The following is a 67,259-nucleotide window of genomic DNA, read 5'->3' on the forward strand; positions in this document are numbered from 1 at the left end:
TTCCTTCTGTGAATCTTTATGTGAAACTAACAAAAAAAATTAACTCAGTCATAGATGGCAAGCCACAAAAAGCCAGTTTTCTAACAAATACGAAATCTGCACCCTGCAATATTGGGGAAACCCTACAAATGCAAGGACAGGTTTATGCAAGAAAGTGAGTGACCTGTAGAAGTGAGGAATAATGAGAACTTAAGTTTTAGCTCAATTTTTTCTGTTGTATTTTTAAAAACACACTATAAATGTGATTAAAGCAGGAGATGGTGAATAAATTGAAACATCAGAGTAATTCAGGTTCTAAGATGTTTATTTTTGAAGCACTAACTCTAGCCCCAAGCCTAGATTCAAGTAACTAGAGTAATCTGAAGATGATGGAAGTAATTCAAAGTGGCCTGCACAGGGACAGGCCTGCACCTTCCCTGGAAAGGACATCCAAAATTTCAGTCCCACTCAGGTTCTCCACTAGCTGCTCATCCAACCCTGTGCCCAACCTGCCACCACACGAGCAAAGGAGCACGCTGATGCCAAAAAGTGAAAAATCAACTGAACGCTACTGGATGCAAGTCCTGCAATGGCTCCACAAGGACCTGCAGAAGCTCTCGGTCATTACAACACTGAGATAGGACATCACCCCAACCCTCAGAGGCATTTCTTACAAGCACAGCAACCAACTGGTTCCTGGAGAGAAAAAAATAAAAATTACAGATGTGAACACAAAAATGCCAAACTTCACATGAACCCTCTGGCGACTGAAAAATCAGAAGGTTGTTCAGGACAAAGCACCTATTTATCTTACAGTTTACGTACGCCTAAATAACATGTGGGAAGGGACCCAGCAGCTGAGCAGCTCCACATCCAGCCATGGCAGCCCTCTCCCCTCGGGATATGACCCTCGGGTGTCCCAGGCCCTCCTGAGGCCAAGCCCAGTGTCCGCCAGAGGCAGATGGGGAGAGCAGCCCCCTCGCTCCAGCCTGCAAATGCTGCTCAGCATGCGGGACCTTTGGGGTGAGGTGGGTTTTCCCCTCCCTTTTTTTAATCCCAACACCAGTTTGTCACCTCTTTGTAGTTTCCCAGTCAACTCAGTCTTTTGCGCTTTGCTGTCTTCCCATTTTTACCATTACCCCATCCCACGTTCACATTTCTATAGCACCCCAATGACACCCTGCATTTTAATTGTCATCACTTGATGTCCTCCTCTTTCATTTCCAAAATTGAACCACCTGTCTTTGCACTTCCTTTCTTTATCTGTAGCCAATTTTTCATACACAGAGGCCCTTGCTTTTTCAGATTAAATCTGTTCCAAGCTCCTGACTGCAGCCTTCTGCTGACTTACATTAATATGTACTTTACCTCCCTCTTTGGTTTTGTTTTGTTTTTGTTTTGTTTTTTTTTTTTTTAAAAAACCTCACTGACATGCAGATATACCTCGGGGCGGGGACACACACACGACAAGACACACACACGGGACGGGACATGGGACCAAGACATCGACTCACTTGTATTTATTTACATCTGGACAGTTATTTAACAGCTACAAGCAAGGATATTTTATGGATGTGCGTGTATGTACCCTTATTGTACGGCACAGAATACATGTATCAACTCGCAACCAGAAAGACAGTCCCTTACGATGTGAAGTCAGAGCGTAAATCATTCATTAAAAGAGTGCTTAAATATGTTCCATTTCTGAATGGCTGGAAAAGCTCAAAGTGAAGACTGTAATCAACAACCAAGAAGGAAATGTTTTTGCAATCCCATCTAAGTGAAACACATTACCTTGTGCATCAGCCTTTTAACAGCATTCCAATGTTTATACTTAGGTGGCAGCACACATGAAGTCAGTTTAGTGTCCTCCTCTGCCTGAAACAAACAACTGGACCAAAGGGAACATTGTGGAAATGTGGCTAAATATTTGTCAGCTGCTTTTATAAGAGAATGACAGACAGAAACCCTAGCCCCAGTATCATCACAAGGTGAAGAAAACATCCTTAGACTCCTCTGGGTAAGTACAGCATCAAAAGATACTTTCAGCATGCTTTTGACAGCTCATCTCCTGATGCAGGAGACAAGCAGGTGCCCTGAAATACGCCTAAAGAAAGTCTGGCTCTTGTATTCACAGTTTACGGAGCTGCGAAAGTTTCGCTGCAGCAGAAGGGTAACTGGTATACTACACCAAGAGAGAAATACAGAGGAAAAAATCAAAATAAACCCCAAGCATCAGCTGGTGGAATTAACTAATTCTCTCCTTATTCCAAACCAGAAGCTAACCAAAAGAAGGGAAACAAGGGAAAACCCAACATTTTATACCAATCAAGTTTATTAAACTCTGAGGCAGCATGACACGTAACACGACATTACAGTCACTGGACACCAGGCTGAAGCACACCAGGAGTTAAATCCTCTCCTTCCCCCTCCCCAGCTTTAAAGACGACAGTCAGATTTTTAACTCAGCACGGCAGTAAATGTAGTTCAAGGTTACCCAAGCCCCAGAGCACACAGATGCAAACCTCCCAGCCAAATGTCTACAGTCCCTCCACAGGCACGGCAGGCTGCGAGAGGAGGGCAGGAGGAAGAGTCGTACCATCGCGTGGCTAGTTTAGCAGAGAGCAAAACAAAATCAAAACAGACTTGCTCTAAGGTGAAAGTGACATAGTTCAGCAATCAGAACATCATATCAGATAAAGCTTGGGACAAATAATGAAATAATCTAATCTAACCTCCTATATAATGTGCAGGCCATAAAATTTCACTCAGACCAGAGAACATCACTGTTACGAATTCTGGGCCTCATCATTTGATGGGAATGTAAGCAATCATCCTCAAATTAATCCCATATGAAGAACAGTCGCATCCAACAGATCTAAACATCCTCTGATTTCATTTATACCGTCTTACGTCGACCTAATTTTGAGGAGCACTTCTCATATAAACAACCCCACACATCAGTTATTGGAGAAACCTACCAGCAGCAACCAAACACATTCCCAAGCGTAAACACAATGAGGTCAGCCAAAGTCTGAGGCAGTGTGACATTGGCACAAACACACATGGAGGACTGCCATTGTTATTCTGAGGATATTATGCCAGAAACACATGCAATAACCTCCCAAAGTGGATGGCAGAATCCCTTTTGGAATTTCCTAACCGGCAAAATATATAGGAGTAGGTGTATCAGTGCATGGAGCAGGTTAGCAGTTCAATTTAGAGGCAAAAGAAGTCTCAAAGTGACCTGTGAATACACCACCACCTTCCCTGCTACCTATTCATCTTTTTCCTACCCTATAAACAATGGACACAAACCTCCACTACTGCGTGTCCAGCAACTGCCAGGGTGCTCATCAGGGTACAAGTGCTCCGCTGGAGGCTCCTGCTCCGAATCAGGCAGAACAGAAACTTGGATCTGAATCTTCCTTCTCTAGTAAGATGCCCCAGCTATTATTTACCTATTCCTGGGAGGCACTTTGGGCACATTTTGATGAGAAATTCTGTCCAAGACCCTCAGACACCTTTTTCTAACCAGAAATTGTTTTCTTTTCCAAGCAGTTTTTCCCCAGCGCATCTGTCATTTTGGACATTGTATCTCTGGTAGAGACACACAAACGCCAAACATCATAACAGAATCAAGACAGTAAATGTTCAAGATGATTAGAGGTAGAGAGAAAAGATGAAGCTTTTCAATTTTAACTCCATATAAATTGAAGGGCAAGCAAAGCAGACAACAAAAAAAGTCACCTTAAAACTATGCTGTAAGAGCTGGACTCAGTCCCTGACTCAGGAGAGCGTCCTCCTTCCCTACTAGATTGAAATAAGGAAGCAGAATATACCCATCTAATGCAACTGATTGAAAATATTTACGTTATACAACCCACAGTCCCATGAAATGAAGAAAATTACATGTTCAGGTTGAGAAGGGCACTGTTTTCAAAACAAGGTTCTAATTTATTCTCCTAATGAACCATTTTCATTACCCTCACAAGAAACAGGAGCACTGTCCCAGCAGGGATACCTTCCACCCAATAAATGGAGCATTTCTTCATGGAGATGTAAAAGATAAAGTAATCAACATTTCTCATTTTAAAGAAGAGTATTTTTATTCAACACAGGACGGTAAATGAATAAAATTCACAATAACCAGCATTAAAAAACAACAAACCAACCCTGCAGTCATTTAAATTTGGCTTTACCTATTGGTCACTGACATTTCTACATATAAAATCTTGTCAGTCTTGCTCTTTTCCAGATTAATGGATATTGACCCTCGGCACTAACAAAACACACAGTTTATTCACAACTTGGGGGACCTTTGGGGTTGTTAAGAAAGAAAAGCAAATCTTTTTGTCCACAAATTTGTAACTGGGAGGAACTGAAATGCTGCATATCAGCAAGGAAGGAGACATTGGCCCACTATGAGTCCTAACTCTCTCCTGCGATTGATGGAAGGAAGGACTCAGGCCGGCACCTCCAACGTTGTCGTCATCCCATACCCGAGTCACCACAGTGCAAAAGCTATTCAAATAAATAAATAAATAACAGAAGCAGCCCCAACAAGTAGAACATGTAAAATCCAAAACACAGTTTACAACTTGTAACTGTTAAATACAACTGAAAGCATTTTAACCTCAGATTTCAGCCCATAGGGGACAGCCTCTCAAAATCTGAGTGCAGCAGAGTTTAAGAGTTTAAATTGTTTCCATAAACTAGTATATAGCTCTACATACCTTTTTGTGGGGAAAGGATTGACATCTTCAGCTAAAGAAGCCCTCCATCCTTCCCTCCCCACACGGCCATTGCAGTTGTGCGAGTACAGCTGTTTTGGGGTTGCAATGTTATTTCCCCCCCATCAGAGGCTAGATCAGCCCCCTGGGCTGGCTAGCAGTCCCCCAGAGAGTCAGCCTGGCCGAGCGAGGGGCAGTGTGCCACACCACTGGGATGGGAGTCCTTTCAAGTAACATTGCTGCAGAATTCTGTCGCATTTAACTACAGCCTAAAGTCCAAACACAGCACAGATTTGCAAATGCACATATTGAGTATCCCCACTGGTCTCAGCAGCTTTACTCAAAATGTGTGAAGTTAACCATTCATCTAGGTTAACTGCAGGGTCTGGGCCTATGTAGAGCTTTCACTTGAAAGGACTTTGGTGCCCTCCTTATGTCTTTGTGGGACTCAGGTCTTCCCTGTATCTCTGTTCAGCAAAACAGTTAAAAATGAACACTTACACTGTTCAAGTCAAGCATAAAGCACATGCTGAATCAAACCAGTAAAATAACTGATCAAAGACTGAAGAATTACAAAACAGCCCTGGAAATTAAGTGTTGTGCCAGCACATGGAACAACACCAGCAGCCGATGAGAACATTTCTCCATGTTTTGCAGGGCTATTTTAAAGAGTGCTGTTTTGTTAATCAAGTGTAAAGACTACTGCATTATTTCATAAAACTTAGAGCATAGTTCAGAACAAGACATATGCCTAGAGCTTTAATAAATACAGTTAAGAATAATACAGTTTAAATTATCTAGCCTTCATGATCTAAGTATAAACACCTCATACAAAAAAATTTCCTTTTTACTGTGTACATCTTAAAAAAAAATCACAGAAACATCTGTTCTACAAAGGAGACAGCTATACAAAGAAATGATATGTTTCGAAGACATTAAACCATCTATTTGCTGGGTAACACTAGTTACTGAAATGTTCTCTTACAGCCTACCACCTAGGTAATTTTTCTTTTCTGATATAAACATATTTTGGCTCTCAATCTGAGATTCAGAGCCACTTGAAACTAGCCACTTGAAAGATTTCTGGTTATTAAGGCCCTGATCTGACGATGAAGTCCATGTGCACACACCAGTGCTGTTCCCAACAGAGATCACTGTGGCAGCAGGCACTGAACCAGCTCATCTGTTCAATCCTGTGGTGCTAAAGTATGACAGCTCACAGTTCTCTACCACCTCAAAGGAACAACCTCTCATTTCAACCCAGCCTAGAGGAGCAGCACAACAATTACATGACATTCGCACAACCAGTTTATAATGCCCTGAAAATCATTAGAGCTCCCCACTGGAAATTCTGACTCATAATCTACTTTTTGTTGCTTAGGACTCCTTTTTGCACAATCCTAATTAAGGACTAACATCCATCCAGAGAGTCTGAAAACTGCTAACTGTGATACACCGCAACAGTAAATTCCATTTCATTACCTACCAAAAGGCTGGATGTTGTCCTTGGGATTATAACTAGTGCTGTAGTTAAAAACTAATAATACAGTGAGGTTGTTATTGTCTGAGCAGCTTCAAAATACTAGTAGCAGTGCATCTTAATAACCAGCTGGTATTGTCCTCTATAAAGCGATACTCTCAAAGTGCGCAAGATGACATAAGGGATAGATACTTTGCTCACTGACGTTGCGATGTTTCACTGCTAGACTGTCTTATTATTTCAACTTCCTTCTGCTCTAGTTTTGACTTAGTTTTGGAAAATACACAGTGCAACATTTTAATTAAAAACATCCTATCAAAAGAAATAAAAAGGCACTTGGTATTTCTCTTTGGCTCAGTTGAGGTGCGCTGCTAAAACCTTCCCACAGTTCCTGTCTCTTCATCTGATGAATAGTTGCCATCCTGAGGTACTTATTCATGTGCAAAAATAAGAGCTTCAGGGATTTACCAGTTGCATTTCTCACATTGCTTCCAGTAAACGTGCAAAGTTCTTCACCAAACAGAACCTCTTAAATATAGAATGATGCATTCCATGAAGTTTTTTTCAGGGAAGAGCTCTGATCAGTTACACAGTCCTTATTCCAACTCTGGTCTTAGCTCAGTGTTCTTTAAACCTGGGAAAGAACAGCAATCAAGCAGGAAAAGTTGAGGTGTGAGGCATAACAGCCACTAACTTAAAAACTGCAGGATCCATCCCCTGCTATGCGTTTTTCTATTATTGGTCCATTTTACTTTTCCAGAATTACAGCCGAAGGGCCCAATGTAGATTTTGATTACACAACTGTAACTCCATTGATTCAGTGGATTGTTTTTTCTCAATTCAAAACAATGTAAACTCAGTTTCCCTTTCCTTTAAGGAGACCTTTTGGAAAAAGTTACATTTGAAACTATTAAAAAACACAGCAAGCAATGAAGTAGCTTCTTATCCTCACCTGGATGCTCTGACAAAAACCCAGGAAGATTACATATTTGGGAAAAAAACCAAACAACAACTAAGAGAACATGACAGAGAAACCTGTTTTCAGATGCTTTTCAAAATAAGATGTTCTGAAGAAAAACGTTCATGATTTGAAAACATCAAAATGAGATTACTCTTTTGAAGCAAAATGAAAACAGACAGAAATGGACATACAGAACCTTAACACATGTTCAGTCTACATCAAGGTATTATGGGGAAAAGGCTTAGTAACATGTTTTTAAACTGCTGTTAAAGAACAATAGCTGTGCATAACACTTACAGGGTATGATCTGCGTTACACCGAAGTTCCTTCTGAATAAGACGGAGTAAGAACTGTAAAAACAGTCACAGTATCTGTGTTAATATCTATACAAATACACAAATAAACTAAGTTGCAGGATAAGATGCACACTTATTCAAAGAGTTCCTCATTTGAAACATTACCCTGTAATGTTGAACTCACTTAAAAAAAATAAGTCAAAAGATTTACAGTTGCTCAGTCAATGTTTGGAAGAGGAGTTTTCACAATGAATAGGCAAGAGGAAAATAATTTCCTTTTCGCAACCAAGAGATCAATTTCTTCGTGAAAACCAGAATGGCTTTCCAAAGTTACTTTACTAGCAGATGCGTACAGAAACCAGCAGAGGGAACCCAAGACTTCAAGAAAATATGGCAGATAAAAATTCTCGCGCATAAAAGTATTTTAGCTGCTATTCTGAAAAACAGCTTTAATCGCACAAGTAATCAAGATTAGTGAAGTCAGTCGTGTTTACTTGTGTGTGCAGGATCAGGACTTTCAAGTGAACTTTAAAAGGTGTACTAAGATAGTACCCAAGAAAGTGATTTTACAAATAAAATTTGGCAATTCCCACGTACATTAAAGACAGAATTAGAACTTCCAGGATTCCTCACTGTTACAGGTTTCCCTGTCCTCAGAGTCTCACTGTTATAAATGGAAGTTTCTTCACTATTGTAAGTATCGGTGTTTTTAGAAGTTAAACCTTTCAGGGGTATGTGAGTGGCCAAGCATGACAGAACTGAATACCACTTAAAAGGCTAATGACCCTCCAGATATCTTTGAAGAAATAACGTTGAACACAGGCATCTATATGCTGGACTGCAAACAGGAAAAGCAGAACAAGAGTTACAAAAACCAGGATTTATTACAACAGCACAGAGTCAACCCTCTCAAAAGCAGAGCTTTACAAAGGCATTTTAACTGATGCTGCAAAGAAACGCTGGATTTTTTCATTTGGTTTTAATAAATAACTGTAAAAGAAAAAAAGCAGAGCTTTAAGTCTACTTGGGAAAACTACAACAATCTCCCAAACCTCACTCTGCAGCATGGAATATTTAATAATGAAAACAGCACAAATCAGGATTTATAGAGCTGTTGAATACCAGTGGCAACATACTTCAACTATTAACTTACTTAATTTATTTACTTAATTTCCAGAGCTTTCACATCTTAAATGTGGAAAAATTTACTTTAAAATGTTGGTTTTAACTTGAATTTAGGAAAAAAAGCCTCAATTGTAACTCAAAGCAAGATGTCCTGCTTTCCTTGTGTCAGGAAAGAGTGGTCTGACACACTCAGTATTAGCTCCTCTGCCCGAGCACAGAGTTCAGTGCAATACCATGCATGCACAGGGTTTTGTCTGGGCACAGCCAGTACAGAAGAAGGAGTATTTCTGAAGTGTTTCACAGTCACCCTACCCTTTCATGAGCACTTCTACCCAGGACTTCAAAAGGAGAGGATTAGCAGCTGACACTTCAGGACATCTCTGAGGTAGTCATAGCAGCATTCTGCTCTGCTGGAGAACAAAGCTGGTACAGATGCCTGCCAGGGAAATCCGTGGCAAATGAAAAACGTAACCTACAGGCTAACCTACAGGTGGGTGCAGCAAGACTGACTTAAAAGGTGCAGCAAGACTTGCCTTGCCTCATCACATGTCTTTTTCGGTCTTTAAAAGCAAAGCAGGGCAAGTCAGAAGTGAAAAAAATAAAACCTTCTCACATCTTCCTATCAATCACACAGGACCTCAGACAGGAGAAAAAAGGAAAATGGATGTGCTTTGTACCAAGCCACCACATGTGTGTTGCACTCCTATTCCCTAAACATCTGCTCCTGGTTACTGTCAAAAGTTAGGATGCCAGTTTTTTGTCTAACTTAGTACTGCAGTCTTAGGGCCCATCTGGAGAATGTGATGTATTAACTTTCAACAGCTTCATTACTGCGGTGCTTTTGGTGATACAGCTATGTAGCAAAACATTTGTTACCACTTTGCTAAACCAGCTTTAAAGAAAACAGAAGTAATTCTTCCTTGAGTAGAATCTGAGGCATCTTCTAGGTCTATACATGAAGGTTTACTTACAATTATGCCTGCTGCAGTCTGCACAGCCAGCAATTAACAGATGTGTATTTGCTCAGAAATTGAAGTGCATCAGAACTAATCTGCACTTTTGATTAAAATTAGATGAGAATTTCAAAATGAGCAAATTTGCTCTTTAATTGAAAATTTCCTACACAATTAGAAGTTTCTTATAAGATGGAGTATTGAAATTGCAAAAGGAAAATTTGCATTTTAAGACAGTTTAGTGCAAAGGAAATACAAGGCAACTAAATAGTATTTTTAGACTTACTAGCAAGGCACATGCATCTGCCACCATGAGCATGTAAAACACGTTGTTCCAACCAGATGGGGAAATAAGACCAGCTAAGAGAGGCCCCAAAGCTGCACCTAAAATATGATATTGATATTGTCAAAATGATGCAACGTAAGATTTACTACGCTGAAAGACAGTTATTCTGAGTTAGAATAGCAATTTCTCCACCTAGTTAACTCAGTATTACCTTATGTATTAAAAGGTCCCAGAAAGTGCAAAACATTACTGGTACAGCTGCAAGCCAATGGGAAACCTAACACAGGGGAAACTGGAAGACTAGAAGTTTGAGAAGTGCCTGCCTCTGGCTCAACAAAATGCCCAGCCAGTATTAAGCTGAATCCTACTCAATTTTCCCTTCCACATACCAGTGTGGAGGGCATGAATAAAATATCCCTGATCTCAGAAACAGCCCAATGGCATCTATTTTTGCTGTCTGTGCCCAGTATCAGTCTACCACCCTCTTCCTTCCTCCTTCCCTCAGGTGTGGGACTAAGGCTAAGTTTAAGGCTAAGTGTTTAAGGCTAAGTTTGTTCTACTCGCCATTTCCAAAGCTGTGATGAGTCATGGCAAAATGTGAACTGGAGAGAGCCTAGTTTCTCGAGAGCCTAGTTTCTCAAAGATCTTTTGTTTTAACCTACCACAGCTAAGGCAGGCTACCTTACAGCTCTGGCTTACCTACAGATCCCGTTCCGTCAATGATTGCTGTCACTGTGGACAAGGCTCTTGCATTCCCTTTCAGGCTTTTATGGGTACCCTAAAATGACAAAGACTGCTTAGACCCATCCTGAGCTGAACTTCAAAAACACCCTTACAACATCATCTAGCTCACACCCCTCCACATTAGATGCACATTGTGAAGATGCCTTAAATATCCTAGCTCAGACCCTTTTATCACTACTTAAAGAAGCCTTCTACCCCATCAACCTGTTGCCTACAGCATTTCCCTTTATTAAATCATGTTTCTTAAACCACAGGAGCCAAGAAGCTTTCCCCTTCTGCACATTGTGTATTCAAACAAGTATGGCACTTCAGCTTTGCATTATGCTGCAAGGCTGTTTCCATGGCCCGCTTTTCCCCTGCTAATACAGCAAAGCTGTGTGGAACAAAAAAAATAAAAAATAGTCACTGCTGTGACAGGAATACTAGAGTACCGGAATTATGAATGTATACGGAAATGCTAATTCAGAGAATTCTTGAGCCAAAAGAAGCTGTTCAGTCCCAATTTTAGAAGCCAGGTCTTCAGAACAAAACAACTGATAAAGGGAGTAACTTAGTAGAAAGACAGAAAAACTGAATACTTAGAGAACTGCCAAGACACACAGTCCTTTATCTCCAGTACACTGAGGAAATCCAGTCAGGTAATCAGCAATTTACATTTGCTTGTGTCAGATGTTTGATTGCTGAGAACCTAGGAACTGGTTGGCAGTTTCAAAACTCTTCCCAAGGGCCAGGTAGGTATCTTGCAAAGTCAGGCCCCACTTTCTAGCTAGCAGCCCGTTCAACAAGGCTAAAGATAAAATGGGCAATGCACGGTGGGCTGCTTTGTCTTGCCAAGACCTCCAAGCCAAGGACAGGGCTACAGAAGAAGTTTGGAGATTTCTGTCCTGCTACTTTTCCTGTATTTAGACCATTTGTTGTTAGAGGAGTTTTGCCTCTTGCTTGGAGCCGTAAGGAATGAGGACCTTTGAAAGCAACCTTCCAAAGCCTAGCTAATGAAAGGTACCAGGGTCAATGTTTTCACACAGCATTTATGACTGACTGACCTGATCCAGCTGGAAGTGCCGGCAACCAGAGTAACAGTACAAGAGAGGGCAGAGGGTAGCATGGACAAAAGTAAGGGTACGTGCCATGTATAGCTTTCCGCACTGATAGGAGTAAAGTCTCCAGCTCATCTCTCACACAGACACAGCCTCTCCCCTCATTTAAAGATGCCAAGTATAAAAGGGGAGAAAGCACCTGTACAGAGTTCACCTTGCACTCAACCTTCACATTCGCTTTGGGCTGTCATCCACAAGATTTGGGCTGTCTTGTTAGTAGACAAGAATAATTTAGAAGCCTCTCACAAGCATGACACTCACTCATACTAATAAATGAACTCTAAAACAACCCCAATGGCCCAAGTTCAGCACTGCCTATCCAGCTCCTTATCCCTTTGCTTTGGGACAATGAAGCCCCTTCACTGACGACCCTTCAGAAGTCAAAGGGCTCTCTCTGGAGGCCAAAGCTGCTACATCGGAAGCAGAGGGGAAGCCAAACTCACCAAGTCAGCAGAGACAGCAGTGGTGATCAGTGCATAAGGGCCATTCACCAGGGCACCGCTGATAAGCAGCATCACTGTTGCAAATTGGACAAAAATGGAAAACGTGAGTTGCCCGAAAGACTGTTAACCGTAACAGGAGACATCATAGCCTATGGTTCTCAGATGGTTTAATCCTTCCTTGGCTCCCCTGACCCCATTACAGAATTGGGAAAGGAGGAAAAGCAACATCCATTCCTATCTCCCTTCAATGCTTACTCCATGATGTGAATTTGCAAATGTAACAGGAGATGGGGCTGAGTCAAAAGGCACTTCCCAGGGCTCTTATTGATCCTGGTAGGCCAGAGAAAGGGGAAAATCTGACCAAACTGAGCCTAAGAGCAGGGGATGCTCACAGGATGCACCCATAAGCCCCTTCTCTGCTTGTACAGCACCAAGCACCAGAGGGCCCTAAAACTTAACAAGGCCTTTAGGAAGGTGAGACACTACTGTCAGCACTCTTGTTTCAACTTCTGTTTTGAGGTAACAGACAGAAAGCCGCAAGTGAATTCAGCCTATACAAGTAAAGCTAACGTTGCTGTCAAAAGTACTACAAGTAGTCTTTAAACACCTCTGACATTTGGCATAGGGAATAAAACAAAGCCTGTGCTGACACAACAAGCTCTGGAAAGATGACTAATGATATTAACTAAATCACTGTCCCATGCCACCCTTTACTGATTTCCTAGCCTGCCTCTGCCCCACCCCTTACCCTGTAAAAAGCCTGCAAGACGAAGTCTAGGGAATTTGATTCCATACTTCCTCCTCTCAGGGAAAATATAAAATAAAATTTAAGAAAACAAAATGAAAAAGCATCAAAGGATCATAAATTAAAAGTTCACAGAAAGCCAAGCAGAAAATAATTTTAAAATACTCACCTACAGTAGCCTCAAGGCCCATTTTACTGACTGCAGAGAACATGTACAACTGTGAAGATGAAAAACCAAACATGTTGAATACCAACATATGGACTAATCCTAGGTTCCCCATTTTCCCCATGTTAACTACAAAATATCTTAGTCGGTATTACGTGAAAGCTAGTTCTAGGTTTTACGAAACCCTTTTAGACCACAGCAGAATGCTTGTCTGCTTGGACACAGGAGGGAGATAAGGGGTATGCTCCTATTCCCCAGTATGTCCTTTCAGAAGAAAGGGCTGTGTTATGAGACCACTCAATTTTAAACTCTCAAATTGCCAGCTTCAACACAGCACTGCTCACAAAAGAATCAAAGAAAAATGCATCTCCTATGTCCAACTGCCAGTTTTCCAACAGTTATAGCACAGAAATTTTAGCCTTCAAGCAGCTAAAATTTTGGCTAAGAACTGAACATCAAATTTTACATGAGAGTGATAAACCTTCCATATAATCTTGTAACAAGCAATACGTTAGACTTGTTTGCTTGTTTAGTAAAGGCAGCCCCAATGTCTACACTTGCTCATATGCTCAACTTTTCATGCCAGCTTTTAGGCTGGCCTAAACTATATCCAAGTTAGAAGATGCTGTCTGCAGAACTTCCCAAGGAATGCTGTCAAACTCTCAGCCACAGCTGTAAGAGGTGCAAATTCTTACAGTGGGTGCTGCAAGCAGTAACATCATTCCGCAGGTTGATGCCCTCTTCTCCAGTCTGTCTGAAATCAGGCCTGCCAAAATTCCACCTGAAAGAAGACATAGGTGTGTGAGGAAAACACTCTGTGCATGTTTTACACAAAAGACACGTTATACTTAATGTAACCCAACCCAGATTAAAACAATAGGCTAGGACATTTAATATACAATTATTCACAGCAGCACAGAGCATGAGATTGACAACATAATTCACACTTAGCAATATCCTTATTAACCCAATCAGTTTTGACTTGAAAGATAACAGAAGCAGACAGTTGTTCTTCCTCATTGTTTATTCCAACCAAATATCCAAGATGACAAGGGTGGGGGCAGAATAGAGATGGAAGAATTATTTAGAAATCTTTGTTCTGCTGCTTTTGAATGCAAAAAGCCTTTTCTGCAGGTGCCACATGGCCCCACTGCTGGCATTCTGGAATCCAGCTGTGCCCAGCTACTCACTGGTCTCTTAACTCCTCATATGCAACAGTAAACTTGGCTCTCAAGTTCTCTGTCCATGTCGCACTGCAACCAGGGGAAATGAGTTATTCTAGATCTTGGGGCAAATGAAATACTTGGTACTCCTGGCGGCCACTCCAGGCTCTTTAATTTTCCCTACGTCTTGTGTTTGCCAACAACTGTACACAGAAGTACTAATCAGAGTGTGTGGCAGGAGGGGACTGGAAGGTCTGAGGGAAGGAGCTACCAAAATGATATGAAGGGAACTTGGTACAGGGAGAAGGAAAGGAAGTTCTCTGGATTCTCCAGATTCCTAAATATTGCTGGGCCTGCCTCTCCCTTCCCTGCTGCCCACATCCGAAGTGTTCACATCCCACTTGAATTTAAATGTAAATGCCAAAGGTTCAAGCAGCACTGGCACATTGTAAAGCCTGTATTCACAGTGGAATAAGATGCTGCTGAAAGAAGTCACCCACATCTCTAAGGTACTACTGATTCTGGCTTCTAGCTATCTGGCATGAAATAAGCAGCGAGAAATGGCACAAGTCACATCCAGCACAAGACTAGAACAGTAACTGCAACACACCTTGACACCTGCATCTTGAACTATCGGGGTCTAGATAGCCCTTGATCCAGTGAAACTTCTCCATCATGAGCATAATTTTCCAATAGACTGATACAGGGCTTATTTCCGTAAGGGAACTGGGAGAGGTGGAGAGGGGATGGGTGTGTGGGGGTGTGTGTGTGTGTCAGCCGGGCATCAAGATGATGATGCTTGTTTTATCGTGAGCTACAGTGTCTGCACTGGCATAAAAATGTAATTATTCAGTGGTCACCTCAGAAATTACAAAGGAATAGTCTCATCCTTATTATTACTACAATCTCCCAATTTTATCACATACAGTTATATGAGGCATCAACCAAAACACCTGTGGCCATTCACCTCTGTGCCCACAAAAAATACACAACTGTACAAGCTGGGATAGTTCTGTTACGTTAGAACAACAAAAGGAAGATATTTTGACAGGTGGTGTGACCAAGACTCAGGGGCCAGAGCTGATGGAGCTAAATAGCAGATTCCATAATATTTGGCTCTTACAATCTGTACTGGACAGTATCACTGGCTCTGTGAGTTGTTCAATTTAAAGATATTTTCCTAGGTTTTCAACAACCAAGCCAGCTCTCAACTTAGTACCTTTACTGCCAATCTTCTTCAGTGGACATAAGGCAAAGATTAATAATTTATGTAAGCTGTGTGTACCATTATTATATAATTATTATATATAATATATATTATACAAGGGTGTGTACCATTATATATTAATATTCCACAGGATGAAATATTAATATATAAAACTTACCAAAGATTCCACCCACATCAAACAGTGTAGAAAGGTCCCCAGCTCTTTTGGCATCAAGATGCTCTAGTGACAGAAGAAAAGTATTTGTCTCATTTCCAGACTACAAAACGTAGAAATCTCAACACCGTCTTGTCATGCTAGGATAAAGGCATCTTACGGCATTATTGTTTGTTCACAGGAGTAAGCTACCATAAGCTGTCATTGTATATGACAAATAAGAATGTATCATAACTGGGTATTCAGGGATACAGTCTTTCGAATGCAATTACACTCATGGCAGGACATTTTACCACTTTAACTATAGATACAGTCCAAGCAATAGAGCTGTTGATTGTTAAAGTCTGGACTAACAATACTTCCATTTGTGAATAGCCACAGATTCATAAGCAGTTAACAAATGCTCGTGAGGCTCTTTGCTCTAAAAGCATGATTAGTGTACGTTTGGATCACTTACAGAGCCCCATCCTGGAGGCCTCCATCACATGACCAGTAATATTCATCACTAAATTATGTCTGGCAACCCTGCTTGGCACAACATGCACTGTGCAGTTTATAGGGACTATGAAGAAACAGCGATTTTCTTAACTCCACTGTTCGCACATACTAATATTTAGTCTAATGTAGTTACTGATATGCTATGGGGTCAGGTTTGCAAAAGTACATCAGGAAGTTGGGCAACTCAGTCCTATTGTGTTAAGTGTGAAGTTTCAAAAGGAGATGAATTAAAAAAAATACCAAAAGGGGTTTAGAAAAAGTCTTTGAAATACATTTGAAAGAGCAGTATGTGCTAAACCAGTGGGGTCAGTAGCACTACCATAACCTCACCAACATCTGCCACAGCACAGATGACAGTACTGTGGTAAATATCTTAGGAAGATAGTTCTTCTATTAAAAGCCCACTGCTTTCAAGGTATCCAGTCCTGCAGGAGCACAACAGCCTTTAGCTATAGGATCTGCAGCTCTATGTGTTTTCATAGGGTGTTCAACCTGTCTCTCTCTGCTGGTTGTTACTGCCATACTTGTCCAGCACAGCTTTTTTGATAGCTGGGAGTTTAAAGGTCACATCATGGCTCACAAGAACATGAATTTCTCTGGCTAGGGAGAGCTTCTTTCTCTGCACTCTACAGCACAAAACAAAAAAGCAGTACTGAACAGACAAAGAAGCTCATTTAGATTTTTTGTATATGTTTTAATATGGCACTTCAATCATGTAAAAACATTATTAGAAAGTAAACATTTCTGACTGGTTTGCAAGAGCCAAAGACACAGTATTGTTGCTTGGAATTGCTGAAGATAAGCCAGATTCCTCTTTTGTTTGCTTGATTTGAAAATGCCTTCTCATAATACTGAATTTATAAAATTGAGAAATATGTTAGTTGGTGACTTACAAATCTCCTGCTACTGTAGCAAAGATAGCTTATTTCAGAAGCAGTAATGTTTATTTTTGTATTATCTCAAGTTTTTATTCCTAGACACTTTGTAGTCATAATTCTGTATCCCCTTACTGTGATACTTACCTACATTTGTAATATAGAGGGGAAGCCAGAAGAGGAAAGTATAGCTCACCAGCTTTGCAAACAGAAGACAAAGGGAGAACTCTATGACTCCCTGAGAGAATAAAGAAAATACGAAGTTAGTATCTTGATAGAGGCTGCTATTTACTTTCAAAGACCATTATGAAAATGGTTTCTAAGCAGCATTTAGGCTTTTCTTTTTCTCTCAAGAATTCCCAAGAAGCATTCTTTGCCTGAGAGCACAAAGCTTACAATCAGAGCAGACTATGGTATTTTACTTAGATGTTTTCTCTTCTCCTAATTGTACTGAACTGACTGAAGAGAGAACACCAAAATTAACAGGAAGGATTTGATATTGTTTGGGACACCTGCATCATTTATTTTCCTCATGTAAAGAGTTTTTATACAGCATTATAGCAGATTTGGAGTGTATTCCAGAGAAATTGGCATATTTTTGTGTTCTTTAGATCCATCCTTCAGATGGGTCTAAGATTTCTCCCTTATTGTTTAACTCTTTACAAAAATCCAGTTAACCAGTATGACACAGTTCAAATCAGTATATGTTAAAGGCACACTATAGACAGGGCATACGACTATTTAAAATACTCATTTGTTCCATCCTCTTTCCTGCTGGGTGTATGAAAAGTATACTACTGCAAAGAGTTGCAACCAAACTGCCAAATTAACCTATCTTCATTCCCCTCGCCATCTGATATAGTTTTGTTTGAAACCGGATTTCCTAAGTCCCTGGTATGGAGTACTGCATTTATCAGCATGGACAACACACATACACAGCTCGCTCTGCTCTACATATGGCTGTGACCCTTCCCAACAACAGGCAGGAAAAATACCACAGAGTTACAGAGATTCCAAGTGGCAGCAGCAGCAATTTTTCTACCTGTTACTTCCACTTTGCCACAGGAAAAACAGTTGAGACAGAGGACCAGACTGGACAGGATGAGAAGATGCAGGAATACAGTGGTTTGGTTCTGGAGACTTCTTCCCCTACCTTTACACCTGGTCCAAATCAATTTGCATATAATTCTACTTGTGCAACCTACTGAAGCTGCTAGGCTTTAAAGCTGAGAGGACAATCAAGGATGATAGTCCTTGACCTAAAGGAAACTTCCTTTCCTTTTACCAGCAGTCCGAACATTTGGGCTGTCTGAAACTTCTCAATATAAACCATACAAGAGATTAAAATTAAAGCTTTTAAAAACAATGTTGAGGAGTGTAAAAGGGAAGCCATGGAAGGAGGCTACTTAGAGACTCAGCCTGGTATTCCATCCTTAATACCCATGCGTCATTAACTAAGACCAATAAACTTTCACATTATAGGCTACTCCAGTATTAGTTATAATGAGGTGGGGAAAAAAAAGCAGTTTATATGGGTACTGGCGCCTAGATACTTGTAGTTTCTAAGATGCAACCAATGAGCTTATGCCATCTGCTTACTGGGGAAGAGAGTACTCTTGTATTGATTTTCACTCCTCCTCTGAGAGGGGCCCACCTTGTCTTGTGTACCAGATTCTGCTTTAGCCTATATACACCAGAGTTGTCAATCAAAGCTTGTGATGCAAAGTTAATGTCATCTACCACTCCACCTAGAACTTCATGGAAATACGAATTCTGGAGGCAAAACTTAATTCTTAGAGGAACAGGCAAGAATAGCATGTGTACTCACAGGTATTCGCAAAGCCCCAAGGAAGCTGATAGCTGATGTCCTATGACTACCTTCCCCAGTGACCACAGTGCTGGAGTTCAGTGACACACTGCAGTTTTCACTGTCAATAAGCAAACGCTGCATCTCTGGATCCTGCAATTTTCCCCAGCAACACCATATGAAAAACAAAGGAACAGTTCATTAAAACACATATCAAGGAGTCAATAATCCAAAATATTTAACACCCCCTCCCCCTATTTTATCACAGGAAGTTACAGCTTTTAAAGATCTGTTGATTTGGATATACAGAGTATATATAGAGAGTATAGAGTATATACAGAATATCAGGTGAAACAATCCTGGTTGTTTATGTCTAACTGCATACACGCCATTATGGAATCAAGTTTCTCTTCTACTGTGGCACAATTTCAAGTTGCAAAAAACACAGAGTACAGTTTAATGGAACAAAACAATTTCCAGTCTTTCCTTACCCCACTATGTAAATGTGGTCTAATTAAAACTGACAATCTACTGAGTATTACAACTCATTTCTGTATAAAAGCATGCATTATCTTCCTTCTGTACAAATATTAAGCCCATTTTTCAGACTCTGTAACATCATCTTATTCACCAATTTAAACACAGGCCATCTTTCCAATCGAATTATGGATACTGAGCGCTTTATATTAAGCAATCACTTATTTTTTTCACATCTCTTTCATTTGAGCATTGCAATCCACAAATTATAAAAGCCTGGAGTTTACCAATACTACCTAAGTTGTGAATTCTGAGTTCTTTTCTAGCACTAGGAAGGATTTTATCCTAATACTGGCTGCTAAGAATACTTGTGGACCAAGTTATCACTCAACAAGAACAAGCCATCTAGCCATGAGGATATCTTGTTATTTTTATCCACCCACCACACTGAAGTGAACTCTCAGAATAGAACTGGAAGTTTACATCTTACAGCTGTACATAGAAAAAGAAATTTCAGGTATAAATAGCCCTCAGTACTTCTTTTCCAACTCAGAAAAAAGATGGGATGTAGCTATCCTCACTTTCACCTGCTCTCTGAGAAGCTAACTAGCTTTGTACTTTTACTAGCTATGGATGTATTCTACATACTGTCTTCTTTCTCCTAATTCTTGCGCATTTGAATAAAGCCTTAGTCAACAATTAAGCCTCAAATATATATTTGTCTGTAGATTAGTAAGGATAAAATGGCAGGCCATTCCATTTCCAGTAGCTATTACAAAGATGGAAACTTTTTGATTGTATTCGATAAGCTGATGGAAAAAGAAAGAAAAAAAATAATCAAGTGCTGGACAAATTCAATTCTGCTATTTTACACTCAGTGATTCGAAATAAATTATGTTTTTAAAGAACTTCATTTAGGAGAAGACACTAGGGAACCATTTGGGCACCTGACCCAGACACTTAGCATAATTTTAGAAGCTACCATGCAGTATCCAAACTGTTTGTACAGGATCATTAGATAAGATGCAGGATTTACAGGAGACCCCGCACCCTAATTAAGCATTAACTAGAAGACAGGAAAAACATCTAGGGACCTCTGACATGGCACTGTAAACCTATGTTATGGCAAATGAGTCACTCCATCATCATCATCATCAGTATTTATCTTCTGAATTACTGGAGCAACTTCAAAACTTGAACTATTTTAACAGTAGTAATTCAAACCATCAGCTATTAACACTTTAAAAAAAAAAAGGGGGGGGGGAAAGGGAGGGAGCAAATAGAAAAAAAAAACCAAGAAAAGAAGGGCTTAAGCAGTGAAGCTCCCCACTGGATTCAATAGAAGACACTTGAGAGAGTGTCTTAAGTGAGTATCTCTTGCACAATTTGCACAGCAAGCTTAACCAGGATTGTCTGAGGTAATGCTGCTCATTTCTCAGACAGGTAGCTCTAAGCCTATTTAAGAAGAATGGGTTAAATATTGAAGTGGAACTGACCAAAGTCCAAATAACTTACTTAGCAACTCATGCTGGAAACTTTTATTGACAATATGGGATTTTTCTGCTGCACATAGCTAAATGATAAATAAAACCAGCAGTTTGTGCTTGGCAGAGATAACATTGTTCAGTCTTGCCAGCTTGTCATAGAGTGTGATTAGGCATATGGCGCACACTTGATCTCTGGGGAAGGATTCATTATCCCTCAATTTTGTATAATTTTTAAGAGGCCAACCTGACATAAGCAGTAATGAACACACAGAGGTACTCAGGTCACGCAGCCAAAAGCATTCTGCTTTCAATCACTGCATATCCTGAATATTTGCTTTCTTTTTACAGTAATTGAAGAGGTCAATAAAAAAATCAGTAAAAGCTGCCATTCCATTGTGCTTGGAGGAGACCAGCTCAAAAATGCAAAACATCTGTTATTTGTACAGGCACAAAAGCTGACTGTGATAATCAGCTCAGCGTAACTGTAACACAACCACTGTAAAAAGGAAAGATGTTCAATTCCACTTTGACAGGAAAGACTATCTTCTGTCACTGGCAGAAAATCAGGGGGTCCCAAACAGTGACAAACAAGGATTTTTAATTTTTTATTAATTACTTTTTAAACCTTGTTAGGACTCCATATTATGAACATATATCCCAGCTGGTGGTGTTGGGGCGGGCGGGAAAGAATATTGACAGGATTGCCAGCAAGTTCCCTCATGCTTCGTTGTCCATGTTGTGTCTCTGTCCTGCTCACAAGGGAGCCCCAGTCAGTGTGAGAGGGGGTACATTTTCCTTGCCCACTTGCTTTGCCGACTCTTTGCACAGGCTGACAGTAGAGGTACTAGCCGACAAAGACTTCTCTTCTAACTCTACTATTTGCTGTCTATATTTTAGCTCTGTCTTCATGACTTGCCTAAAGACACCTGCTGATATTCTTACATCTTCTCCCCTTATCTTCCAGCTGGTTTTGAAATAATATTGCCAATTGGTTTCTGGCCTGGAGACTGTTCTTGGGCAGCTTAAAATGAACATGAATAAACTCAGTACAGAGGCGGTTTAAGCTGGACTGATCAAAATTATGAGTAAAGTGTTTCCTTAGTTTTCATCAGCACTTATTAATATACCCTGTGAATGCTGATTATTATTCTATGGGCAAAGGATGAAAACAACAGGAAGTTTGTATTTTCCTGTAAAAGTCTGAAAGAAGTTAAAAAAGTTACTCTCTCAGGATGTGATGTGCCAAGTGTACTGAATACAAATGCAAAATTTCAATGGAAATTTTCAATTAATGTCCATCACAAGATAAAATGCCTTTTTGCTCCTAAATGGGCAAATCCAGAATTCAGTTTGTAGTGAGAATTACCAACGCTCATGGTTACAAGTTTTAAGCAAGATTTCTGTGAATAATTGCTCATATTTAGAACTCCCCATCTCCACGTATAATCTTGTAAGTACATGCATCCATTACATTAAAAACATGATATAAGTAGTTTAAAGATTTCGAATGGGCTATCTTTAAAATATTTTGCAGCGGATTACTTTTGCTGGAATTGTACGAAGATCACAAGATAAGATGAACTGAGTATGCATGCTATCTTATTCAGCTCAGTTTGCAGTATTTATGTTAGATAATTCTTAGTTCCCTCGTCTGAAGTTACATTTGTGTATGAAGATGGAAGTAGATTTCAGCATCATAGAATGAGAGCAATCTTTACCAATAGTAAATCTACTGTAAATATTCCATGTGAGCTTTAAGAAATCTTCTATACTATTTTACAACAATATGTTATGTTTTACCTGAGGTTTGCTGGTTTCCTTAGCATTTAAGGTTGGCAACTGGACTCTGAATCGAGATGCACCATTCAGGAAGGTTTTGGAACTCTAAAGAAACAAAACAGAAAAAAAAGCCATACTTTTGTTGCTTGTTTTTTGAAGGATTACATTAATGTTAATCATTCCTCTGCAACAAAAGTCTTTGTGCGTTGTAACATAAACATAACCCCAAATGGAGCATCTTTAATTTAATGGATGTGTATTGTGGGTTTTTGAAGTTCTTATGCAGACCTATGGCAATGTATATAAAATGCAATCACAAATTTGTTTGAAGGCTAACTTCATACTGTTGTTACACAGAAGCAGCATACTGAATTCAGAGCACAGTCACACTGCTCTTAAGATCTTTAGCTGCTTTTGCCTCTACCGAACTTTCACTGACATTGCAATACAGAAGTTGATTTGTTTCAGGAAAATCTTGATTATTCATTTCTTCATTTCCCTATCCTGTTAAGACAAAAGATTATCCCTTTAGCTTATGCTCACTGTATTCTTCTAACCCAGAAATGGACTGTGCTCTCGTGGGCAGGAGGGTTAATGAAGAGTCTGAGCACCTCCAACACGCTCAGTACAGACATCAAGGCAACAAGCTATATTTTAAGCCCCAGATGGACCTGCTTTCTATAATTATTTATTAACAAGTGCATTGGTGTACCAGTTCATACCAAAATTGCATTAATTGGAAAACATCGTTCCGAGATCCTTGGTCTAAAAAGATTTACCAGGGACATTAAGGTTTGTCCACCGAATTAAATATATAGCTTCAATGTAGGTTTGCAGTCAGGTAGTGACAACCTATTGCTAAGGCCACAAGAGGCACTGTGCATTCCTCAGGGATGAGATGTTTGTTTCAGTGTCTAATCACATTCTGGATGCCACATTAAAAAAACAAAATAAAACAAAAAAACCCAAACCCTGTCCCAAATAAAAGCACCAAACCCCACCACCACAAATAAAAAGAGAATGCCCATCCTCACCGAACATTTTAATTCAAAATGAATCACAGGTAATTCTTCCCCAACAAAAATACAAGGGTATGTATTGCAGTATTCTTTAGACAGACTGCCATTCATCAACCAAATCCTTCTAAGAAAGGCAAAAAACTTTTGAGGATAAACTAAAGTATTTCTGCTGCTTAATGCAGAGCTGAGGCGCAAGCAGTCTTGGGCATGCATTCCCCAAAATAACCAAACAACATTCACACCCCCAGGGTCTGATAAAACAGATTTTTAAATTTTATCTTACAGAAAATTAGGCTTTTGTCAAAAAAGTGATTTACAATAATCTGTGGGGAAGAAACTCCATTATCTAGAGACAAGTCATCTACATGCTTATTCAGCAGCCTAGCAGAGAAAAAATGAAAGACTTTTTCATTTGACTGTCAAAAATAAGATTTAGTGTGGTAAGGAGGAAATGTTTGGGGAAAAGGACTAGACTGAGAGGCTGCACATTTAATACTTAGACTTCTTTCTCCTTTTCAGAAGATAAAAATTGCAGCCTGGCAGCTTTTAAATGCACAAGCACTTTGCCACAGGAGTTTAAGAGAGCTAAGTTTCCTGGAAATGCAAAGTCAGGTTAAACAAAGTTCCTAGAACATAAAGACAGGTCTGTATGAACATGCTGCAACTAACATGTTTACCTAGGAAAAAAGAAGATGCAGGGAGAAAAGATGAGAAGCAATAGAAACAGTTCTAAATCATCACATTTCACAAATGCCATTAAATCTACTCTAACTTTCATTATAAAAGTGCACCAATGCTTAATAAAGCACACTGACTTCTCGCTTGCTTTTGTCATAGGTATAGCCTTGTGGAAAGTCATAGATTAAGCCTCCAATGCTAGCATTTACAAGCACTTTATTGTACTCAAATATTTGTTTTGAAACAAATTTCAGATTCATAAATCAGAGCCAAGGTGCATACAAGCAAATGAAGCACAGACCAAGAAATCAGTGAATAAAGAACAAGAACCACACATTCAAGGTTCTGTGCCTGGCTCTCCGTCTGTGCATCTGACAACTCACTGAGATCAGATTACTCACCACTACAAACTCTGTAGAAATACTGGGCTCACGATCATGCTGCAAATAAACAGTAGATCAAATTCATCCAAGATAGTGACATCACACAGAGATGAATCCAATATAAAAATCTTAATATAAATCTACCCTAAGTCCTTCCCTCATGTTGAGCATTTATTTCAGTTGTGCTTAGATTTAACTGCCCTCATTCTTCCACAATGAGGTTCGGCTTTTGGCACCAGCTGACAGAGCTGCCTGCACCTAACCAAGACATCTGTCTAAAGTGACCTACTACAGCCTTATGAGCAAAGCAAGTGTGTATGTTTCCTTAATGTCTTAGAAAAAACATTTCTAACTATTTGCAAAAGCACATAGGTTGTTCAGATTGTCACTGAAATGACTGAGCAAAAAAAGACAGCTAGTGTTTTATGCCTGCCAGCAAATTCCACGCCTTGTACAACACAGCCGAAATTTTTTGTTCCCAGTAACAACAGTCTATTTTACTACATGAACCTTCCTTCAATTAGCAATCAGTTTTCTTTACAGTCAGACATTGTCATTACCACATCCGCATTTGTAGGAGATCTTCTTGAACTTCTATTCTTCCTGTATTAATTTCCTTAACTTCTAAAACCACCCTCCCCGCAGCGAACAGAAGCTGTGAGCCTTATTCACTACGGATTTAGGATTCATTGTTCTTTGCAGACCACACAGATCTGAAGAGAGGTATTTGAGCAATTCAAATGGCATACAGCTTCCCAAGACAACGGCAAATCTCAATCTGAGAAGGGTCCAAGGCAGGTGGGGAAGCACTTTTATAAGCCTCCTACGAGATTTGCAAATGTGAATATATGGAATAGGGAAGAAAGAAGTGATGCCTTTTGCTCTGGAAAGCAAGGTTTCCAGGGAAACAGAAGGTAAAATGCATCCCTACACAATGAGACTGCGCCTGGACCAGTGATCTTGCTGGTGCCCTAGGGAAGATTAGGTCAAATGCTAGCCCTTTTCTGGAACTGGGGGAAAGGGTGGCGAATGGAAGGCGAAAAAGGCTCCTAAAATACTAAACTTTTGTTAAAATATCACGGCAAGTAGATAACTGAATGTCAATTTTTTCCATACCACCTTCTTAAGACATATGAGCAACATACTGTGCAGAAGTCTTTAGTTATGCTTTCCAGTAAAAGTGTATTTGGAACAAATAACAAACATTTACTTCCATAAAGCTTAACAGCAAATTCTGTAAACATTATGCTCTAGGTATTACAAACAGCAGCTGAAATGTTCATGGGAGCATTTCTGAACTACATAAAAGCTATGGAAAAAAATGCCTCCTATTAGGAGTCTCTAAGAGTCACTTAAAATGTTCTCATACTTGACAGAATTTACCTTTAAAAAATTAAAGAAAATTAAATGAAAAATACAGATCGCATTGTGAGCGCACCTTACCTCACACTAACAAACTAAGAATAGGAGTTCCACAGACCATTAAAAGTATTCAGAAGCTTTATCAGGAGTACTTCATATGAGGAGAAAAAAACCCATTAACTGGTAAAGAAGAGATAACACAGACTAGAAAAGTTCCCTTCAGTTACTATTCAAGAAGAAGAGAGCATTTAGAATGTAAAAAGCCATCTATCTGAAACTATTGGGGAGTGGTAAAAAACCAGCAATCATTCCTGTACAATCTACCTGCGAGACTTGCAACTAAAAGGTATAGTTCACATATACCTACATGTGCAGACAATCTCCATGTATAATCCCCTAGCACTGGAAAACATATGTGGGATTTGCTTGGGACCTTCCCTCTGACACTCTCCCCAACAGCCCTGATTTGCCCTCACACATGGGAAACCTTAAGACCTTCTCTGCCAACCTCCCCCTACTATTCTTCCAAAGAACTAGCTGAAAATGTCGCAGACCTGATTGCCCACAGGTCCCTGGGAGCCAAAGGAGAAAGACCCTGGAGCAACACACTACTCTAGGTTTTGGTTACAGTAGGGACAAACACATACCAGAGTCTTATGGAACATGATACAGAGATGAAACTGCAAACACACTCCTAAACAAAACTGGGCTACAAATGACATTCTGTTACAGGAAGTTATACACAGCTGGTCTTCCTAATGCTCTCTTTCTTGTTCCCTTTCCTTGCTTTTTATTTTTCTCTCCTTCTATTTGGATTGCCTCCCTCCTCTTGGGTCACAGCTATGCGAGGCAAGAAAGGAATTATCTTCTCACATAGTAGCTAAAGCTTTCTAAGGCACATCTTTTCACCACTGACATGGCTTTCTACATGACTTAATTCTGAGTACATACAATGTCTTAGGAACTTCTGTTTCAAAAGCATTGGGCAAACATCTTGGTACCAGAGCTTAACCACTTCCAACCCACTTTTAAAATAGTGTTTGAACAACCTTATGCTAATACTTAAAGAGAAAGCTTTCTTTTTAGAAACAATTTAAAAAGTTTTGAGTTTTGCTGCCACAATGGCACAAGGTCGTATACCCGCAATGTTCAGCAACCCAAAGAAAGCTTAGACATTTGCACACACACACACTTCAATCTTGCTTTAAAATGCCTTAAGTGGCAATCTCTGATGCTGGATTTTCAAACTCTTGGGTCAAGAGAGTCACATTTTCCCTTGTGATCCAGGCAATATGCGTTCCATCGTTTGTGTGTGTGATAGTATGTTTACAGCTTAGTGAAGTTCACTACCTTGCCGAAATTTAAGCCCTTGAAGTATAAGCTGTCATACAATAGCAAGATCCACTGCCTTGATGCCAGTAAAACACGATCAATGCATTCTAAAAACCTCACTGTATATTTTAAAAAAAAAAAATCATCTATGTATAAACAGCATCTCCATCCTTGAGGATTTCAAAATTTGACAGGCAAGCCCTAAGCAATTTGATCCTATGTCAAATGTAGACCTGCTATGAGCAGAGGATAGGACCATACAATGTCCAGAGGTCCTGTTCTTTCCAATCTAAATTATTCTGTGATGCCTCAAAACCTAAAGCATTGATTTGTCATGTGACCCATGCCACTAAGCACAGATTATTTCTCTCTCCTTTTCACAGCTCTTCATTAATGTCAGTTTTGGTTAAATAAAGGCCATATTATATCATGACTAAACTCACTGCCACCGACTCACTCTTTGCTCCAATCTCTTCACCTCAGCTTCATATCCATCCCTTGCTTCCTCTTTTCCCTATCCATGTGCTCCCACTGTCCTTCCTTCTATCCAAAGGAACGTCCCACCTTCCATCCCCAAGCCCATAGATGCATGGTTCATTGATGCTATGTCAGCAAAAGGGCTCTTTGCTCTTTCTGCAATGCCTAATACAGGGTTCTCAAACAGTGAGACCCTTCACAGGATACGGCTGGCAGCTATCTCATTATGCCATACCTAAGCAAGGAAGGCAACAGCAGGAGATAGGTCAAAAAGCTCTGAAGATGCCCAGGAAGACTGGAGGAAAGCAAGAAAACTCAAAAAAAGATCATAGAATCATTTAAGTTGGAAAAGACCTTTCAGGTCATCAAGTCTAACTGCAAACCTAACACTGCTAAGCCTACCACTAGACCACAGAATCATAGAATTATTTAGGTTGGAAAAGACCTTTAAGATCAAGTCCAACTGTAAACCTAACACTACCAAGTCCACCACTAAACCATGTCCCTAAGCACCTCATCCTCAGTCTTTTAAATACCTTCAGGGACAGTGACTCAGCCACCTCCCTGGGCAGCCCATTCCAGTGCCTGACAATCCTTTAAGTGAAGAAGTTTTTCCTAATATCCAATCAAAAACTCCCCTGGCGCAACTTGAGGCCACTTCCTCTTGTCCTATCACTTGTCACTTGGGAAAAGAGACCAACACCCACCTCCCTGCAACCTCCTTTCAGGTAGTTGTAGAGAGCAATAAGGTCTCCCCTCAGCCTCCTCTTCTCTGGGCTAAACAACCCCAGTTCTCTCAGCCACTCCTCATAAGACTCGTGCTCTGATGAACAGTTTTAATTTGGTTTACTGTAGTAAGATCATCTATTCCAAAACTTTAATTAAAACAAACTCATTCACCTCTTCATTCACATTGCTTTGACAGAAAGTAAGCTACCGGTTTACCAGTGAAGCACAGAAAACCAATCATTCCCTCAAATACAGGGTCAGTTATAACAGCCTGGCACAAAAGTACCACACAGATTATCTGATTTACAGAACTATCATAATAAACGTGTATTAGGAGGCAAAAATCAAAATAGAAAAAGCTTCACTTACACTGGATGGTGTGCAGGAGCAACTTACATCTTTAGGATCTGAAATACAATACCATGCCTAGTTAATAGTGAAAACAAGCATAATGAGTATCTCTTAAAACACTTACCAGTAGTGTAATTTAGCAACAATAAACCAACAGTACAGATAACACAGAAGTAGTCCTGGTAGAAATGTGTAACTGTAGCTTTAGATAAAAAGAAAAGAGTGCTGCACGGTACCCTTCCCATCCTATGACCTCATTAAGTGCTATTCTGGCAGTCTAGCTCATTACAGCATTCTAGTTATATCTGCAGAACTTTTTACTTCCTGAGATAGGACAGTTACAGTAAAATAAGCATTCATACTAATATCTCTGAGTCTGCATAGGGACAAAACGGGGCACTCCTTTTAAATTTCTCATTTAAAGTGTCAAAACTTGCTCTATCAGCTGACTTCTGTATTTCATAGCACAGAATATGGATGGCATAGGTTGAATGGTAGCATAGCATATACACTGCAGCCAGGTGGGACGTTCTGCTAAGCTACACTTGAACAATTTATAAAGACAGGGAACTAATGACAGGGCAGCAGACTGAAATCTGAAGTGTTACACTCTGAGGTATGCCAGAGTCTGAGCGTATAAGCTCTTCAGACGTACACAGGTTCTTCTCTATTTAGTGTTCTATGAAGAAGTTCTTTAAGTATTGGCATAGCTTGAGTAATATACTTTGCACTGGGTCATTTAGCTTAAACAGATGGTGTTCTTCACCCATAATGAGCCCTCCATAGTTCTATCCCATTAGAGCACTTACGTTCAATAAGAAACAGGAAACAAACAATCCCCATCACAGCAATGGTAACACCAGGCATCACAAAGGAGAGACCCCAGCACGTAGACACCCAATAAGCTGCAATTAAGGATCCCAAGATATTTCCCACTGAAGTGTGTGAATTCCAGATTCCCATTATCAAACCTCTCCTGCATTTAAAAAAAAAAACCAAAACACACAAACATTTCTTATTATTCCAACAATAAGCATTACTATCCTGAGAAAAGTGTATCAAAAATGACTGTTCATCTGTGGTGTTAGTGAAATATTTGCAATCTTACTGTTCTTTAATTGACCACTTCTTTATGCTACAGTCTTTCACCTGGCAATTTCAAGGCACCTAAATATTAATAGAAGTGTTCTAAATAATTCTCTGTGCACGACAGAACTCATACTACATTTAATGGCATTTAAAGGCACCACTAGGGCTTGCATATTCCTGTATAAGAGTTTCTTTGATAAAAACAAGTATGCAGATGTTGCATAGCACGCACATGCTAAGTCTGACAGTTCTGGGAATGAAAGTCCTCCTGCAAACACACTGCACCAACAATCTGATGCTTTCAGGATATGTTAGACTTACCATGCAGAAGAAAACAATCTGTACAGGACAGGTAGAGCAAATTCAGTATTTTCTGATCACATTCTGGACTTGCTAGGCACTAGTAGAAGATAACACCTGTGCAAGCTTGGCGAACAGACACATCAAACTGCTGTCTGCCTGGAAATTCCAGATTAGAGCTGCTTTAGAACAGCTCCAGCTGAGCTAGTGTAAACCACAAAAATCCTACTGAAGTCATGACAGATAGCAGGGTTTTTCTTCCTTATAAGTTGAGGGAAAACTGCCTTGCGCTCAGCAGGAGTTTACCTGGAGCAACCTAATTTGAACTAAACCAAATCTTTTCCTTTGGCTTAAGACAAGATCTAAGAAGTCTACTCATGTTTCATGGAATTTGTAGCAAAATGAAAACAAGAACCAGATCACTGACATTCCAACTAGTGCCCTATCCACCAGTCCACTATGCAGCCTCCTAAAAGTAAAGGCTGTTGCTTTTCCACAAAGCAAAATCTGAATAAACGTATTTATTTTGCACAGACTCACCAATTTTGTTCAGTGTTGTATGATGGTTATCATTCTCTGCATTTTGTAACATACACCAAAAAGGCTGCAGGGACTATGGAAAACTAGTTTGAGCCTACATCTTCTTAATTATCCCGTGATTTTATATAGAAAGCATATACTTAATTTTCATATACCCTTCTCTTGAACTGATTGACAATAATGTTCATTCAATGGTATGTGTCTACAATGGATGGCACTACAGTACCATTACTATATGACAGGTGCAGCAATCATTATCAGAGCCAATGGATTTAGCATGCAGCTCTTGCAAAATTTATGGAAAATTCCTGTAGGGTATGACAAAATAAACATTATGAGTGATGTCTATGCAGGATTAAGGAAAAAAAAAAAGATGATTTAAAGAAAGTGACAAAAAGAAAGGTTAAATCAGTTGCCATATGCATTTTCTTATTTTAATTAAATTTTCAAGTTTCTGTGTGTTAGAAAAAAAGACATTAGACAAAAAGATACTTTCAGAGTTACACCCTGATAACTGCTTTGAAACACAAATGAAAACATGGGAAATTCCCCATTAAAATAGCGTAACAGCTGCCTTTATTAAAAGTGGTTTTAGATTGTTAATATTGGCAAGAATTATTCTTAATTCAATTCTGAAATATTTCATCTGAAAAATTAAACGTCAGACTAAAGAGCTATCACAGAACTCTGTTTTGACATGAGAGAGAATATTTCAAACTGATGTATAAACTAACCAGTGTAACAAAGAAAACTCCTCTGAAAGATCTACCCAAAAAAACACTGAAGCAAAATAAAGATGTTTAAATTGACTATAATATTACAGCCCCGAACGCGTTGATTTGTACTTCCAAAACTTTGGATTACATATTATTTACCTTCCTTTTCCAAACCAGTTGCCAATACATGTAACAACACTCGGCCAGCCAGTAGTTTGCACCAACCCATTAGCTATCTGAAAGTAGATAAAAATAATAATAAGTAAACATACCCTATAATAAGTCAGGTTCCTACACAATTCCTGCTGAGCGCTGCATTGGGAAAAGGAAGCCTACACAAATGCTTTGAATTTAGAAATTTAGTCGGGGAGCATTGAAAGCATTCTTTTACAAGAATAAACAAGTTACAATGTTTTGCAGAGATTCTTCCTTCTACCTACATCTCTCCAATTATTTTATGATTTTAAACACAAAAAATTGTAATTCAATGACGTTTACCAAAAATCAGATTGCACTGAACTGAACAGAGAAACAAATTCCCCACACTCCAACAGCAACATCATACTTATCTCAATGTGAACATACAGCAAAGCATGTTTGCAATCAAAGCGGAAAAAGAGAAAACTTTAGGGGAGACTGGATAACTTTGAACATTAACTTTAAAATGCTTAACAGACACCTCTAAATAAACTGAGAGAAGAAATTTAACTGACTATATTCAGGCTGAAGTAAGAACTATTTCAGCCTCCATGTTGCACAGATCATAACCTTAACTCACCTCAACTCCTAAAAAGCTCCCTATTTAGAATTACACATTAACACAAAAATCACAATACAATAATTCACATGTACAATGAGCATGCAACGAAAAAACCTCGTTCTACCCAACAAAAACCAACTAGTCTGGTGGTGCGAGACCACCCTTGGTATTACAGGATTCTCTGACCACATCACGCAGTGCAGCATTGGTAGAGATAGTTTGCTTAACTCTAAAGGAGCCAGCTCCTGCCTTGGAAGCCACATAAGCCCAGAGCACTGGAGCAGTGACACAGTTAAATGGATGACTTCGTGAAACGGTTATAAAAGCGTGCAGTACCCAAGTTAGTATTGCTGCATGCCATGTTGCACAATGCCATGCAAACATGCCAGCAGTGAAAGTGCTACTGCAATTAAAACGAAGAAAAGCAGCAGTGCAAGGTGCAGACCTGTCCAAAATGACTCAGAAGTGCTAACCATATCCTGGCCCTGACCTAAATTCCATTTCAGGTCAATGGTAAATATTCTTGTGACGCCTGATTAGATCTACAAGTGCTCTGAAAAATCCCACACAATGACTCTCGTTACAGAAGTTGCCTGTTCTCAGCCACACCAATGTGGGAGACTGTTCATCATTAGCAGCATAAATGTAATTTTCCTGCAGAGAAAGCCAGGATGCGTCATTCAGGTCTTGGCAGACTGACAAAAGTAAATACATTTGTTTTAAAATTCGCCCACATTTAAGCTTGCAAAGATTTGATCACTGATTTGACACAGACTGAAACACTTTAATTTGTTTTCAAAGACTTCTCCCACTAAGAAAACATTTTTCAAAAATAAAACCTGTGGCTATCTACTCTGTCATTTCTGCCTGTCATCAATGACAATGTATGCCAGCATTTACATCCTCCCATCCAAACACTAATCACTGTTTGCAACTGAAAAAAAAACCCAATACAACACTAAACAGCACCACGGAAACTCAGAGTATCTAAATAACATCGTGCCTACCTGGGCTATTATGTAAAACCACAGATTATGTATATTATAGAAATAACCCAATCCAAACATTGCAGTGAAGAGTCCACTAGCAAGCATCCCGACCGTCAGATAGTACCGGATAGGTAGCCGTTCTCCTATTATTCCACTTGAAATGTGGAAGGAAATAAAAAGAAAGGCAATAATTAAAAATCAGATCATACCCCAAGTCACTTTCCAAATGACCCATAAGGTGGGACATGTCTCCAGCCATTTAAAGTGAGACTTGTCTCCCTTGCTAATGATTCTAGTTATGAAGGTTCTTGTTTTAGTCAATAAAAAGAGGCATTTCCAAACGGCAACTAATACTGCACATCTTAAGATGGGTTCAGTATTATTTTTAGGAGGGGACTGCTCCTGCCCTTTGACTACAGAGAAAGCCAGGACAATCAGCTTAGTCTACATGTGCAAGTCAGAGACTGATAAAGTTTGGGGACATATGTTCCAGCATATTTTCCTTCATATTCCATATGAAGGAAACACAGGCTAGATTGCAAGTTGGAAAGCATTCCTGCACAAGGCGGTCAGGATGGGGCGGGTAGGAAGCTTCTTCCTATGTACCAACAGGTATGATACCACTGAGGACTCAGGATGATGCATTTTCTTCCACAGCAACTAGCACAGAGATGGGATAATTACATCTGAGTTCTCACTCTCTTCACCAGAAACTTTACAGTAGGAAAGGACAATATCTCAGAAGCAGTACAGCCTCATACATTAACAGTAAGTGATAAAGCAGGTTTCCAGGAGAGTGAGGTTTACCTTAAATACATTCCAATTGCGTACGCACACAGAAATGAGTAATCCAGTGCTCCCAGTAACTGTTTGTAGTTGTTCTTATCTAAGAATAATTTTCAAAACAAATTATCAGTTTAAATATACCAATAACTTCCCAACCATTTTTACTTATCACAAGAAAAATGTTAGCAGACATGCACTGACATTAATACTTAATAGACTTAAGTATCCATTTTGCAAAACACATTTTAGTTAACCAAAAAAAAAAAAACCCCTCTACAACTGACCCTTTTATCTATAACATATTAGGAAAATATTGGTAGGCCCATTCTTAATTCCACCTTATTCAAAACAGCATTTTGGAAGAGAAGAAACATCAGTTATTAACAAGGTGCCTTTTTCTTATAGCTCCTTTGACAAAAGAAAACCCAAACTTTAACAGACTTTATTAAAAGTTGGAAAGATGTGTTGCAAATGTCTGAGGTCCTAAAAGTCAAAATTACTAAAAAAAAAAGAAATCCATCATCACATAAACTTTTAAGGAATCAGCTTAATATAGTTTGTTTTTTTAAAAATGGTTAAAGCCTTTTGCATTTCATTTTCCAACTACTCATAAGGCACAGAGATAGAAGTCTTGTTTAAAAAAAGCCAGGGTTCTGCTCTGTACAGTAAATGACCATAACTGCAACTAAATAGGCAATAATGGGCAAAAAAGAGGCAGGATGGGGGGAGCATGAGGGACTCTGCCCAGATAGAAACACCAAGTCTAGTCTCAAGGGACCTGAGCTCATACCAAGAAAGACGGTTTGTGTACTTGCAAGGAGCCACAATTCCCACTGACTTTGAGAATAAAGTCACAGCTATTAAAGCATTCCTTCTCTCAGTGTTACTCCCAGCTTGCCAGCTCTGTTGCTGAAAGAACAAGTCTAGAGTGCCATCCCAAACGGGTAGCTTTGCAATAGCCTGTGTGTTCATGGAAAAAGGAGGACACTGGAGCTCAGAAGTCTCCATTAAGCAAGCTAACTAGTGTTTTAGACAAGCAAACTCAGTCTCCCCTTGGTCCAGAGACAAGAAACAGCAACCAAGTTTAACCGCATCCCAATACATTTGGAAACCTGTGGGACTAAATAATTTCAGTAGACTGATTATCTTGCAACAGGCAGTTAATACCCAGAATTCTGTCCACAGAAAATCCAGAGCTCAGATCTTTAATTATCTTTGAACAGAGTGGGACTTTTTTTTTTTTAATTGCTAATTAAAGAATAATTAGAATGGATGGCTAGATAGACTGGAGTGGACTGGCACATTGACAGAATGGTCTATTCTACTTCACTGATGTTCTTGGTAGTGATAAAAGTGTCAAGGAATGATTCAAAATCTCTATTAAATTCAAATACAATTAAATTTAAATTTAATTGAGGCAAATTAAGTAGACATACTTTTTCTATTTAAGTGAAAGGCCAGGTTCATAAGCTATTCAGTAAGTTGTCAACTTTATTCTGCAATAAAGTCTCCCATTTTTCTCCATTAAAATGGGGAGAAAAATATTCTTTCTGGCAGACAAGGACTCTGAAAAGTTCCAATTTAGATAATCCCAAATAATTTCATTTAAATGATTGCTGGACCTTAAATTGAAGCAGCAGAAAATTTTAATGATTTATTTTATTCTTCACCCTTTTTTTCCTTAATTCTCATACTAAAGACAAATCCCATTTTCTGACTGAAAACTGATCTACTGAAACCATCTCATGCCTATAACAGGTAAAATAATGTCGGTTGTTTAAGTGACTTTAAGTAGGAAAGACATCATAAGGTAACTCACAATTTAACTTTCTTTGGAAAAATCAATGAGAACACTGAAAACAAAACACCCCTCCCACACACATCTCCCCTGAATTCCTCCACACATGAAGAAGAAATAGCAAGAAACAACTAATATAATCATGAATATCAGCTCATTATTATGAAAGAAAAAAACAAAAAGAAAAAACCAACCCTTACCAAATGGCTCCCAACCGCACTGAGATACATTAGATGGCTTTTTGACAGGTTGAATCTGGGGAGCATATTCTTTGTAGGAGTTAATTTCAACTTCATGTGAAGCAGCGCAGTGCTTATGCAGCTCTCCCTGATACAGAAAGGAAATTTGAAAATGGTAAATTCACTTGTGACTGTTACTCCCCATACAGCACCAAATTTAACAGTTCCAGCTCTCTGAACCTGTGTCAAACCCACTGAAATCAGTAAAATTGGTAGCCATTATTAATTTCTTGGTGTTTTGCTGGGTGAAGCCACCATTTCATGAAAGGGTAATTACATGGTTAGAAACAACATGCTATAGTGAACTGGTGTTCCTGATACTGCAGAATTTCAAAATTCTTCACTAATATCAAGCCTACTTTGGCCATTGTTACTCATCAGTTATATATAATACAGCCCTGGGGGATTTGATTTGTGTTTGGCAAGTTATACAGGCTGAAGATTAAACTAACAAACCTAGAGTTATATAATATTTTGCCACCAGCTTCACTGGGAACAGAGTCCCAAGTGTACAGACAACTATGAGTACGATGCTCAACAGTACTTGGAACAGTCTTGTAAATGCCAGTAGAATTCTATCACATTTGACTCATCAGTTATGAACAACTTTTCTCAAACATATGAATGTAAACCTGTAAACTCTTAAATATCTATAATTAGATTAATTCACATGAATTAAGTGTAGGCATAGCTGTTTCAAGCCTTAAGCCTAAAGATTAGACATATACACAATATTCTAGGTGCGGTCTCGCTAAAGTTTATCGAGTAAATGTCACTGCGTACTAGCTTTATCAGTTTTTAATCTTTTAAACCATTCCAAGTTAAAGTTTAACACTGCCTTTCACAAAAGGAAATATTGAAAAAGACAACTACTTCCGTGTTTGACAGGAGGAGAAGGATGTTTAAACAAAGACGCAACCTTGCTTACCTTAACTATACTAATAGGTTTCCTTGATAAATGGAAGCTGGCATACAACAAGAAAGTGAGAGAGAAAATGAAGGCTCTATACCTACAATATAAAAAAAAGTATTTGAAAATTATTTAGTGCTAAAAGTAAATCTGAACAAAGTTACATAAAAACATTACACAAGTCATTCGTAATCCTGGAATAGTGGAAGACAACTTTTTTCATGTTCTCTAACAGCCTGAAGAACAACCCTAGCAGTTACGCTTCTTTGTAACATCTGATCTGGCTTTGGGAGGGAGCTTGGTAGCACACAGGTACAGGCAGGACAACATGGCAGTGCTCTGGAGTCCACAGAGCTGATCTGCCTTGTTTACAACCTTCCTTTTGGGGCTATTAAGACAGTTCAACATAAAACATACTGATAATCAGATTTCACATTTCACTGTCTCATCCGGTTTTCTGGTATGATTACAACATAAATGATGGCTCTGTGAATTACCAGTTTGGCTACTGTGGGTTATTACTTCTTTTTTTCCTTACTGCTTTTAGGATTTTGCTTCACTTTTGCCTTCCTCTGTAACAACAGAAATCAGCCATTTCTAGACACGGACTGGGGGACTGACACTGACTGTGGGTACTGTCAGCTGGAGCACATGAACATAATTAATCAGCTTTGGAATTGGGAAGGAATTTTCCCTTGTACCTCACTGGCATCCTTGGGTCTTTTCTGCAGTTCATCTGAATTAAAAGGGCATCTCAAACTCCCTGTCACTGCAAGTGCTAAACAAAGATGACAATCGGATCTATGCTATTCTCTACCTGCAGCATATTTCAGTAGTTTAAGAAGGAGAGGGTTTTATGGATTTGTGCTTTTAACAGAGATCAGAGTGTATTTACTGGCTCCTTCTAGTCTTGATCTTAAAATTAACATCTGTAAATGAAAGTGTATATATACATACAAAGATCTGGTATTACATAGCCTACGGTCCCTAATTTTTAATTAACTTTTTTCAATCATTTTCTGCCTTATAATCTTTTACATAACAAGGGTCTTGTTTTACAGTTCTGACATATTTTCAGAGACATTAAAAGAGTGAGTTATCCCGCGAGTTGAGCTATTAATTCCCATAACTGAAAACATCCTCACAAGTGATAAAACTGAAATGACTTTGTCCTTGCTGCTCTGCTAGAGAAAGCATGTGATAAAATTGCTCCAATGGAAAGTGCTTGGTCTTTCATTTGTTATTTTTTTGTTGCTTGCACACAATTGACTCAGTATTCTATCTCAGAAAGCACAAGAACTGATGCCATCCAACTTCCAGGATTAGTTTTCCTAAAGCAAACACGTTTTGGTTTTGTTTTGGGTTTTTATTTAAATATTACAGTAGCAAGAACTAAAACTGTAATTCTACAAGTCTATAATACACATTGAATTATGGGGGAGAAAATACACTTCTGGCTAAGAAAAGGAAGCTAACCTCAAGCACCCCTCCCACCTAAGAGTTTGAAAATAAAAATGTGAAATTTATCCTTTCAAATACATACCTTGGAAAGTAAGGACAGAAGGCTTTATTCTCTAGCACACTTGACTAGTAAGGGTCTGTCTGAGTTCCCCCAACAAAGTATCTCACTTTTTAAATGTCAGCAATATTTATTTATTATACAACTGACTATACTTTCTTGCTGTATATATTAACCAATGAAAAAGTAAAACTAGAACAAGGCAACAGTATCATCGACCCCAGATACAAACTCACATTGCGCAAAACAAAGATCACCATCATACTTCAAGACTTACCACTGATCTCGTGAAAATGAAGTGATGAAGCGAATCCCAGGGGGAAGGTGAGCCATCTACTCTATAGCCGGTATCAAAAGTTTAGGTGACACAATTATGTACTTGTGACAACGTTATCTGTTCTTCAGAACGCGTAACAAAGATCCTCCCAAAGCTGTGCAATGGTAGGCTGTTAAACGTGGAAGATATGCTGCTGACTTGATCTCCCTGTAGGTTTTTTTCTTATACCTTCAGCCAAGATGTGGCAAATTCTTCACTCTGCCTTCGTTAATTGCTGATCTTCAAATAAGAGGACCTGGTAAGTAAATATTCTTATTGAGTTATTGTAATATTTTCTAATCGTAACATTTGAATCAGCAATTATCTATTTCAGAGATGAGTAATTACCATAACTAACTTTCTAGACATCAAAAATGTAATGGAGAATTTTAAGCCAATATAAATTGCAGCCTTTTCTGAATTTTATCATGTATAATCTATTTTGAGAAGTCAGCATAGTATAAAGCAGTAGGGACAGAAGGGAAAGATGCACTTAGAACATGATCTAAAGCCAGCTGACATCAAAACACGCCGCTTTTGTCCCAGGAAGACCACAAACAGGCAATTCCCCACCTTACAAAGATCTATTTTATCACATTAGAAACATTCATGAGGCTGAAATCTGTTCAAAAATTACTATAGTGTTTTTAGCCCAGAATAGAGACTCCTGCAGCTTGAGAGTGGGTGTTGCTGAACAATGCTGCCAGCAAGACTTGACCAGCACTCCCTCTTCCAGCCTGATTTCCCTGTCCCAGTATCAGTGCTGCACAAAGCACCACATCATCAGAAAACCTGGAAAAGAAAAAACCAAAACCGCTTTTTCACCACTTGAGCTTCCTACACCAGCTCATCCAGCACAAGGGAGAAGGGTTACGTGCAGGCTTACGTGCGTACATGACATGCAGGGAAGAGCGAGACTGTGGCAGCATCGATTCAGTTTGGTTTAAAATCTTGTAGAGTTCCTCCTGTTTGTTCAAATTTGGGCCGAAGGCCCTCAACAGAAAAAGATGCACAGTACCCTTTATTACAGGTCCTGCAACAGGAACTAGCTGCACTGTTATTTCACAGCAAGTCTGAGCCAACTGTTGAGTAATATGACAAAAGGCACTGTAGGGAAAAGGTGTGACTGCAACTCATGCATGCAAGCTGAGCCTCCCTGTATGCTAACAGCAGAGCCACCCCAGCAGGATGCCAAATAACACATCAGGGTCTGCACCATAACCCCTACCCTCCTGGCAGCCCAGCTAGTAGGCTTAACACCAGCACCAGCCACTGCCATGCTCCTGACAGGAAGCTGGTAGGAAACAGGACTAGCTCTCCTGGTAAACAACAGGTGAGCTAAAGCAAAATCTCCTTTGAAGAAAACACACCTGCCAAGACCAAGGGTTTATCTTAACCTGGGAATTTTAGAGGCTGCCACAGGGCAGACAAAGGTGTGAGCCTCTCTCATCTTTACTGCCCCATCTTACTACAGAAATCAAAACTACTCCTCCTCAGTCAGCTGAACGACAACACCAAATAGTATCTGCTGTGTCAAAGCTGGCAACCTGAAAGCTTCACTATCCACACAGCCTTTTTCTGTAGGAATGGAGGAAAACTACCACCTCTACACATAACAGAGTATCCCAGCAACAGATCAAGGGTCTGCTCCTTTACGCTAATACATTTTTGTCATACCTTTATTTTTTCCACAGTGTCCTGGTTCAGCTTGACACCTCTCTCCCCTAAAAGTGAATTGACTTGCTAATCTTGTTTGGCATGTTCCACCTCCTCCCCACCCCCCCGCCCTGAATCAGGTAACTGGTTGTGCAATTAATCAGCAAACCCCATAATCATTCCCACCCAACATGAGTTTCCTACCTCCTCTAGGAGGTTGCAGAGATTAGGCAAAGTGCAACCTTACACCCTCCTCCCCTCTCCCACCCCCAGCTGCAGGTCCCTCTGTGTCATACAGTGATGGTTCAGGTGGCTGATCCATCAGAAGACCTGCCCTGAAAAATAGCTGATCCAGTAGAGAATATTAACTCACCCTGCGGCCACAAAACTGCTACATAGGATGAATCCAAAGCAGCAGAAGCATAATGGCAGGGACTAAAGGTGGGACTGCCCCTTACAGCCATGGCTAGCTAGTTAGGTCAGCTGAACTCCAATTTCAAACCAACAACTGCTTGTCAGTAATTCCATGTTTGGTTGAAATGAGCTGTGGATAGCTCCAGTGAGAGAAGAAAAGTAGGAAGAAAAAGAGGTGGGCACAAACAGCCCAGAGTAGGAGTGAATTTTGTTTCCAGCAGTAACAGATCTGTTTCAGGGTGATGCCAAACCCCATTTCCCCCTCTCTCACAGTTATCCCAAACACTGAAACTAGTTTGGTCAGTTAAATAATAAGTGAGGTGACAGAAATATCTCTGGGGAAAAAACTGAGAGGCCAGCAAAGAACAAAAATCTGAGGTCATAAACCTCTTTAAATAGTTCTCTTAAAATGTAATGGGACAAGGCAATTGTCATCATAGAAAAGCAATTGTTTAACAGGTTACTATTTAACAGCTTTAGCCTAAGCAGAGAAAGACTTCACACATCTTACAGAAGGTTTCAATTCTAAGTGGTCACAGAAGGTTGCACATCTGTGCACCTGCTGCACAGTTCATACTCACACCACCTCCTAACAGTGTATCCTCGCCATATATATCCAGAGTCACAAGGCCCTAGCAAAGATGACTGGACTATCAGCAGCATTTAGAAAACTGCACCCTAACTCTATTTGACAGGGGCTGATGTCATTTTATCTACTGCAGGCAGAGAAACGCGAGTTCTCATTTACTCGCCACCAACTTATCTCTGTCCCCATATATCCATAAATTTCTCTGACATTCATGTGCTTTTAATAAACAAATAAAACTTCCCCCACAAAAGCAAAGAAACTTGTGGCAGTAAAATTTGTGATAACAGGTTATAAAGATTGCATGCTGCTGTATATTAAACCAGATTGTAAAACCAAGCTATTCTTCAGAAATTATGTTGACACGCTACTACACATAACTGGTACCTTACCAATACATCCTTTATATTTCCATTTTACTAATGAGACCCAAGGACAAACTCCAATTCAATCACTCAAACTGGTTGTATGTTCTTTCATTTTCAGCAACTATTTTACCTGACAGTGAAAACAAACATGTTTGCTTCCTCCTTCACAGAATCACAGAATCACTAAGGTTGGAAAAGACCTGTAAGATCATCAAGTCCAACCTAAAAAAGTCCTTGTTGTACTGCAACGCATAAAGCAATATTCTGGTACTTACTTTGAATCCATATTTACTTTCCAAACTTTGTATTGCTTCTTCAGGCTTCCTGCTGCACTGGCTGAAACATAGCTCCCTCCCTGTTTCAGGAAAACACAGTCATTTATGACTGGCTTTTACCACTGCGAATACTGCAAATCTTCGTGCAGCTGTACTGCACGCTGAAGAGACAGAGCGAAGCTCCTGCCTGGCCCCTGCCCCATTATGCACAGCTCCCCTGGAAGGCAGACATTAATTCTGTGTATGCAGAGACAGGGGGTAAGGCAAGTCCTCATCAGGGTGCCCTTAGGTAGTTAAAAGGCCTTTAGACACATTCAGATCAAACGCATATTGTGCTTAATACCCAGCAGCTCTGCACCTGGGCCACGAACTCCATAAACTGCCAAATCCATCAGCTTTGGACCTTCACTAGCCGTATTCTTTCCATTTAATACAGAAAACAGTTAATCCCGCCTTAACAACAGGGGACAAGAGAGCTTGTGAGTACCCAGCGACTCCACGCCCGTGTCCCGGGACCCGGCACTACCAACCGCACCGCACCGGGAGCTACCGCAGCACGAGATGACCCAGTCAAGCCTGGGCGGCCACCCAGCCCCCCGAAGGCCGAGCCCAAGCCAAGGGCTGCACACCCTCACCCTGCGGTCCTGCGGGGCCAGGCCAGGAGCCGAGCGAGGGGAAGGTGGCAAGCACACGCCTCTCCGCCGGCGGGCCTCCCCCAGCGGTAGGAGGTGCTGTGGCCTCCGGGAGCGCCCGCCCGCCCCCACTCGCATCCCACGGGGAGGTCTCAGGCAGGTCAATGCCAGCCCAGGGCTGGGCTCTGCCTCGGGGTTGCACCTGCTCAGCGGGCTCCCGTCTGCAGCCGCGCACCCCTAGGGCACCAGCGTAGAATTGCTGCCTCGCTACCAACGAAACCTAGGGGTACCCCCACAACAACCCTCCCCGGGGCCTGACTCCGCCGGCTGGGGCGGAGGAGGGGGGTCTCACAGCACGCCCAGCCTCGAAGCGGGAAAGCGAGACAAAAGGTGAAGGGAAGAAAAGGGAGAGCCGGGGGCGCTGGTGGCCGGGAAGGTGAACGCCTGAGCCCCGACAGCACTGCAGCCGCCTTCCCAACGCCTCCGGCGGAAAGCCGGGGCCGCCGCGCCCGGAGCACGCCCGCCCGGCCACCAGCCCCGGGCAGCGCCGCGGGGGAAGGGGCCGCCGCCACACAGGCGGGAAGCGGCGGCGACGCCCCCGCTCCGCCCCCGCCGCGGGCACGGCAGGTGCACGGCCACCCCCGCCCGCCGAGCCTACCCGCTGCCGCTGCTCTCGCCCTCCCGCCGCCGGTAGCTTCCTGCTTCCTGCCTGGCCTGCGCCGAGCCGAGCGGGGCGGCCGGGCGCGGCTGCGGATCGCCGCCCGGCCGCGCGAGCTGCGCGGCGGACCGGTCTGCCCGGGCCCCTCCCCGCCGCGCCGCCGAGGAGGAGGGCGCCCCGCGGTGGCGGGGCGGGCCGCGCCGCAAGTGGGCTCCGCAAGGCGGCTCCGCAAGGCGCGGCCCGGCTCCCCGGCCCGGGCCGCGGCGGCCGGTAGGAGTCGCGCCGTGCGCTGGTCCGCGGCGGCAGCGCGCCCCGCGGCGGCTCCGGGCCGCCTCTGTAACGACCGGCGATACCTGCGGGGGGAACCGCTGCCCCCGGCCCGGCCTCCCGCGGGCCTGAGGGGGCAGCGGCGGCTCCTCGGCGCGGCCCCACACAGCCCCCCCCTTTGCCCGGCGAGGAGAGAAAAGCCGTTCCTTGAGCCGGTGCTGGCTGCCGTCCCCGCCGACCCACCTGGCACCCCGGCGGCCTCTCCCGCTCCAGAGCGGCGGCCCGCCGCCCTCTGCGTTGCCCGGCATCGCCAGTGCGATCCGCGGGCCCCGGCCCGGGTGGGTGTGCACAGGTGCCCCACTGCAGTACTGTCGGCTGCCCGCCTGAAATAGGCGGAGGTGGTTCTGGTGCCAAACTGCAAACGCTCAGAAGTCACGCACCGGGTCATCTGAAAACTGATGGAAAAATTCCGTGTCACTTCTTCAAAAAAGAAAGAAGTTAGGTATTTTATTTGCCTTCTGGTTTCCTGATCATGCAGTACTTCCTCACTTTTAGCAACCATATCTATTTCAAAGCTTAGTTATTTATATAAATGCATACTTTCAGCTGCAGGTGTATTTCTTTATTGAGATCACCTCACCAGTGCGGGTAACCCTAACACTGTTTATTTCATCCAAAACGGAGTAACTGCTAACAGTTACCTTATGCAGGTTTTAATTTATCTGTAGAACTGTTTCTCCTTTGTGGAGTATCACCTGCCTGGCACAAGCAACCCCCTTAAGGCACTCACTAAAATGTTCAGTTTTATTTTGCCTCTTCCCTCTCCTCTTCCACTGCCTACGCCGGTCATTCCAATAAAAGAAACTCTTTGACTCCCAGTGTTATATTACATAGGCCCCACATTTCTGACACTTACTTAGACCGGTGCTTGGCTTTGCTCCACCATCTCAGCGGCATCTTCGCTTTCTCCCAGTCAATAAACAAACCCTTCTCCCTGACAATAACATTTGCAGGACCAGGGTCTCAGAGTTGCACCAGACCATTGCAAATGCAGACGGGTGTTTCGCAACCTGCTGCTGTTCAGCTTGTCACTGGCAGATGTTGACTCCTGCTCAGGCTCGCATCCTTCCAGCTGAGATTTGTAAGTAGTGAATCAGAGTTTAAAGAGAAAGTCTTCATCTCCCCAAATGCTACAAAGTTGCTACTTGAAAAGCTAATGACTGCTCTTGATTAGCATCAATCTTATCTTCTAAGAAGTTGATTTTGGTTCACAGATAAAAGCAAAAGGCGCTACTCAGCATCAAAAGGTCTTGCATTAGCACAGCTTTTACAGAACTGTCATGCAGTATGAGACAAACCACAGTTTCACCCAGTGTCTTGGGGAAAGGACAGTGAGTAGTTGCTTTTTGACAATACAGTCCTGTGTCCCTTGTGAATCCAAAAGAAAAATCATCTGCCCCAAACCCCCATGAGCTCAGCTGCAATGGCTGATGCCCTGGGCAGTAGGGCTAAGTTTAGCAACTCTTAACACTTGGAGGTGGAGAATAAACAGGCATGTCCCAGAGCCTCTTTAGCTCTCCGTGTTTACTGTCTGCTGTATGATGGTGCATGAACTGGACAAGGAAATACTTCAAGCCTCATTATTCTTCTGAGCGCATGTATCATGGAAATGCCGTTGTCTCACGGAGATGGCATTTGTTCCCTCGGGGTGGAAAAGCACACGCTAACATCAGATATAGATGGGTAATCACAGCCAGAGCAGAGCATCTATGTATGTTGATGTTCGTAATTTCTGCTGTAACAACCATTTAGCAGAGACAAAACTAGACATAGAATGCTCCTCTAGGAAAAGGGATCTGCATGAATCATGTGGCTGCATTTTTGCACCGGCATGGGAAGGCACCCAGGCACCATCTATTCTGACTGGCACACAAACACACAAAAATGAAGATTTGTCTCTTTGCAGCAGAAAAGGTCAGACCCATCACAGTGCATTTCTTTGTATACATGATTAGCCATCCCAAATTATCACAACTATCATCATCATGCAGGATCCTCATATTTTTTAAATTGATGTTGGCTTGGCCCTTTTTAAGTTCCTTAAAGAATTTAACCTTGCTTGAGTACCTTTCTATCTTCAGTTACAAGCAACTTGCAAAAAAGCATGAGCCAAACAGCCACAAAACCCCCTGATAGTTTTCCTACTTGAAGTAGAAACTGCATCTCCCATTAAAATAAAGGTCCCTCTTAATCCATTCCTCTCACATCACTGAAACCTGCTGGCTGCCACGCTTGGCGCAGCTGCTCTCTTTGCTATGCCAGTGCTGACCACCAGCAGCTCCAGTTGCCAGAAGCCATCAAATAAGTAAGAATACAGAGAGGCGGAGCAGCAGGAGCTTGTGCTGTTGGTTGCACAACAGCTGCTGGTGTAGAGTGTCAAAGGAGAGCCAGAGGTCTGTCCAAGAGTAAATAGTTAAAAAAACAGAACACAAAAAACATTATTTAAAATAACGTATGTAATCTAGAGCCTCACAGAGAACAGCAAGGACATTTTGCCGGTTCCTTTCTAGAAGGAAATACAAATGAAGGATACGGTCCAGTAAGTGCTTGTGTTGGGTAGCAAGCGTGGCAGCAGCTTGACTTTCTAAGCCTCTGGCAATTTTCATACTAGAGGAAATAGAAAAGGGCGTGTTCTTGTCTGCAAAACCAAAAAGAAGTAAAGATGTATGAGTTGACAGATGCTTACGCATGCTCCTGCTGGCGCTTCTCTCAGAAAAGATAATCTAATTTCCTGGTTGACAGCTAAATTTTACTTCTACTGAGCAAGAGTGGTGCTCTTAACTCCTCAAGTCCTGACTTAGCAAAGCACTTTGCAGTCAGTGAATGTCAGCATAGTCTTTCCTTTGCTGAATCGGTGATGCTGGCTGAACAGAGGTCTGCATGCAGATTATTGCATCCTTTAGCTGATTAGTATATTTATTTTATTTCCAGTAAATTGCATGAGCAAATTTTATGATTTGTAATTGCACAGATGGAAAAGGCTAATCTGTTTAGCCACTGAGTGATCTCTTTGTCTTACGGGATCAGAAAAGTTCACAACTTCTTTACATAGTAATGGGTTGTTAAACAGTATTTTACTATATAAAAATCGATATTTACTTACACTTTATTCCACATGAGTAGCAGGATTCTCAGGACTGATATAATCACAGCTTTTAGTTGCCTTTATTAGTTTCACATGCTTTGTTTTCCTAACAGAGCAGCTGGGATATTGTATAAGCAATTCACATCATCACTGGGTGCAATCCAAATATAACCTGCCATCAAGCTTTGGCAGACAAAAAAAAAATATCCAAAAGAGACAAAGAAAGAGGCTGTGAAGGATATGCCCATATGGCTGGGAGGAGACAGGTATAGCCCTGCTGCGGCCAGCCCAGAAAGGGCTGGAGGTAAGCCAGCTGTGGTCTGGAAGCTATCTAGCTGAGTTAGCACACTATGTCCTGCCTGTCGATGAGAAATTTTAGTGCCGGCACAGTGCCACACTAATATGACTGCATAGTTTCCAGACTGGTACTTTCATTGCATCTAGCTTGCCAGAAAGCTAGTGAGAATCACCAGTCGGTATCTTCAGGAAAAGAGACCAGCAGACAAGACCACTGTGCCAGCCTCAGCCAGAGCTGAGAGCCATCCTGAGAGCAGGGTGGTACCGGCGTACTACAGGACTACAGGATACTTATGAAGAAAAAAACCTATAGCAAGTGGAACACAGAAGGCGGGGGGGGTGTGTGTGTGTGTGTGTGTGTGTGTCAGTAAAACTGTCTCCAGGCCTCCTACATAAAGATAGATACTGCTCTGACTGCAGGAGGCGTTTAGGAATAATGGCATTTATTTGAACCCTGTGAGTTGCCTATCAGTCTCCTGTTCCACTCAGAAAACTGAAATCAGGGGTGCTGACAGTATGCTACTCTGACTCTCCCCGAGGCTTTCCAGAGGGGTGGAGAGTGGGATTGTTAAATCACTTTGTGCTGTCTAAGGAAAGATCTGTAAAAAAAGCAGTTCTAGGAACAGTGGTGTCTGTTGGGGTAGGATCTGCTGGAGGGAGTCCTGGGCAGAGCTGCCGCACGAGACCTCTTGCTACAGGGATGGGTGGCCCCTGTAGCTAGGTTGGAGGTTCCCTGGTTAGAGTCCCGGACCTTCAGCCACCTGCTCGCAGAAAAATGAACAAGAATGTACTGAGAATGCAGAATTAAAAAAAAACCAAACAAATGCAACCAAGCTGTGTTATAAATGGAATCTCTAAAACAATACATAGACCATCTTTCATTACAAAAGAAGAACATCTATTTTGAGGAACTTATCTTGAAGAATTTAACTCTGTTTCCAGCAGGAAATGGGAGAGTTTCTCTTGTTACTTTGCCCTTATTTCTATTCTTCTTAAATTGCCTGGAGAGCTGAATGGAAGTGCAAGAAATGGTTATGGAAACAATTGCTGAGGAGTAAACAGATTGAAATAGGCAGGTAGACTACTGATAGATTTCATTTCTCCATGCTTGTAGACTTGATCACTGGAGGTAGTTATATGAGAAGGGAGGACTGAGGCATATTTTGATAGAAATCAAATACCAGAACTGTTACAAATACCATGGTAAAATAGAAAGCAGACCAGAATAGAGAGATGACACTAAAGCAATTGCCTTGCAAGTCATGTATAAGAAGATGAAGTATGAAAGTATTCAAGCTGACAGGAATGAGGAGGCAGCAAATTAGTCCTATCTACCTCAATTGTTTCATTCTTCTCTATTGAATTAATTCTGAGTTACCAGATTAGGACTTCAGATGGTATAGACAAAAGGACTGGGCTGCTTTAGCTTTATGTCATTACAACCTATGCCTAAATAAAGAAACTTAAGTTTGGGGTTTTGTTTATTTAATGAGAGAAGTACAGAAAAATGTAATATTAACACTGCTTTATTCTTATATTGACCATAAGATCTGTTTTATCTCATGAATGCCAACTGCTTTCTTGGTAGCAGTAGTAACGCTGACTGTCATAAAAGTCTTGAGAAAAGACATTAGCAACAATTTCCTAAATGGAATAGAAGTGACCTGTACGTATACATCCCTATTGCACTTTAGTGGAAAGGGAGACCCCATATATAAAAGAAAAACTTGACAGTTTTCCCGTATGTCTGAAGAATGGAATGTGCGCTGTAGTTCAAAATGAGCAGTAAGGTCAGAGAAATGGGAGGCAGGGTATAAATACAGCAGAATGCTTTCCCTTGGATAATTTGCAGGAGAGAACTGAAAGGTTATATTTAGCCAAGATGCAAAGAAGTGTTACTGGTATTTCAAGAATAGCTTTCATACAAACTTTTCTTTCCTCATCATCCTGCCTTCAGGATATCCCAATGTTAATTGTACTTGGAGGAGGCAGTTGTAAACTGAGTGGCTAGAAAGGTCATTTACTTGTTTTTCTGGCTTGGTTATGAGCACAAAAAGAGGCTATTTTTACTTGGCATACAAACATACTAAGCAGCTTTCATCTTGCCTGTAAAGGGCTTAAAAAGAGCTGTGCGGAGACAAGTTCCCATTTTGCAAAGGATTTTGACATTTCAGAATCTGGCTTCATTCTGAATTGGAGGGAAAAACCCAATATATTGAAGTTAGTGACAGTAAATTCCATTTTGTCCACTACTTGTTCCCATAATCTAAGAAAATATTTTGAATTCTGTAAGTGTGTCTGATAGTATATGTTGCAGAATCATAAAAAGACCTGAAATGTATATTCTCAAACAAGAGCTCCCCTTTAGATATTAATTCCCTAATCCCACAGTTTTCTTCCAAAAGGCTGATGTAACCTGGTTATATTAAGTTTCAGGAGGAAGAGAGCTGATTTCATTAAGTTTTTCCTGACAACTCCAGTTTACACTTTGCTAGTATCTGATACTGACACTAGTGTACTGATACCAGTACACTACACTGTGGTTTTATCTTTTATAAGGAGAAAGATGTAAACTACTATCTTCTAAGAGATAACAAAGTATTTCCCTACAGATTTCTGTTCTTTAAATTCCTGTCAAAAGACATAATCTTGCCCAGGTCTCCCCTACTAAAAGCAAAAATTGGTCATTTGCATCTCTAATTTAACCCAGAGCAAAACTCCAACTGACTTGAGTGCCCAAGGACTGGCCCTCACAAAGTACCCAGCTCTGTCAGTAGTGACTGAACAGTACGTAAAATGAGGAAACCAACCTGTGAATCAGGCAAATTACCTCCACGCTCCCTATTAATTTTGATGGCAGAATTTGAAAAGGTGCCTCCCTAGAGCCGCATTGCTGGCCAGGTGGAGAAAAGCTGGTTCACAGAGGCATTGCCCCTGAGAGGATGCGTGGCAGGACAGAGCTCCTAGAAGGCAGGAACACCAAAATGCACCTAGCATGAATTAAGAAGCACACCACCTTTACCACATCAGAGGTAATGTGTGCACCCTGCTGTATTTTTAGCATCCCTTTGAAGCGAGACACTGATTGTGGTGTAGAGGTGAACAAATAGTGTTTCTAATGTTCACTGTGCAACATGTGTTTTCAAAGCTTGGTCAGTGCTGGAAGGAGCTCCTGAGGCCAGGCCTGGCACAGCAGCATTTTCCCTGCAAAACCTCTGCACTGCCAAATATCTCCCCCCTCCTAACACAGAGTGAAGTCCAAAGAGAGCCAGGAGCATAGTGGGCCTTAAAAGTGCCTTTTGGCCATTCCTCCCTACAGAGGAGCCATCTGGCTAAATTGAAATGAGGACCTGCAAAGCAGGATAAAAGGACAACCAGAGCTGTCCTCTCCCACAGGAGGCACCTTACGGACTCCTGTGCCTACCAGCCTTTTGCTTTGCTATGTCACTGTCTTTCCTGTTTGTAAGCACCTCCAGCAGCAACAGCTTCTGGTTTCTTGGAGCTCTCTTTCCCTACTGAGCGTCTGCTCAAAACTACAAACCAGGAGCTTCTCCAGGACAGCTCTCGGCTATGGCAGCTTCTGTCCTCTCCTGCCAGGGTGACTGGCAATCGGTGCCAGCAGCTGCCAGCTGAGCCAGCAGTAAAGGCAGAGCAGATAATCAGCACACCCACTAACCCTCTTGGGCCTTTTGCCAAATGAAATTTATATACAAGATCACCAGGACATTAAGAGTACGTACGGTATTATGTTGGTCCTTTGATGAAAAAGGAAAATGAAGAAGAAAATAAGGATGAAAGCAGCCTTTCTTTCAACAGTAACATACTTAAAGCTTAACTTTAATCTGACATTGAAACACACCCAAATGCAACTGGAAGCCCAGAAACTACAAAATATATCCTCCTTGTCGTTAATTATATGCATCTGTATAAGCTGTAGCTGTCCTCACAAGGCAGTTTCTAGGTATAGAAAACTTTAAATTATGCCTCCCTCATTTAGGTCAAACTATGTGATCCTGACACGCAGACATTTGTGCTATCTGCCACTTCTAGGTTCAGAGCAGTTTAAATTTTCTAAGGAAATAGTTCCTGTCTGTTTCCCAAGAAAAGTGAACTGTTCCTCCTTCAGACCCTTTCCTCCTTCAGGACTCTGAAACAATACGTAGAGCAAGAGCAGTTAGTGATCATTAGGGGGAGTGTATCTATTGGCTTGTCACTGCGTCCTGTTTGCGTCACAGCTGTCCCCTGGGCTACATGAACTTTGAAGCCGAAAGACATATCCGGTTATTTTTGTCATTGAGTTTAACAGGGAGCACCTCTACATGCAGCTCGAACATATTTTCCCTTACAACTCTGAACCGCAGTATCTGCTTAGAATTAGTATGCCGTTCACAGACTAAGTAACCAGTTTTATAATTAGAGACATTACCTTATTGTAAACAAAAGAATTTAGCCATCCTTAGGTGAAAGAAGAAACTGAGACATCATCAAGAGTGAGAAAGGAGGAAATGGGCAGACTGTGTTTCAGATAACATGCGCTCATATCCAGTTCTGCAGGAGGAAAGCAATCGGAGCAGTAGTTTGCATACTCTGCAGTTACTTATTAACAGTATGGCCATTATGCAAATGAGGCTTCCCTAGTCAAATGCTGGAGATGTGCGGGGAAGAAAAATAACCATACAATTTTGAGTTAATAAATGTATAGCTTCCTAAAGCTCTGCCAGCTAACAAAATTTAATTTCAACATTCCTAAGTGTTTCAAACAGAAAACACTGTCAAATTAGTAACTGTGTGTTAACTCGGAAGCCCAAACACTTCCTATGAGACAGGAACACGATGCTTATTTAGCAATAGTTCTCTTTCGTTTTCATCTTTGCCCAACTGAAAACAAGATGACACATATGCCACATAAGTGACACATCTTAATAAAAAAATACTATTTATTTATTATCTAAATACTGGCTATTTAGATTCCTACCTATGAAAATTAAGAAAATTACCTGAATATATGGTGTATCTTCATATAGAGATGACCCTGTTTTTCTTCTGCTTTTGGTGATAAAGCTTTGACCTAGGGTATAAGGTGACTTCCACCACATTTTCCAACCACTTGCCACTCCTTTTGCTGCTTCAGAAGTGTCACCTCCTCTGCCCAGTGTTCAGTTAGCTAACAGCTTTTCACCACACATATCCTCGCATGGCTCCTCTTGTGAAACCTCGGCCATTAAATTACTGTGCAAAGTGATAGTGCGGTGATTTGCCTGACTCCTGTATCACCGGCAGGCCCTGAGTCCCACCAAGCTCCTGCAAGCACTTTGAAGAGAGAAGTGCCACTTGCATTCAGCCAGACAACCCACCCTCAACATCTGCAGGAGGTGGGTATGAGCTGTAATGCAGTCACCATCAACTCCCTTAGCCAAGGTAGATTTTTAGGGCATTTTCCTCTGTAAAGAATAAGAAAGCACTACCTTGCATTGAGGCAAATAACATCTTTTTAAAGAGTGATTGGTTTTGAATACTGCAGCTCACATATGAAACATTAAAAAAGGGGACATGAAATATGAAGCAGGTCTTTTCTGTTTGGGGTATTATTACTGATTAATACGGACTGAGGGTGGCTGTGATGTACTATCCTCTCTCCTTTTCCTTGTGAGCTACTCCCTTCCACTGTTCTTGGCATTTTGATAAAGGAGAACCCTTCTTTTGCCTCCCTGCATTGATTTAGCAGTAATCATATTAGTACAGGAGGCTCTTGACTGGCTGAGGTGACTGAACTTGTCATCAGAGTTACGTAGATGCCTGCTGAGGCTGACTGAGTAGAGGGGTTTGGAGAGAAGTCAGAATACAGAGAATTTCCTACATATTAAGATCATTAAGATTTATAGTTACTAAAGGGAGAAGAAAAAAAAATTAGTGAAAGTAAGAGTAATTGTTTGTGTGAAAGCAGAAGATGCTTACGTGATACAAAAACCTGACTGACTCATTGTTCTGGTATCTCACTAGTAACTCTGTTAGAACTGCACAGGGCCCCCGTCACCACAGCAGTTCCGTGCATATAAATAACAAGAGAGGTAACTTGTGCTCCCTTCATTCATGTACGCAGAAACACAGGATTTTCCAGGCCAGATCACACAGTGGTTTGATGACTTCCAGTGCCTAAGCTCCAGCAATGATTAGGGCCAGAGCATTTCCCCACCTCTGTCCTGACCCCCAAATTACCCATATGGACATCCTGCTGCTCTTTGCATAGAAAACAAGGGAATCTCTTCAGAGCGCCCTAAAACACAGAGCCTGACCGCTGACAGTGCGGCAGTGCCGCAGGCACGACGGTGACAGCCAAAGCGCGTTTCTGTGACACCTCTCGATGAGTACACGTGGGTCCTCTGTCTCCAACCACGCCATCGGACGTGCACTGTCAAGCTAGCTGTGGGAATCTTGTGGGATTTCAGGGACTGGAGCTGAATGCCGTTGGCCTTCTGGCTCCAATTTAAGAAGTGCACTGAATTTCCAGTGGGATTTACCAGGCTGCCTGGGGGGAAACGTCTGGTCTGTTAAGCAGGCCAATGAGGCTCATCAGACAGCAACTGTTAAGATATAAACCAGAAAGATAAGATCCATGGACTGGAATTTCTGAACATAATTAAATGTGACAGAAAAAAAAAAAAAAAAATGCTGTTTACAGGCCAAACCGGCCAAACTAGTGGAAGCTGTCAAGAAGACTGAGAGGTCTCAGGTCTCATCTCAAATGTCACCTAAGGTACAGGTCAGGAAAAGCTAAGCGCAAGAAGCAGGAGGAGATCAGTGCCGGGGGAAAGGCGGGTCCCACACCCCCGGCGTTTATTAACGCGACAGTCCTCCGGCAGTTGGCGCACCCTCCCAGGACTTCCGCGCCGAGAGCCACCAGGCAGCCCGGAGGCCTTCCGCGGGGGCGGGACCCTCCGCTGTCGGTGGCCGCGCAGGACGCCGGCGCTTCTCCTCAGCAGCGAGACGGCGGCGCGCGGCGGGGCGGGGCGGACCCGCTCCCCGCTCTCCCCGCCCCCGCCCCCGCCCCCGCCCCCGTGAGGGGCGGGGCCGGCCGTTGCTCTCAGCACCCGGGACAGCAGCGCGAGCCCGCGCGCACCCCGCCGGGCGTTACCATGGCAGCAAACGGCGGCGGCGCGCCCCGCCCTCCCCAGCGCGCCTTGGTTGCCACGGCGACGGCGACGCCGCGGCCATGTCGGACCTGAGCTCGGAGGAAACCGAGGAGGCCGAGACCGACTTGGGGGTCCGCCGGCGCGGTCGGGGTGCTGCTGGCGGCCCAGCAGCACCAGCGGAGGCGGTCCTGCCCCGTCTCCCGGCCCCTACTGCGGCGAGGGGCCCCCCCGGGAGCACTCGCCACCGAAGGCGCTGGGGCGGAGCGGGGCGGGAAGCGGCTCACGGGCGCCTGGGGCAGGGGACGGGGGAGCGCCAGCGGGGAAGGGAAGAGCGAACGTTACCGGTCACGGGGTCTTAGATACTGTATGGCGGCCGTGCCGAGCCTGGGAGACCCTCCGAGGCGCTTCTTCCGTGGGCAGGGGAGTTTCGGAAGTGGGGCTGTACCATTTCAGTTGGGACCTGCGTAACTTTCTCCACTGGGTGAAAACAAGTGGTCCATACTTTCTAGTAGTGTGTCAGGAAGGGAGGAGAGCCGCTGGGTGCCGGGATCTGATGGAAATGTCTGCATAAGCAGTACATCTGTTGGCCAGGTGCTCCTGCAGTCTCCGATTCAAGCCGAATTGGAGCAGCTTTGAGGAAACACGCGTTTTCCTCTGTCTAATGAGGTCAGGTCTAGCCCTCTTAAACAAGTTTTTTTCACGTTTGATCAGGAGTATGACGGTGAACGCAATTCAGAAGGTGAGCGGCATGGACGTGGAAAAGCACACCTACCCAATGGTGATACATACGACGGAGAATATGAACATGGTTTCAGAAGTGGACAGGTAAGACAGTGACAGAAGACAGTAGTTGTGCTTATGTATCAGCAGTTCTCTTAGTTTGGGCACTATGCTGAAACAAGAGTGAGAACTCACCAGTATTCTATCTATACCAAATATGTTTCAGGGGACCTACAGATTTAGAAATGGTGCTTGCTACACTGGAGAATATCTTCAAAACAAAAAGCATGGCCAGGGTATTTTTTTTTATCCAGATGGATCAAAATATGAAGGTAAAACACTGAACACAGTTGCAAGGATTTCTGTAACTGAAAGGACACATTCCCCCCTCAACAACTCTCCTCCTACCCCTGCCCAATGCATGGAGATAGTGAATGGGAGAATGTATTATTTTAAGACAATAAATTTGCTACAAAATGTTTTCCTTTTATTCCTTTTTTACTACAAGCTCTGAGAGGTGTGAGTTTTATTTACAGGGATTTATGTTGATTATTGTGAGAAGTGTGGTATTTAGTAGCGGTTTATTCTTGTCATGTCTTCCTTTCAAGTGGGATGTTCCAAGTCCTGAGAAATGTTAAGTATCTTTTACAAATCAGTGCAATCTTGGTAGAAGAAAGTACAGTTACCTATTTCTGAATGATGATTAGAACCACAGATGTGTTCAGTATAAAGTATTTTAGGACTTTATTAGGTCCATCCTTAAAAAATAGTCTACTGCTTAGAGCACTTATTCAGGGATTGGGATGCCTCTGAAGTTTGAAGAAGTTGAAACTCACATTGTTTCCCTTCTTCCAGGAGAGTACCCGAAACACTCTGAATATCAGTTAGGCTTCAAGGGTCAATATTTCCCATGCTTCTTTCTAAGCTAGGCAAGAAAGAATATTCACATTGTGAAGGCTAGAAGCAAAGAGCAAGAAGAGCAGCCCAATCTTGCCTTAAGGGAGCGTATGCACTTGTGATTTTTTTTTTTTTTAATTTCTTTTATGTTTGAATAGAAGAGTAATTAAGACACACAATCCAGCATCCTTTTGAGTATATATGCCCCCTGACTGACAGGACAATTTTAGCAAATGAGTCAAACTAAAGTAGTCCCTCTTTTTATTTGGGTGGAAATATCACATTATTAAGTGCAACTGTAATACATTACCAAATTTAAAGATAGGAGCAGGATGTTACATGGCTTCTTGTGTTTATAATGATAATGGAGAGTGATAATGGAGACAGACCGTGATGGACAAAATGAAAGGGAGGTCAGGCAGCTGCATAAATATGTGTGGAGAGGGACAGACAGAAGAAAAAAGAGCAAGGGCTTAGAGTAAGGAATAGTGTAAGGAATGGTAAGGAATCACAATGGTGTCATAGCTTTCTTTTCCTTCTCTAATAATTCCTGTATGATAACTTTACACTATATCACATGATGGAATACACCACATATCACTCTGTTTTTATCATATTCTCATTAAAGGAGACTGGGTGAATGACCAGAGACATGGCTATGGAGTGTATACGTATGCAAATGGAGACACCTATACTGGAGAATGGTTTAACCACAATAGGTTTGTTACATTCTTACAGTGATATTTCAAGTTACCCAATGGCATTAAAATGCAAACGTTATTTTCAAAGCATGGCTGACTGCAGCAAATCAAATGCTACTGGATGACCTTGGCAATTTAGTCCAACTTGAGTCATTTCAGCTACTTAAATAATACAGTTTTAATACCTTAAGTATAACAACATCCTAAATTCTTAACGTTCAGTAATATAAAGCAAAATTATTATTTTCTGCTTAGGCACGGGCAAGGTATATATGTCTATAAAGACACAGGATCTAAGTATGTTGGTGGTTGGGTAAATGGAAGCCAGGAAGGAGAAGCTGAACTTATCCACCTGAACCATAGATTTAAGGGCAAGTTTTTGAATGGAAAGGTAAGTGTGCTGGAAAACTCTATTCATCTGAACAGTTTGCATGGGATTGTTTAAATATGATCTCTTTCCACTTAAAATAAGAAGCTAGGCTCTTGATCTTTTGTAGTATTTCTTGTACCATAACTGTAACATATGAAACTGAATTAATCTGTAGGACAGAATGCCAAGTTTCTCTGCACCTTTGCTTTCAAACTATATTGTCACTGACTATTGTATGAATTCTGTAGTAAAGCATATTTTACATTTATATGCTTAGAATGTACTAACTTTATAGTTCTGCTGACTTTTTTGTATCTTTGTGTAGCCTGTAGGTCATGGCAAATATGTCTTTGATATTGGATGTGAACAGCATGGTGAATACATACAATCGGAGCAGGTAAAAGAAATACTGAAAATTATACTGAATATCAGAGAACTCAGTAAATCCAATCTATTGTTGAGTAATCTATAAAATGCCTTATAGATACTGATGTTAAAGTAGCTCTAACCAGTCAAAAAAGGGTAGAAATTCATGCATTCTTAAGAACTAAATGAGGTTTCATTTTGCTTTTTTCTTTAGCTTCTCTACTGTGTAAGCTTTGACAAGTACAAGGTGTGATTTTTGCACTACTTGCAGACAGGAGTCCTTTCTGCTTAAAGTTTAGAAGAATCAGGACCTTCCCAAAACATTTGACGTTTCAAACCACAGAAGAATGTAGATGTGTTTGTCTGTACATTTAGCCTGTATTCCACTTTATTCTGAATACCAGAAAACAATGAAAAATATTTCTTCTTATACATCTGGATTGCTTGATGCTGTGTGTACAAATGGAATTTCCAGCAGATTCATGTTTTGGAAATATGTCCCATTGTTGTCCTGGTCCTCTTAGGAGCTTAATATCCACAGCACCTAATAATTGTAGGGAGCAGCTGGGATCAGGGCCTGTTTTTCCTTGTCCTTCATGCATGAATGTTTTGAAACGTTTCTGATTAATATGGTGCAAAATAGCTATAGAAATAAGAAACATATCTTAATATTACTGTTTTGATTTCAAGAAAATATGCCACATTTCAGCTTAGAGTTTGCTACCTCTGTTGTCTGACACATTAGTTCCCATTACACACTCTTTGGAAATTCTCCAATACAGCAATTGTTTCTTAAGACAAGGGCAAAATAATAATAATAAAAAATTCCTATCATTGGTGATAGACATTTGCAAAACATGGAGGCTGTTTTGCTTTTTTGGCTAAAAGTGAGAGATTGTCAAATTAAGTATCAGATTCATATGAGTATCCAAAGTGGTGTGCATCCTCAGTTCAGTTGGGAATTGTTAGATGTGCTGATTTTGGAATATTAGGCCATTGATGTGGGAGTTTAAACATGAATTTAGGAACCCAAGGTTAAGCACTCAGCTTCTGAAAATCATTATTCTCAGGAACAATAATTTCTTCTCATGCGAATGCTGTAGTCACTGTGTAAAGCAAGGGACAGCGCCGTCACTAAAGTAAGATTAAATTTTGCCTCTTTGCTTTAGTTGAAGTAATTGCAGAACAAGGCCCATTTTAAAAAAATGAAAAGAAATGAGCTTGCAATACAGATAATGATGCCATTAGTAAGACTCCTTTGTATTTGGATAAAATAAAGCATGATTTTTTAAATAAAATTATTGTCAAATTTCAAAAACATAAGGTTTGTACATTACCTTATGGCTTCCTAGATCCATTCCAAGATCTTCCCTAAGCAAAGATTGAGGCAGAAAGAGCTGCTTTGCTACTCTGTTCCTGTGTGAGATAGACAGTGTAGCATCTACCAGACAGAGCATCATGGTTTTTTTGCTGCTGTTATACTGTAGACAGACTTAAAAGAGGAGACATAGTTGATAGGCCCCTCACAGCCATTCTGTTTAAGGGAGAGACAAAATTTTACCTTAAAGAAAGCAAGCTGGCAAGCATTGATCATTAGTAATAGTCAACTGACTTCATCAATGTTCAAAGTGTAGTTCTCTTCCAAGATTTGTGGCTGCTGAAGTTCCTCCACCTGTAAATACTTTAACAGGCCATGTCATTGCCATTTTGAGCCCAGATAAAGAGGTTTTAGTACACAACACAAACCCATCATCTTAGTTACTTCCTTAATACCTGTAAGATGAGATGCTGGATTTCATGAGTTGTCTTCTAGGATAAAGGAGAGGGAGAAGAAGAGGAGGAACCCTCATTACTTGTTGCACCAAAATGGAAAGCATCAGAAATTACCAAATTAACACTCTGGACTCCCTATGGGGAAAACGCACCTTCTCCCAGAGAAGCCTCCCTAGTGGCAACAGCAGCAGCAGCAGTGGAAGAAAGAGCATCAGCAGCAGTAACTGAAGAGGAGAAAATGCCATCAATTTCAGGTTTGTTCTGCTGGACGGCTGGAAACTCAATGCTTTGACTATCCCCCAAAACTGTGTTTTTGAGGTTTAATATCAAGTGGTGTGAGAGGGTTTTTTTGTTTTTTTCCCTATAATTTACCACATATTGAATGTTAGGAACTTCCAAGCCTGTTCATAAACTGCACAAAATATGTATGTCTGTTTTATCTCACATAGCATAATGAGATACAACAGTCTTGGGAAGCCCATATCATGGCCTGTTATACAAACTTGATTATAAACAGTTAGTTACAGAAGATTTTGTGGGATTTCTCACGTGACTAAAGACTGCAGACTTCAGTAGGAGTTATTAGCTACTGCATGAAAACAATGGCTGACTGCAAATTTGTAAAAATTAATTTTCTTCGGTATTTCTAATTTCTCATATTTCAGTCACTGATGAGTCTGCTGAGGGTAGGGATGATGAGCCTTCTCTTCATGAATTATCCAGTGAAGTTTTTAGCCCAGCAAGGAATGCAGGAGAAGAAGATGAGGGAAGAAGAGAGGAAGAAGAAAACAAAGATCAGGAGGACCAAGGTGAGGAGTGGGGCACGCAATCAGGGTTTGAAATGATGTATGTCAGTCAGCTGAAGTCATGCTGCTGCTGAGAGGTCCATTAGCAAGCTGAAGAGACCATGGGAATCTCTACCTTTCATAAGGGGGGCAGTCCTCTATAGATGTAAACTGGTTTTGAGTAGTCAAGTTCATATACTGTAACAGCTCAAATTAGAAGTGACACTTCTGTGTGGCATTATCTATGTATGTACAGTTGACAGCACTTGCAGGGCTGAGTTTGTAGGTGATTGCATTTGCAAGCTTTTTTCTTTGTACAGGGGGTTTTGAGCACTCCAGTTTTCTCTGATGAATGGAACTGTGTATTCTTATTCTCTCAACTGAAGTTAAAAAGCAGACAAAACAAATCTGAAAAACAAATTTTAGGTATTGTTATGCATTATGATTTGAACAGTCTCTGGTTGATTTGTTTCTCTTACAAACCAAAGAGATTTGGAATTCAGATGCTCAGCTTTTCTTCCAGGCAGTTCAGAAGCCTTTTTAAATACAAAATTACTAAGAAACCACAAAAGGATGCATTTATGTTTACTCATATTTAGCCTATAGGCCTCCACCAATTGTGTTGTTTGTATTTATTAGGTGTTAACATTTACAAGCTTACATATCTGATGTATGAAAACAAGATAAATTTATCCATTTGCAATCAGCCCATTTTACAATAAATCAAAGCAAAGCACTATCCATAGGGATGAGAAAGACAATTAAACCATGTGAAAATGCCTGGAGGTATACACTTAACATGTAGGTCAGCTCTTGGAATTTTCATAGTTTATTTGCTCTCATTTTTTACCCATCACCTCTGAAGGTGCACTCCTGCTTCAGGGCAGACTAGGCAGCTAGCTGGTCTGGTGTGAAGGACTGACATATTACAGGATCCCTGGGCTTGGATCAGATCCATCAGGAATCTAAGCAGGTTTCCTGCATAGCTCTGCTTTGGATTTGGCAAAAGTTTGTTGAGCTTGGTTTGTCTCAAAATCTCTTGGACTCAAATAACCATTTTTGACTGAACTTGATTCTAACACATTTTTTGGCCTACCACAATGAAGTAGTTCTGGTATTCCCATTGTTTTTTTGTGTTGTTTTTTTTAAAAAAAGAACAAATGGACCCAAATATCTGTCAGGGGGAGCACAGATGCAGATTACAATGCATGAAAACATAGGAATGTGATAGATGTTTTCAAAGTCCCTTCCAGCTCTTTATTTCTAGAATCAGAGTTGGATTTTATATATTTTTCGGCATAGGTCTACATCTATAATTGATTAGGCAATATATTGTTCCCTTTGTCTCTATGTGTAGCAAGTTTAAGTTATAGTAAGAGGAAATAATTTGAAGAAAATATGCATACTGTGAAGAGCAGATTTAACAAAATCTGGTTTCTTGCAGCCTTATATTCTCTGTCCCATTAACATAACTTTTTTCCACACAGGAACTCCATCCTTCTTGCTCCATGTTCCTTATGATACTTGTCTAAATAGGAGACATTCTTTGGCTATTCCAGAGTTACATATGGGCTGGCTGGCAGTCAATATGTGTGTACTGAGTCTGTCTGGCAGCTGACAAACAACGTATAACAGTTAAATTCAAGTATTGGCAGTAAAAGGCAATGGGAAAGATGACTGAGATAGACAGTATAGTCCTAGAATTATGGTTTAGGTTACTAGGATTACTTTCCAGTACGTTATAATAAAATGCATCTCTATGACCTGTCTTTCCTTCACCTCCACAGGAACTAATAGTTTAGAGGATAAGGAGGATGAATCCAAGGAAGCAGACTAATTGAATACAACTAAAGACAAAGAGCCAAAAAAAGGAAATTTAGGAGTGAATCATTTATTGTGGTAAACCTGCAATATTTTTATTCATAAAAGGCTGAGTTAAGATACTTTGAATAAACATTTCTGTCACTGTTCTGTCTGGAATATGTATCTCTGAAATTTTCATGATCTCAGAGCGTGCAGTCTCACGACAACTTTCTTTATTCTAGGTAGCAGGTAGTCAGTTGTTGAAATCAGTACGGGATTATTCTGGATTCATGAAGTTGTGTCCTCACAAGTTTGCAGAAGCAAACTCAATCTTCTCCCACTACTGATAGTTCTTCTCTTCCTTGAACCCTGCCTCTGGGCACAGAGATCAAGTCTGCATTTTCCTTGTTTATTTTTTTATTGTTCATGTAGCTGTAGAAGCTCTTCTGTTGCCCTAAATCTCCCCTTGACAGTTTGAACTCAAAGTGAATTTTGCTTTCCTAACACACTGGTTCAGTGTTTTTAAATTCTTCCTTTGTAGTCTGTTTTTACTTCCATTTTCATAGAATCATAGATTCATTTTAGGTTGGAAAGGACCTTTAAGATCATCAAGTCCAATCGTTAACCTAACACTGCCAAATCCACCACTAAACCACGTCCCTCAGCACCACATCTGCATGTCTTTTAAATACCTGCAGGGATGGTGATTCAGCCACTTCCTTGGGCAGCCTGTTTCAATGCTTGAGAATCTTTCAGTGGAGAAGTATTTCCTAATATCCAATCTAAACCTCCCCTGGTACAACATGAGGCCATTTCCTCTCATCCTATCGCTTGTTACTTGGGAACAGAGAGTGACACCTACCTCTCTACAGCCTCCTTTTAGGTAGTTGTAGAGAGCAATAAGGTCTCCCCTCAACCTCCTTTTCTCCAGGCTAAACAACCCCAGTTCCCTCATCCACTCCTCCTAAGACTTGTGCTCTAGACCCTTCACCAGCTTTGTTGCTCTTCTTTGGACGCGCTTCAGCACCTCAATGTCCTTCTTGAGTGAGGGGCCAAAAGCTGAACATAGTATTCGAGGTGCGGCCTCACCAGTGCCGAGTACAGGGGGCCAATCACTTCCCTAGTCCTGCTGGCCATGCTATTTCTGATACAAAATTCACTATATTCTGTATATTACTACTTATTCAGCGTATTCTGTATATTACTACTTTTTTGTGTGTGTGTTGCAGCTCAGTCCCAAGTTTCTTGTTTACCTTGTAGCGTTCCTTAAGCTGTTTAAAGGAAACTGTCAACTGATCAGGGTGAGGAAGTGGATCTGTAACAAATTCCCAACACTATGCCACACTTAATACCCTCACTGGTCCACAAGCTTTTAACCAGCATGTTGTCCATAGTATAGAAGAGCTCCATGCATTCAGGCTGCTTCTTCACACAGAGGAAAACTCTCCCCCTCATTTTCCATTTCTGTCCTTACTAATGGGCCCTTCATTCATTGAAGAGCTCCATGTTTCCACTTTTCCAAGAATGTCACAGTTCTGCATCTGCACACAGAGCAGTTCCTAGTTCCTCCTTGTTGTTTCCCAGCCTGGATCCATTTGTATACATATACTTAAGGTAGGCTCCCTTTTGACTTATTTTATCTTGCCCAAGGGGTATCTTGCTTCCATCACCCTGCTCCATTTAATTACTACCCCTGAACTCCATTCCTTCACTTAGTGTAAGCAGTTATAGCCATCCTCCAAGGTATCATCAAGTTTAAGTCTCTCCTCACCAGATACACAAACCTCTCAGCAAAGATACTCTTACCCCACTTTGTTAGATCTCCTTGTTCCTCCAAGAGGGACCCGTGGTGATGAAAGCCAAAGCGCTACCTATGGCAACAGCCATGTGACTAGTTGTTACCTCTCAGGATTGCGTCCCCTCCTACCTGACCTCTTTCCGTGGAGGATCAAGGGGACATCCTGTGGGTTTCCATGTCCTTTGCCACCCTGAATCCTGCAGTTACTTTTGTTTTGCTCCAGGTGTCCCTCAGCAGTATTACTGATGGTCACACTGATGACCAATGAGGGGTAACAGTCAGGGGACTGGATGAGCTTTGGCCATCTCTCTACAACACCCAGTACCTGAGCATCTACCAAACAGAAAACCTCCCATAACAGCAGGTCTGGTCAGCAGACAGGTTCCTTTATTCCCTACAGAAGGGGATCTCCAACTGCTACTGTGTGCTGCTGATGCTCAAACTGGACACAGCTGGCTCTGAAGCCTCCCTTAGCAGCATCTGTTCCCCTCCCTTGGCTATTAGGGCTCAATACCAACTCTCTATGTTCAGGTCTGAGCAGGGAGGAGGAACGTTTCTCCTGCTGCCAGAAGTCATGAACTTCAGCAACCTCCCTCAGAGGAGTCCCCATCCACCGCTCCATCCAGCACAGCCCCTAGACATCCCTCTACCTTATCCTGTCCATCTCTCACCTCTGTGGAGACCCTGATGATATCCCATTTACCCTCCTTAATAGTGAACAGTCTGCACACCTCCTTCTGCAGGTCCTTGAATACACAGCACCTGGACCACTACACACCTCCCACAGAAGAGGACCCCATCACCCACAGCCCCAGTGAGACACCTGAACCCAACATCCCCCTGCCCAAGCCCTGTCTAGGCTGTCACCACTGATGTGCCAAGGGTACTTTCTTCTCTGGTCCTGGAGATCAGACCCAGTAGCTTATCAACACTGGTGTTGCTCAATCCCACACTGTTTGCAGGAGAGTTTCTGCCTTTGCCCAGCACCCACACAAACTACTGAAAGCTCTGCTTGCTATATTCCCATCTCCCAGCTGAATAAGCATCCCTACACAGCAGACAAAAACCAGTCCAGCACCCCCTAATCAGCAGGCAGCTAATTACTGAACATGCAGCTCCTTTAAATCAAGAACCTGTCAGTCAGGAAGCAGCCAGCAGGAGATAGTAGATGCAAAAGCCCCCTAGAAGCCACCAGAATCAAATGACATTTATATAAATAGTAAGTTAAAAGTACAGATGAAGGCAGAGCTGCACAAAGTATTGTACAGGCACTAAATGCCATGGACAGACCTTTTCTCCTCTTCTGCAGGTGAATAAAGCTGCTCTGAAACATTTTTTCCTGAAAATGTGTAAGCAATACCTTAATAATTAACATATGTATTTGTCTGACTTTACCTGACTCTCTCATACTGTGAGAATATTGGTATGAATGGTGATGGGCCTGGAGCCTGAGGTAGTTGCCAGCCAGTAGCAGTTTGCTTTTGAAGTAAAATAACTGGGTTTGGTCCACTTGGGATAGAAGATGTACTGATATTGCTGAAACAAGACCTGCATTTTTTTATTCTTCATCTCAGAGCAGGAAATCTATACTAAAATTTTAGTTTAGGGGAAAAAGGGAAAACCTTTTAACAAGTTCCTTTTTCGACAACTCAAAATTTCAGCAAAGGTATGCCCAAAAGTTTGAAATGTAGTGATAAAAATGGAATAACAGAAAGTAGAGATAAGGAAATTAGTCATATAAATAGAGTTTATTACTTCTTCCTGCAATTTTTGTCCTATCAGAAATGTCATAGTGAGAAAATACCCATGCAATCTTTCCCCTCCTATCTTTCATAATTTTTGTTTCCAATTTCTTGTCATGCCGACTGTGACTTCAGTGAGCATTTTTAGAGGTGGTTATCTTTTCCTCTTTTTGCTTTCTTTGGCAAAAAGTGCTGCATTTTCATTATTGCTGTAGCTAGATCAAAGCAAACTTAGCTTGCTAATGTTGGGGGTTTTGTTTTTATATATAAAAATAAAAATCATTAGTTTACTCGCTAGCTTTAATATATTCTACTGTAAATTTGAGAAATATCTGCACAGCATGTTTCCCAACTAATTTCCATTTTAAGCTAATCTTCAGTTTAAGCTGAGTTCATTCTTGGATGATTTATGAAATTACCTTCTCCCTTGCAGCAGCCAGTCCTGTACTGTTTATTAGTACATGAGTGACCTCCAGTGGTATAACTGCAAAAAGTGCATCCTCTCTGGAATACAATCAAGGACAGCTAAGAACATCTGGAAGTCTCTAATGTGCTAAAAAGTGCTCCCGAGAAGATCACAGAATCACAGAATCGTTAAGGTTGGAAAAGACCTGCAAGATCATCAAGTCCAACCGTCCACCCAACACCCCTATGCCCACTAAACCACGTCCCGCATTGCCACGTCTACACATTTTTTGAATACCTCCAGTGATGGTGACTCCACCACCTCCCTGGGCAGCTTATTCCAGTGTCTCACCACTCTCTCAATAAAGAAATTTTTCCAAATATCCAGTCTAAACCTCCCCTGGCACAAATTGAGACCATTTCCTCTTGTCCTATCGCTTGTCCCTTTTGGAAACCACCAGTGCTTTTGTCAGAGGAGAAATTTCATGTCACTGTATTTTCCAGAAATACCTTAAGGATAATTTGGAAACTAATTAATAGCAGTTTCTTCATCCCTATCTTGGAGAGGGAGGAACCCTGCCAAAACTTGTTGCACTGAGGTATACTAAGCCTCTCTCATACTTCTGCCTCTTCGCTTTTCAGTAATGAAGAAAGACCATTTTAGATAGTATTAAAGCAGTCATTTTTCAAACCTCTTCCTAAATAAAGTAAAAAAAAAGATGTGCTGAATGCAAGGATATGATGTTGAACTTAAGGCTTTGAAGCTTTCCCTCCAGTTTTTCATCCTTAAGTTATCACTCTGGTGTCCAAAATGTACTCCAAAGTTGGTACAAGTATGATCTAAAAATATTAGACCATTTTAACTTACGCATCTAATATTGGTTTAGGTGCCCAGCTTTTTGCCTTTTGAATCATAGAGTCATAGAATCACAGAATGGTTTGTGTTGGAAGGGACCTTTAAAGATCCTTTAGTCCACCTCCCCTGCCATGGGCAGGGACATCTTTCAGTAATCAGGTTGCTCACAGCCCCATCCAACCTGACCTTGGTATATTAATGACATATAAGACGTTATGACTTTGAGGTTAAGAGGCAGGTAATTCTATCCCACATATAAAGCTATGTATGAAAAATGGTACTGACAGTTTCTATGCTCCACAAGTGTTTGTTAGAAAAACATCAAGAGACCCTGTCACATTTGACTTGCAGAGCTACTTCTTCCCCAGAGATGGGACTTTTTCCACAGTTGACAAAGAAGCTGGTCACAAGAGTTCATTGCAGCTAAAGGAGGCATCTGGAGTTCTCAAATTCTTCTCACACCAAGAAGGTCTTGGAGTGCACCTGGTTCCACCTGAATATGCAAATGTTTTAAACACCTTTGGAGAGAAGTTCATTTTACATTCACAGATGCTAAGGGAACAAAGACCTGTTTGAGCTGTTGCATAAAGCAAGCTTTCCGCTCTTTCATCCACTTCATGCTAAGGAAATTTATGCCATTTTCCAGAGCACTACGATCTATGCGTGCAAGAAGTAGGAAACATACCTTCTGTCAAATTTTTATGCACTTCCTGCAAGTTTGTGGGACTGCAGGAGGGACATCTTGCAGTATCGGAGCCTTTTCTCTCCTAAAAAGATTTCACATGCAGTGGAACATGAGTGAACATCGTTCCTCTTTTCTAGGAGGATTGTGCTGGAAGGGTTCCA

General features: G+C 41.3%; 2 protein-coding genes across 3 annotated transcripts; one reads left to right on the forward strand and one right to left on the reverse strand.

The window, feature by feature from the left end:
* Nucleotides 1–4,899: 4,899 nt before the first annotated feature.
* SLC37A1 (solute carrier family 37 member 1) lies at nucleotides 4,900–38,875 on the reverse strand. 2 transcript variants are annotated; one of them, XM_009817151.2, is made up of 19 exons: nucleotides 38,731–38,875; nucleotides 36,953–37,034; nucleotides 35,986–36,112; nucleotides 34,009–34,087; nucleotides 33,220–33,355; nucleotides 31,612–31,688; nucleotides 29,617–29,783; nucleotides 28,826–28,863; nucleotides 22,498–22,581; nucleotides 18,755–18,886; nucleotides 17,074–17,164; nucleotides 15,557–15,619; nucleotides 13,704–13,789; nucleotides 13,012–13,060; nucleotides 12,098–12,171; nucleotides 10,513–10,591; nucleotides 9,814–9,911; nucleotides 7,451–7,503; nucleotides 4,900–6,826 (listed from the first exon to the last, which is right to left on the reverse strand). In XM_009817151.2, the coding sequence occupies exons 1-19, from the start codon at nucleotides 38,784–38,786 to the stop codon at nucleotides 6,811–6,813; spliced, it is 1,587 nt and encodes a 528-aa protein (XP_009815453.2). In that variant the 5' UTR covers nucleotides 38,787–38,875; the 3' UTR covers nucleotides 4,900–6,810. The 2 variants fall into 2 exon arrangements, with proteins under 2 accessions (XP_009815453.2, XP_059691617.1); XM_059835634.1 differs by lacking the exons at nucleotides 4,900–6,826; nucleotides 7,451–7,503 and adding an exon at nucleotides 8,412–8,439.
* Nucleotides 38,876–54,277: 15,402 nt separating this feature from the next.
* Nucleotides 54,278–61,646, forward strand: RSPH1 (radial spoke head component 1). The gene is made up of 9 exons (XM_059825177.1): nucleotides 54,278–54,328; nucleotides 54,909–55,022; nucleotides 55,144–55,249; nucleotides 56,443–56,533; nucleotides 56,771–56,906; nucleotides 57,211–57,282; nucleotides 59,065–59,278; nucleotides 59,690–59,833; nucleotides 61,597–61,646. The coding sequence occupies exons 1-9, from the start codon at nucleotides 54,278–54,280 to the stop codon at nucleotides 61,644–61,646; spliced, it is 978 nt and encodes a 325-aa protein (XP_059681160.1).
* The last annotated feature ends 5,613 nt before the right edge of the window (nucleotides 61,647–67,259 follow it).

The sequence above is a fragment of the Gavia stellata genome, chromosome 1, assembly GCF_030936135.1.
Source record: "Gavia stellata isolate bGavSte3 chromosome 1, bGavSte3.hap2, whole genome shotgun sequence".
Lineage (NCBI taxonomy): Eukaryota > Metazoa > Chordata > Aves > Gaviiformes > Gaviidae > Gavia > Gavia stellata.

Excerpts from the sequence above, each read along its gene's own strand:
- SLC37A1 (XM_009817151.2), bottom strand. The coding sequence starts at position 38,786 with ATGGCTCACCTTCCCCCTGGGATTCGCTTCATCACTTCATTTTCACGA. Across the intron at positions 17,165-18,754 it reads TTGGGGCTTTGCGAATACCT|GGAGTCATAGAGTTCTCCCT; the intron begins GTGAGTACACAT and ends TTATTCTCTCAG. Across the intron at positions 9,912-10,512 it reads TGACGGAACGGGATCTGTAG|GTGCAGCTTTGGGGCCTCTC; the intron begins GTAAGCCAGAGC and ends ATCATATTTTAG.
- RSPH1 (XM_059825177.1), top strand. The coding sequence starts at position 54,278 with ATGTCGGACCTGAGCTCGGAGGAAACCGAGGAGGCCGAGACCGACTTG. Across the intron at positions 54,329-54,908 it reads AGGCCGAGACCGACTTGGGG|GAGTATGACGGTGAACGCAA; the intron begins GTCCGCCGGCGC and ends ACGTTTGATCAG. Across the intron at positions 55,250-56,442 it reads AGATGGATCAAAATATGAAG|GAGACTGGGTGAATGACCAG; the intron begins GTAAAACACTGA and ends TTCTCATTAAAG.